This window comes from Coffea arabica, chromosome 1c, assembly GCF_036785885.1.
Source record: "Coffea arabica cultivar ET-39 chromosome 1c, Coffea Arabica ET-39 HiFi, whole genome shotgun sequence".
Lineage (NCBI taxonomy): Eukaryota > Viridiplantae > Streptophyta > Magnoliopsida > Gentianales > Rubiaceae > Coffea > Coffea arabica.
The window spans coordinates 22,656,559-22,728,647 of record NC_092310.1 but is presented as its reverse complement, the minus strand read 5'-3'; positions in this window follow the sequence as shown (position 1 = coordinate 22,728,647).

Sequence of the window (72,089 nt, the reverse complement as noted above, 5' to 3'; positions counted from 1 at the left end):
AAAACAGTCCACAAAGCTCACGAATTGCAAGTGGAAAATTCAGGAAATCAAGGATAGAACAAGGTACGGCAGCCGCTCTTTTCTCTTCTCTTTCTTTTTTTTTTTGACTCAAGAACCCTAGAAACCCCAAAGACTCACGGCTTCACCACAAGATGCGGCAGCCCAAGCACACGACTCAACCACCACACGAACACAACAACCCCAAACGGACAAGACACAATGCGGAATTAATGATGCAATAATGACCAACAACAGAATTTTTTTAACACAAGAACAAGAGGAAACAATTACGGACTGACTTGGACAGATTGCAGACGCTTTGGACAGAAACTTTTGACTCGAAAAACACGACAAAACAGGTTTGGACTTACGTGGGTAGATTGAAGACAACACGGACAGAAATTGACATAATGCAAGAGAAAACAAACGACACCAAAAGAAGGAGAAAACAACGACACAAGGACAAGAAATAAGGGATATACGTGATACCTTCAACTAGCTCTGATGCCAGCTGATACGAACAGCACCAACCTTGTGATGCAACTCATACAAAAAGGCTAGGATCTAGAAGGCGAAAACTCACGTTGACGATGAACGAACGCAGTGGAATCACCTAAACCCGTTGATCACGTGGTCAACGAACCTCGATATTGGTAGAAGACGCCACAATCTAGCGCGGTCCTAGATTGATAAGTCAATTGAATACCAAAGAAAATGATTCTAAGATATTCAAGGATGCTTTAATGAAGCTTTGAGAGAACTCTCAAGTATCTTTATTAATCATCAAAAACTGAGCATTACAACCCAAATTCTAAGTTAAATACTAACTGTAGACACCAAATTTTTTAATTTATTTCATTTTATTTTATTTTGTTTAGTTTTATTGATAATTGTCGTTTATTTTACCTTATTAATCTCATTTTTCATTTTTGGCATTCTAGATATTAATTTTTATTTGCTATTATTTGATCCTTTTTCTCGTTAGGCATTTTTAGCATTAACATCTAAAAAAAAAGAGAAAAGAAGAAAAATGGTTCACAAAATATGTTTTATCTTTTTAAATTCAATCTTTGGCATTTTATTTATCTTGTTTTATTATTGTCGCGCCCCACTTTTTGGTAAAAAATAAATACTTGTTTTTGTGATTTTATTGGTTTGGAAAAAGTGAATTTTTTTGATAAAAATAAAAATGGGTCTAAATGGGACTTTTGAAAATGCGACGATTTGACCCAAGAAAAATAGTTCAAAAAGGGTTTTTTATATGAAAAATGGAGTCGCCACTTGGTATAGAGTTAGGGTGTACCAAGTCACCCAAAAAGTGAATTTTTTAAGGAAAAAAGTAAGAAACCCTTTTGAACGACTCCTAGTCCACGCAAACAAAGAAAAAGGTTCGGGAGTCACATTTGACGAAGGGGAAGGCAAGGATGAAAATCCAAGGCACCCCTTCGACCTAGCCAAGGCTAGTTGCGTGATTTAACCCTTATTTTCCTAATTTTTCCTACCCAAAGTATGTATTTACAATTTGGACAAAGACTAATAAATGAGAAATGCAATCCTAAATTCTATGATGTCTCTCGTGAGGTTTTTGGTCCCAAACCACATGAATTGTGGCGGCCAATAAAGGGAAACCTCATAGAGGTCGATTGATGCAAATGGTGACTCAAGTGCAAGTGTGCAAGTGTATGAAAAGATTCATGTAAAAACAAAGTGTTTGTGTGCGAATGTGTAAAGAAAGTGCATGTGTGAATTTGTATGAAAAATCAAAGTGTTTGTGTGTGCAAATGAATGAAGATAGAATAGTACATATATAAGTGAAACTTGAATTTCATTTGTGAAGTAAAGTAAATAAATGATAAAGATGTAGTGAAAAATATGGATTGCGAAATGTAAGAAAAATGTGATTAAAAGAGTATGGAAGTGATAAAAATGAAAGTATGACCCTAGGGGAATGCAACAGGTCGGGTACGGGGGTTGACTTCTAACTTTTCGACTTCGATTTTCCCTTTTGATTAGAAGGCGGAACTAGCGTGCTAAGGCTATCGAGTAGCCACACTCACTCGTTTCCCTTATCAGAAGGGGACTCTTCAGGCAAATGTACCCTAACTAGCATGAGATGCAAGTCCTAAAGTGAGGGGAAAGGGAATCGGGGGCATGCAAAAAATGACAAAAACTAAAAAGAATGCATGACATGTAATGAACATACAAACATGTACTAACGAGGGGAAATCCCTAAGGGTCTAGCGTTGGACTAGCCCATTCTATGAATTCCGACTAGCGTTGGACTAGTGGAAACGTACATTCATCCATTCCATTCATCTACACTACAGAAAGCTAGTAGACATGCCAAACGCCCATAAACACGTAGCACGTAACACTTAACATGCTCGACTAGATGCAAAACCTAATAAAGCAAGTAACACGTAACACATAGGCATGCAACCAAACTAATGAACTTATTACATTCACTAATTAAAACAAAAGGGGAAGGGGAAAATGGACCAAATTGCTCGCCAAAGTTCTATCTATTACAAGCCAAGAGGTGTACACATACCCCATTAAAGAATAACTTCATGAAAATGAAAGTAAATGACATAAGTAAAAGGAATTGAGGAAAAACTAGGAAAGCAAAGTAGGCATGCAATTCACTTAACACGTTGGGTCACATAGGAGAGAAACAAAAGGGATAAAAGAAATTATACCGCCCCTTTGAATGGTGTCCAAATGAAAGAAAAATGGCTTCAAAACAATAAAAAGGTCAAGGTACCTCAAATAGTAAAGTATAACAAAGTCACCAAATCTCTCCTAATTGCAATTTAAATGAAATCAAATAATGCATAAGTTTCAGAAAAAGGACCCACCAAGGACCCAATTACCAATTAAAGACCCAATTGCAAACCTTAGTCAACCATTCGAATTCAATCGAAACATTTAAGCACTCCAAAGGTTTTTGTTTCTAGATTAGCCGGACCAAAACACTTCATGCAAGGCTTAATCATTTAGTTTTAATTAGTCAAACACCAACCAAGTGGAAATCAAACACGTTCCAGCAAATTTCATGCTAAAATACCCAAGCAATTTCCAAAATAACTTCAACGGCTAATCTGGAAAATTAGTTCAGCAGTCCAGAAATTTTCTAATAAGTTCTCCAGCCATGCAACCGAAATTCCGAGCCTTAAAGTTCACATGCATCACTAAGTAAGGAGGTTATCTATCAGGTTGATCCAAGATTAAGCTCAAATCATCACACCCAGCAAATTAAAACCAAAATTTCCAGCTCAAGCTCTCGGCAGAAACATAATTAGCGCACAGAAATTTTCTTCTTTTCTTAATTACAAATCTGGCCGCCTAAACTCACATGCAAAGCTATAACTAGCTTAATCCACTCAGTTTTTGTTAGCTAATCACCGATTCATGCTCAGATGATGTCAGGGAAACAAGAATTAAAACTGCAACTCCTAATCTACTCTCGGCAGAACCAGATGCTACCAAGACAGATTTCAACATCCGAACATACAAATCCCACATGCAAGTACTTAAACACCATCATCAACCTCTAGAAAGCTAATCTAAAACTAGAATCTACCTCAGTTGGAAGCTCAGCTCACGCACAAAAACTCGGAAAATTTTTCTTCCTCTCGGCTCTCACGCACGGCTGAAATTCTGATTTGCGTGGGCTGTGGCAGATGATGGAACTGGTGGTTGTTGCGGCTGGAAACTTGATTGCAGCTGGTAGAAACGGAAGTGCAGAAGGGTGAAGCTCGCTCACGGTTTCTCTCTGTCTTACTTCAACTCACGGACGGAACCAGAAAAATTTTTACCGCTCGCGGATCCTTTTCTTCCCTCTCGGACGCACGGTTGCCGCTCTCTCTCTCGCACTCTCTGTCGATGGTCACAAGGCAGAGGCTGGAGAGGAAGTGTTTGGTTGCGGACTGGGTGAGTTGGTGCAGAGAGAAAATGGCAATGGTATGCGGCTGAAATGGGTTTGAGTGTAGGAATGGTGAAAGTTCCTATTTGTCGAATGGTGCGGTGATGGAAATTTGTCAGAGGGATTGTTTGGTTGCATGGAAATGTTAAGGTTGCAAGGGTATTTTAGTCTTTTCACTTTGCTCCCCAATCTCAACTTAATTCTAAAAATTTATCCCCCAAGTGTGATTTTAAACGCCTAATTATATATTATCCTTGCAAAAATTAATCCTAGAAATTTTTCACATCCTAAGAATACTTAGTACTTGTAACGTTTCCTCAAAAATATATCGGCTCAAGTACCATTAATTTAGCATAAAGGAATTAAGTATTCTAACATTTTATATTAAGGCGAAAAAAATTAAATCTAACTCAAGAAATATTAATTTAATATAGCAAAACCGAATAATTCAATATTGGGCACAATCATATTATTTGTTACATAAAAATTATCTTTACACTTTATTTCAAAACAATTAATTACAATACTAGAATTCAAAGAAATTAATTGTTAAATCAATGAAATAATTTACCATCGAAATATAAGTTTAATGTAACAAAACTAAGAAGTTTAATAGTTTCGCACAATTCTTTTATTTTGCGCATAACGTTTATTTATACGTACTTATTTAAAAACAATTAGATTTAGTGCTAAAATTTATTAAAGAATTAAAATGCAAATGAAATATGCACTGATATTTATATGTATATTTTCAGGGTTCTCACAATTTGAAGCTAAAACATAGTTCTACAATTCATATGAAGGAATCGAAATCCAGTTCATTCAGCTTCCTAGTCTGTGACGCCCCCACTTCTCCCTAAGGCGAACTAAAGAGTATCCGCGGGACGCCTGCCCAACTCTCGTCAGGACTCAGTACAATCCACAATTCAAGACTAGGAATACTTCAAATAACTTCAATACATAACTAAAGTACTCCAAAATATCTCACACTTGCAATTATGTAGCTTTCAACCTTAAGTACAACCCAACGGAAAAAGGTACAATAGCCATCCGTTATAATATAACTTAAAGTCTTCAAAAGAAAACAATCTAGTACTATTCACGAGCACCCTTGATCTCGAACCCTGTAAAAGAAAATCACAATGTGGGATGAGCTACACAGCCCAGTGAGGTTCCAAGACACTCTAACAGTTCAAATAAATCAAGTAAGTTGGGCATATCATATGCATGGTTCAAGGTTACACGATGGCATGTTATCATGAGGTGATAATCATTATATGGTTAATTTGAGACATTCATCATGAGACAGTTATTGTGAGAACCTTGAATTTTGCAGAAATACCAATGCATATTTCAATTTCACTTTTATTTAGCATTCGTATTCTTTAAATCTTTTCTAGTATTACTATCACTCGCTTTTATATACTAGTGCATATTTCATTCGAAGTTCTTATTCTAATCTACTACGCTATCTCATTTGTTTTAAACAAGTAAATAAAAATAATTTTCGTGTGCAAAATAATATATCGGTGCTAACTATTAAAGCACTTAGCTTTGCTACATTAAGTTAATAATTCTTGATTTATATTAAGTTTACTCCTTGAAAATAATTCCTTAATTTTTGTTATATAGCTAATTCTAATTTCGAATAAGGTTAAGTGTAGCTAGATATCTCAATATTTTTATGCAACCGATAAATTCTAGATAAAAACAATACAAGTACTCTAACCATATTTAGGACATAAAATTTCGATAACCAAAGCCTTGCAAGATTAGAGAATCATTAGGCGTTCAACTCACACTTGGGAATAATTTTTGGAGCTAAGTTAGAACTAAGGACTTAAGTGAATAATAGGAGGAGAAGTGAAAGGACTAGAATACTCCTCACAATTTCACAACATCACCCACGGCCATAACCATTTTCCGCAACGCCAAACACTTCCCTGGAACACAATGATCATGCACCTCTTCATCCGGCCAATGCCCTTCTTCACCATCTGCGCACTCAACCCTCACCAACACTCTACCTTCACTCTATAGCTTCTGCAGCCTTTCACCTCAGGCCACACTCCACCATTACATTGTTATCATCGACCGAGAGTGAGGGAGAGGTCGAGCTGCTCCATAAAGCCAAGAGTGAGGAAGGAAGCTGAGAGTTGCGATTCCATTTCTGGTTCTGACCGCAAGCATCGAAGAGGGAGGAGAGGAGGAGGAGCCGTGAGCAGACTTTCCTCTGCATTCCCCAAGCTCAGCCGGTAGTTATCCAGCTTCCACCATCACCAGCTGCACCCACTACAACCCAACCAGAACCAACTTACCCGTGCTTGAGGAGAAGAGCCGAGAGAAAGGGATAGACTTCAGCGTTCTGTCGAGTGAGTGAGCACCTAGTGAGGTAAATTTCTGGACTATAAAATAGATAACCAGTGGTAATATAAGGAAACTCTGGACTTGCATGAGAGGACTTTAAGTTCGGATGATGTAATTAGCTAGATGATGAATTGATGTTAAGCTACCAGAATCTGGTTTGGAAGAGTAAATGGTTCTGCCGTGCGCTAAGCATGTAAATTGTGGGATGATCAGAGGTTGAATTTGTGTTTAATCACCTGAAAACAAAATGATAAAGTCATGCATGTATTGTGGTACAATCGGATGATGAATTCAAGTTATTAGAAAATTTCTGTTTTGGTTAAATGTCCCTGCCGAGTAGCTGAGTTGGAATTTCAGCTCTAATGTGTTTTCCGGAAATGATTTGAGCATGCATTGGGGATTAACTAATCGAATCTCGGATGGTTATTATGATTAGGGTCATGCATGAATTTAATTAGCCTGGATTACTTTGGAAATAAAAAAAATTGAAATAGAACTTTTCACATGCAAACTCATCCGAGTGTAGTCTCACCAAGTTCTGGAATTATGAATGTGTTTTGCTGCTGCCGAGATGATTTTCTGGTCTGGATGTTAGCTAATTAATTCAGCAATTGTGCATGTGAGAATTAAGGGCAAAATAAAAGGCTTTAACTGAAGAAAATATCGGATGATGAACTAAGGAGCTTAGAAAATTCTGTTTTGTTGAGAATGATTCTGCCGAGAGAATGGTTTGGAAATGCAACTGAAATTCTGTTTTCTTGTGATAACCTGAGCACTCAAGTGTAATTAGCCGAGTAGAACTTAATGTTTATGATGTCTAGGACCCTGCATGTTAATTCGATGAAGTTGATTGATGAATTAAGGAACCTAAGAAATTCTGGTTTGATGAAAACCTTCTGCCGAGACTAATTAAGAAATGATTTGCTTAATTTGCTTAATTATGACAAGCTGTGGTTACAACCCTAACTATCCAAGTGAAGACAAAATGCTTAAGGGCCTGCATGTTGAGTTACACGATTGGGCAATGAAACTAGGAACTTGGAAAATAAAGTGAAAGCCGAAAAATTGGTTCATGAATGATCATTCGAGAATAGTTGGTAAAATTTCTGGATTTGTGTTAGATGAGTATAATTGTAGCTTGAACCTGGATTTGATTTGAAAACCTTTACCAGCTAGCTACGTGTTTACCTGTTCTCATAGAGTACAAAAAAAAAATTCTGTTTTAACCAAAGAAAATCCTGTTTTAGAACCATTGTTATTGCTAGAAATTTTGAGAAAGAGTCGTGAGATTTAAACCCGGAAATTTTTGGAGTTTGTAATCATGGTTTAATTTCAACTCCTGATCTGGAGATGCGCATTGTTTTGCTAAGAGATTGCATGAGGAAGTTGAGAGTTTTAAAGCATGTTTTAGCCAGAAAAATAAAATGATTACAGAACATTCCTTCATGCATGTTCATCCGTGGCTAATGAACAAAATTTCTGGATTTTTCTGGATGATTTTAGTTGCCGAATGAATCTAGTTTTGAAGTGGACTGTTTTGCATGAATGACTTGTTTCATTGTGAAACTAAACTTGAATTCGGATTGAGCTTTTATCTTACTAGTGGTTCAAATTCTTGACTGAATTATGATTGGAAGTAATTGATGAAGCCCTTGGCCATTTGAATGATTTTATAAGTACTACAGGGTGATGGAAGTTAAATTGCTTGAATGTCTTGAAGGCTTTACTTTTATTTTTATTTGCTTATGATGGGCTGGCTAAAACCAAGTGCTAATGATTGATGAAGCCTTAGTTGATCATTTTATTTTATTCAGAAATGCACTTGTTGAAATCTAGGGCTAATGATTGACGAAGCCCTAGTAATTTGATATGTGATTTTTGCCATATTTTGATCCATATTATGATTTCGAACCGGAATCGGAGCTACGGAAATTGTATCGACCTTGCGAACTCGAGGAGCTGTGATCAAAGCAATCAAAAATATTTCCCAGCTAGTATTAAATTATAAAACTCAAAATCTAGTGTTTCGGCCTAAAACTTTCCAACTTGATAATTTCCTTTAGTTCAAACTAGCCTCGATAACTATAGTAAATAAACTCTATAGCTTTTGAAAACCTAAGCTTTATATTAAATCCTTTTCTTTCCTTAAGTATTGCTTCTGGATAGTTAACTATAGGAAAAGTTCCAAACTACGAGTTTTACTAAATTTAGTGAAAAGCTTGGGAAACTTGCGCGGCAAGAAATCCTATTTTAGTAAAATAGTAATATATTAGGTATACCTCGATATTTACAAGCTCAGAGGCTGTATAGTAACTTATAGTTTCAAAACCTGATTTTTTTAGGATATTGCGAGGACGTGGAATTCGATTCCTCATTCGATATCTGAATTTCACTCTTGGTGAGTGTCTCTGCTTGTTTTATGCTACGTGGTTAAGTGCTTTATCAACTCGCTATGTGATAATTGTCAAAATGCAATAAATGGTTTCTGATCCATCGAAGTGAGCAGTGTATACTTTATTGCACTAGCCGTTCGAGTGGTGACTTGTGTGAAACATTTTCTAATGAATCCGTGAATCTAAATGTAGTTGCGTCGTTGGGTGAATCCCTCGACATGTGAATCCAACTACCATAACATCTGAATCCGTGAATCTAAATGTAGTTGCGTCGTTGGGTGAATCCCTCGACATGTGAATCCAACTACCATAACATCTGAATCCGTGAATCTAAATGTAGTTGCGTCGTTGGGTGAATCCCTCGACTTCTGAATCCAACTACCAAAACGTCGTTGGGTGAATCCCTCGACTAATTTATTACGGGTATATCTCGAGTATACTGCGTCGGTAGACGAAGTTCGGGCCCGAAGCAGAGGTATGAATGATGACGGGTTAGGATTAAAATAAGTGGATCTACATGGACTATAAGTAGTGCAAGTTGACGGAGGGTCAACTACTATGGTATCTGGTCAAGCGTGGAAACTGGCTCCTGAGAGCCCCTGTATCCTACCTTGCGCTGTTACATGCTTTCTTAACTGTTCAATTTGATTAAATTATTACTCGCTGTTTGATTTATGTGATTGCATGTTTTGGGGCACCACTGAGCTTTAGCTCACCCCACGTTTATTGTTTTCCTTAACAGGTTCTGGAAACTGAAAGCTGGATGCTTACTTATGTTTCCCTTTTGGATTGTATTGGAATACTATAACCTATTCTATGGGCTGTAATGTGTTTTGGAATAATGTATTTCCTTTTCTTTGGATTGCCACTTGAAGCTGGAAAATGTGTAAACCCTATTTCGGTTACTTGGCTTGTATGTTTGTAATAGAGATTTATGTAGTTATCTATCCGGATTGGTACGACCTTATACTTTAGTACGTAGTACGTGGGAAGTTTAAGAGCCATGACTGGCAATTTTATCTTTGCTATCTCTGAAGTTAATGTGGTTTTAAGGATGGCCCTAGTTGTGAAAAAAAAAATTTGTTTTATCATAGATTAAGTTATCCTTCGAATGGATTTGGGTTAAAATGCTTGCGTGAGTCCTGGCGAGAGCTGGGCAGACGGCCTGCCAACCCTTTGGTTCGCCTTAGGGGGAAGTGGGGTCGCCACAGGTGGTATCAGAGCCTAGGTTAGAAAAGTTATTCAAGAGACTTAATAGATGTGTTAGAAACCCTAATCCTCTCTAGAAATAAGAATGGAGACCTTAGTCATACATTAATTGATATCCGATCCAATTAGCTATTTAAGTTCTAATCTTTAAGTTTTGATCATTTTGCAGGTATGGAAAATGGGAACGGACATGCTAACGAGGGTAGTGCGGCTAATGGACATGCGGAGCCGCTTAGATCCATCTCCTATAGGCCACGAGGCGGAGGAGCTCATATACGTTACTCACCTGCTGACAGGCACCCTAGGTGCCAGTGCCGAGCCATGTACGCGTATCCCAATGAGCTAGTGTTATCCTTAGACAACGAGCGCCGCCAGTTGAGGGACGCTAACTTCACCCTGACCCAGGACGTAGAGGAGCTGAGTATAATGGTGGATACTCAGTTTGATCGCATAGCTGATCTGGAGGTTAGGCTCACTGCTGAGCATCATCTACTGGAGGCTGCTCGCTTGGAGATAGAGCGGCAAAAGTCTAGGGCGACTCGATTAGCAGAGAGGATGCGTGATAGGAGCGCAGGCATCAGGGCTGATGCTGCCATGATGATGGATGAGGTCACCAGTTTTATTCAGGGTGGTGAGCAGGCAGGGGTAGAGGAGGATCTGGAGGAGGATCCGGAGGAGGATCCAGAGGAGGACGTTGCTCCGGATAGCCCTGCTCAGGGTTAGGTTAGGATTGACCTGGTTACACTAGACATAGAAGGCTAGGCAAGGGACTTTAGTTAAGTCATCAAGTTTTGTCTAGGTGGATGACTTACCTCCGAGGCACTATATCCCTAATTTTTGTATAAGGGATTAGCTGTACATATGTGAGGCCCCAGTCCGTTCGTAAGTCAATATTAGAGTTTTATGGCTAGGAAGGAAACCTTAATTCGATTAAGTTTGAAAAAATCCTAGGTTACGTGTTATTATTATAAGGCTCAAGCTATAATTTATATTCGGTATTTTCGTGTGTGCCTTGACATAAGTAAATATAGGATTTGTTTTTATTACAAAGGTTTAGTAAGTTTAAATGATTAGCAAACCTTTAGTGTTCCAATGTATTAGAAAGCTTAAGTGGGGATAAAAATCCTAATTTTGCCTAAGTTATAAAAGTTATTGTTTGATTGTTTTAATTATGGAGAAAGTATGTTTAAGTATAGGTGATTAAAATAAGAAAGTGATTAGTGAAGTAATTAAGCATGATTGCATGTTTTAAATGAGATTAAGGTATGACCTATGGAGTTAATTGAAAGGTTATCATATGTTTGAGGGAAAATGTATAAGAAAGAGAAAGTTAAAGTGCAAGGGTTTAAACAACAAATAAAGCATTTTTGTGATTGGTTAGCTATAAGAAATATCTCCCAAAGCTTTGACTATATGTTGTCTTACAACTTATAAGAAACAAGACAAAACAAAACAAAAACAAAACAAAAATTGAAGAGAAATTTGAGAGAGAGGGCCGGCCACCTTGAAGAGAGAAAGTGAGAAAATTTCTTCAAAAATCTTCAAGTTTTAGCTTCCATCTTGGGTTTGGATCTTGGAGCAACAACTTGGGTGCTTGATTAGTGAAGGTTAATCATCTACAAAGCTTAATTGAAGGTATGCCTCTTACTTGAAAGTTAAACTTTTGGGGTTTTAGTTTCTAAGCCATGGAAATGATGTATTATGTTATGATTATGGATTTATTTGATGGATTTGATGTGTATAGTGTAGTTTCATGGTTAATTTTAGTGTTATTTGGTTGCTGAAAATTCAGCCAAGAAGAGGAAAAATTTTGGGTTTCTTGCTAATGCTTTCCTTACTTGTTTTAGTTGAGAAATGGACTTGTAGTGGTTATGTTTGATGAATTGCCTCACTTGATTTGGTTGGTTACTTGCAAAAATCTGATTTGGGTTAACAAACCCTAAACTCCATTAGGCTAATTTAGCTTAGCTTGTGGTTAGTGAGATAGAGTTTAGTTAGTGAGAGGTTGGATTAAGTTCATTGGTGCAAATGAAATTTGGTTAGGGATTGTGGTTGATGTTTGTTAAATTTGGACTGATTTGGGAAGAGAATTTCGGACCAATTAAGAACTAAGATATATAAGGATTATTTGGTATCAAAATGGATAAAAATCTGGTATAAGAATCGTAGGAACGGACCGTGCGACTTCGGCGCGCGATAACGGCAAAACTGGGAAACAGGACAGTTTAACAACTGAACTTCGGCTTCATTTTTCTTAATGCTATATACGGATTTAGGAATTCCTCAAAACATGAAAATCGTAGCCCCTTGAGTCTTGTTTATGCTTGTAAAATTTCAGGTCCATCGGATTAGCGTAGCCTGAGTTATCGACGAAATGCTCAAGCCTGTTTTGACCCTTTGATTCTGCGCGTTTTTCTAGTTTAGCTTCTGCCGTGATTTTTCGGTTTTGATCCCATTCGATCTGGGTGTCGACTCCTTCATAAGAAATTTAGATCTTGGTCTCAGCTTCGAAATGGTATAAAGTACGTCGAAAACCGAGTTTCGTAGCTCCGGTTATGATCGAAACGATATCGATCGTCAGAACTGCCCGGTTTTTGGACAGTTCTGACGGGTACTTTGGCACTCGAATTTTGTTCTGTTCTTAATAAATTCAGGTCTTGGCCAAAACATGAAAGTTTTAGCCTTATGTTTCAGCTTTCTAATGCCTTTGGAATTTCTGAATTTCGATTTCTGTGCCGTGAGTTACGGTCTTGCAAACAGGGCCTGTTTGGTAACCCGCAATGAAACAGCTGGCACTATTTCGTGCATTTTGACCTATACCTAGTGAGATCTGGGTTGAAATGTCTTCACGAAAATTGTAGCCCTTTCTCTTAGCTTCGAAACGGTGTCTCATCCACTTTGATCCGACACTCCTAGCCTAATTTTTGACCAAAACGGTTTGAGATGGCCGATTTGGCCATTTCCGTTTGCCGTTCCGCGCAGACGTGTGCGGCCGTTTTGCCGTTTCCGCACTTGCGCGTGCCAATTTTGCCGTTTGGCTTATTTCAAGTACGTTAGTTGCCGTTTGTGATATATTGTGACATAATCTTCGATTTCAGACAGTGGTGAGCTAGGCGGTGCCGGTGGGGCCCACTATTAGCCAACACACAAAGTGAATTCCGCCTTTATACTACTGTTGGTATTTTGAGTAAGTATTCAGGCCGCTCTTATGTGTTAGTTGTTTATGTGTTTTTTTATGCGTAAAAAGGGTACCTAGGCGAGAGTGTACTTTATCGCGCTCGACCTAAACCCTAATTTGCGCGCTTATTTGTACATGACATATGTATATAAGAAATTTTGGAACTAAAACCCTTGAGCTTGTGGCTCGGGGTGACTTTTGTATAATTTTGTGAGTTTGAGGTTGAACTCAATACCTAGATGGACTATTCGAGCCGGTTAGGGCTTGGTCGAAGTCAGTCCAACCTGGATTGAGGTCACCAAGTTTGTGACCCGAGCTTGCGACTCAAGCTCAAGTTTGTGATTTCGTTCGCCTGGGCAAGTTTGTGAGGTGACTGGCCATTGAGGGTGATAAGGTGTCGGTGGGTGTACAAGTGAAGTTCTACGGACCTTATTTATGGTCGACGGAGGGTCGACAGGAGATCACGCATGGCAAATGACTTGGCTTTGGAGCCACCCGTATCCTTATTATGTGACGTTACTTTTCTGCTTTTGCTTTACTCTTACTGTGTAATTGATGCTACATGAAATTTATGCTTTTGCCCCTGTTTACTTACTAAGCTTTTAGCTTACCCCATTCCTTTTGTTTTCCTTAGTAGGGGCCGACGCGGGTACGTTTGGGCACACCCACTAGTATAGTAGAGGCTCGTAATAGTTGAACCATTAGGATGTTTGTTTTATTTTTGGTGGTTTGTATTAGGATCCTTCTTAGGGTCTACATTTTGATTTTGGTTGTAATTATACGGATGTAATAGTAAAAGTAGGTACTTTTGGAGAATGTAATTATAACTCTTTTGGGATTGTAAATAGTACTCTTTTGGATTTTCTGGCTTTTATTATTTTAAGTTTCGAGTCCTGGCGCGAGCTAGGCAGGCGGCCCGCCGATACCCTAGGGTTCGCCCTTGGGAGAAGTGGGGTCGTCACAACATATTTATGTTAGCCTAGGTGCCTTACTTCTGGAAATGTCCCAACTTGTTATTTGTATGACTTTTATGTGGAATTATATGTTAAGTGTTTTATTTATCTTTTCTCTATTTCCATATTGATTTCATTTACCAAAAAGAATGGTAATAATCATAAATAAATAATACTTTTGCCTAATTGACCTATCCTTCTGTAATAGGCATATTTAGAATATGGATCGCCAAGTGATAGGAAGGAGTCGGGGGAGACCCACTAGACAACACCCGGAAGCGGGTGGTGATAGGGAACCTGAGGTCAATCAAGACCAAGGGCAAGAAGGTGTGGCCGGAGACCGGGTGGCCACCGCAATTGACCGCATCACTGAAGTCCTCGTGCGTTTGACTGAACGCCAAACCGTTGGACCAGTGCATCAACCAGGAGGCCCAGCTGACTCCGATGATCGGGCACTGGAAAGGTTTCTGAAATTTGGACCTCCCAAACTTTATGGAGGACCCGAGCCGGAAGTGGCCGAAGGCTGGTAGGAGAGAATCACTGAGATTTTCGCCGCCTTGAACTATACAGAGGAGCGAAAAGTGACCTTTGCTACCTTCCAGTTTGAGGGAGCTGCCCGCTCCTGGTGGAACCTGGTGAGGGTTACGTGGGAGATTAACCATACGCCAAGGACTTGGGCGAACTTCACAAGGGAGTTCAATGCCAAATTCCTTCCACCTCTCATTCAGGAGAAGAGAGAGGATGATTTCATTAGATGCAAACAAGGGGCGATGAGTGTCGCCGAATATGAAGTCCAGTTCACAAAGCTGTCGCGCTTTGCACCTGAGCTGATAGCCACCGAGCAAAGGCGTGTTCGGAGGTTTGTGCAGGGTTTGAATGTGGAACTACAGGAAAGTTTAGCCGCTGTAAGGATAGATACCTTCGCTGAGGCTGTTGAAAGAGCGCAGCGAGTTGAAGTAGCCAGAGCTCAAGTGAAGTCTTTTCAGGCCAAGAAAAGATTTGCTCCTAGCAGTAGTCGGGAGCCGACTTTTGGAAATGCTCCACCGGCCAAAGTGGGCCGAGGAACTAGTGGGGTGAATAGTTCTGGAGCACCACGAGACGCCCAAGCAAGAGGAAATGGGGCCAAGAATGCAGGGGGACGAAATAATGGAGCTAGTGGGGGACCAATTGGAAGAGGACAACCTAGGAATCGGCCGCAAGGGGGTCGAGCAATAGTTCCTCAAGTGACATGTGCTTATTGCAAGAAACCTGGTCATTCTATGGATAGTTGCTGGAAGAAGCAAGGAAGGTGCTTGAGATGCGGAAATAGTGAGCACCAAATCTCTGGATGTCCAAAGGTGCAGGAAGGGAATCCTCAGAACGCTAGACCAAACACTTCTGGAGGGAGCCGGCCAACAGTTCCTGCCAGAGTGTATGCTATAGATGATCAACCCGTACCTGATTCCTCGGAAGTTGTGAAAGGTACACTTCCAATTTTTCATAGATTAGCTAAAGTGTTAATTGACCCTGGTGCAACGCATTCATTCGTAAATCCATCTTTTATGTCTGGACTAGATGTGCAACCCGTTAGATTACCCTATGATCTTGAAATTAGGACACCTATGGGTAATAAGAAGGTAATCACTAGCTTGACCTATAGGAATTGCGAATTCTGGGTTGGAAAGCGAAAAATGTTAGTGGATCTGATCAGTTTGGACATAAAAGGTTATGACGTTATCATAGGAATGGATTTCCTAGGTCACCATCATGCTAAGCTTGATTGCCGAGCGAAAGTGGTGGAGTTTTGTATACCTGGAGAAGCAACTCTGAGATTAGATGTTAAAAGTAGGTTAGCATCTTTTGCTATGGTCTCGGGAATACGGGCAAGGAAAATGTTATCTAAAGGAGTTCAAGGTTTCATAGCCTTCTTGATCAATACTCCCAGCGATCAAGCAAAGTTAGAGGATGTACCAGTGGTACGGGAATTTTCGGATGTCTTTCCCGAAGAATTAAAGACTTTACCACCAGAAAGAGATGTGGAGTTCAAAATCGACTTGGTGCCTGGAACGGCTCCAATTTCTAAGACTCCGTATCGAATGGCTCCTGCCGAGTTAAAAGAATTGAAAATTCAATTACAAGACCTCTTGGAGAAAGGTTTTGTGAAGGAGAGTGACTCACCATGGGGAGCACCCGTTCTATTTGTTAAGAAAAAGGACGGAAGTTTGAGGCTATGTATCGATTACCGAGGGTTAAATGAGGTTACCATTAAAAATAAATACCCTCTACCATTGATTGATAGCTTGTTCGACCAACTGCAAGGATCAGTGGTCTTCTCTAAGTTGGATTTAAGGCAAGGGTATTACCAGCTGAAGATTAAGAAGGAAGACATACCCAAGACTGCTTTTAGTACAAGATATGGACATTTTGAGTTCGCAGTCATGCCTTTTGGTTTAACTAATGCACCAGCTGCATTTATGGATTTAATGCAGAGAATTTTTAAGAAATACCTGGACCAATTTGTAGTAGTTTTTATAGATGATATTTTGATATACTCCAAGACTCAGGAGGAACACGTTACGCATTTGGAGATAGTATTGCAGATATTAAGAGAGCACAAGTTATACGCAAAATTCAGCAAGTGTGAGTTTTGGTTGGGGGAGATTTCCTTTTTAGGGCACAAGGTTTCCAAAGATGGGATTGCCGTGGATCCGGCAAAAGTTGAAGCCGTTATGAATTGGAAGCGGCCAGAAACTCCAACTGAAATCAGAAGTTTCTTGGGTTTAGCAGGTTATTATAGGCGATTTATCCAGGATTTTTCGAAGATTGCAGGACCCATGACCGAGCTAACCAAGAAAGGAAATAAGTTTATCTGGACTCCAAAATGCGAGTTAAGTTTCCAGGAGTTAAAGAGGCGTTTAACATCCGCTCCTGTTTTGGTGTTACCTGACGGATGCGAAGGCTACGCCGTGTACTCCGATGCCTCTGGAGAAGGTCTCGGATGTGTTTTAATGCAAAAGGGTAAAGTGATTGCTTATGCTTCCAGGAGATTGAAGCCTCATGAACAGAACTACCCAACTCATGACCTAGAGTTAGCAGCAGTGATTTTCGCCTTAAAGAAATGGAGACACTACTTGTATGGCGTGACTTTTGAGGTTTTTACAGATCATAAGAGCCTGAAGTATTTGTTCTCCCAAAAGGAACTGAATCTGAGACAAAGGCGATGGGTAGAATTTTTGGAAGATTATGACTGTTCGATCAACTACCACCCAGAAAAAGCCAACGTGGTAGCTGACGCTCTAAGTAGAAAGGCCCAAATAGCAGGGTGTTAATGATTAAGGAGTGGGACATGCTGGAAGAAGTTATTAGTTGGAACCCTCGCTTGGAGAAATTGAGGATATTATTTGGGAATTTATCATTGAAGTCATCATTGCTAGAGCGTATTAAGGAGGCCCAGAAAACGGACCCTACAATTCAAAAGAATTTGGAGAAAGTGCAAAAAGGGGAAACCCCAGATTTCAAGTTAGGGCCTGAAGGAGTATTAAGATTTCGAAATCGAATCGTGATTCCGGCAGACGAAGAGATAAGGAAGGAGATTTTAGACGAATCACATCGATCGAAGTATACCATACATCCAGGAGTGGCCAAGATGTATCATGATGTGAAAAGTTTATATTGGTGGAAAGGTTTGAAAAAGGATGTGGCAGAGTATGTACAGAAATGTTTAACTTGCCAACAAGTAAAAGCAGAGCATCAGAAGCCCTCTGGTTTGTTGCAACCATTAGAAATCCCTGAATGGAAATGGGAACACATCACCATGGATTTTGTAACGGGACTGCCTAAAAGTCAAAAAGGATTTGATGCAATTTGGGTAATAGTCGATCGACTCACCAAGTCTGCACATTTCCTACCTGTGAGCATGAGTTTTTCATTGGAGAAATTGGTCAAGTTGTACACAGAAGAGATCCTAAGGCTACATGGTATTCCAGTGAGTATCGTGTCCGACCGAGATCCAAGGTTCGTCTCGCGTTTTTGGCAGAAATTTCAAGAGTCTTTGGGGACCAAGTTGAAATTTAGTACTGCGTACCATCCCCAAACCGACGGGCAATCGGAAAGGACAATCCAAACTTTGGAGGACCTGCTGAGATCGTGTATATTGGATTTTGGAAGTAAATGGAATAAGTATATGACCTTGGTAGAATTTGCATATAATAATAGCTATCAGGCTTCGATTCAAATGGCACCTTATGAAGCTTTGTACGGGAGAAGGTGTCGATCTCCGATTCATTGGGATGAAGTTGGAGAAAAGAAAATTCTAGATCCTACAGCCATACCTTGGATAGAAGAAGCCCAGGAAAAAGTGAAACTGATTAGAGAAAGGCTTCAGGCTGCCCAAAGTAGACAAAAGAGCTACGCCGACACAAGGAGAAAAGATTTGGAGTTTGAAGTAGGAGACAAGGTTTGCCTAAGAATTAAACCCTTGAAGAGCGGAGTAGTATCTAAGAAAGGTAAGAAGCTAAAGCCAAGGTATATCGGACCTTTTGAAATTTTGAAGCGAGTCAGGAATGTCGCTTATCAATTAAGGTTGCCCGCAAGCATGGCCAAGGTTCACGATGTATTTCACGTCTCCATGCTTAGGAAATATTATCCTGACCCAAGCCATGTGCTACAACTAGAAGGAATTGAAGTGGATGAGACACTAACCTATGAAGAAGGACCAGTCAGGATTTTGGAAAGGGAAATGAAGGAGCTGAGAAATAAGAAAATTCCTCTGGTGAAGATTTTGTGGAAAAATCATGGACTCGAGGAAGCAACTTGGGAGTTAGAAGAAGAAATGCAGAAAAAGTATCCCGGTTTATTTATCCAGAATATGTGAATTTTGAGGACAAAATTCATTGTAAGGAGGGGAGGATGTGAGAACCTTGAATTTTGCAGAAATACCAATGCATATTTCAATTTCACTTTTATTTAGCATTCGTATTCTTTATGTGAGAACCCGTAAAACCCTAATTATTTTTCCTAGGGTTTTAGTTCCCTTAATTGCATAAATTTTGCATTTTCTGGTTTAGAAATATTTTTTTTCTGGTAGATTTTATGCGTAATTATAGTTTTTAGATGATTTTTCTAGCATTGGTGAGTTTTAGAAAATTAAGAATGTATATTGGACGTGGGACCCACTAGTGCGAAAGTTCGGAAAAATTCGGCCAATTAGGTTAAATTCCGGATACTGTGAAAAATTTATCGGGTGTTAATAGATAAGTAGAGTGTGTGAAATGATTGATGTGAGAGAAGAAAGAAAGGATAGGAATGCATTTAATGAGGTGACAAGTGTCACATTCTCATTGGTTGGACTTTAAGAATTACTATTCACTTTCTTGACTTTTTTGACCAAAGGATTAAATATCTCAAAATTGCCCAAAAATCACCATTTTCTCCTCCATGTTGGCCGGCCCTCCTAGCTCAAGAAGGAAGGAAATTTCTTCAACTTTCAAGCTTCCATTTCACTCAGTCTTCCAAGAACAAAAGCCTACACTAGGTTCCACTCCATAAAATCTTTCCTTCTAGTGCTAGTAAGTGTCTTAGTGAAGTTTGTTTGAAGGTCTAAGGTGGCCAACATCCCTCTCTCTCTTGATTTCTTGGTAAGTGATGCTTGAACACCCTACTACCTCTAATGATGCTTATTTTGTGCTTAATGGTGACATGAGTGATGGAATATGTGATTTATTTCTTTATTTGGAGTGATTTGGTGAAGTTTTTCATTTTATGATGAATTTTCTGGTTTAATATGAATGGGATGTTGTGGCCTTGTATGATGAATGGTAATGGTTTAAAATGACTCTAGTAGGTGTGAATTGTTGATAAATGCAATCAATTTTGGATTTGGATGGAAAAATGGAAAGTTAGGGTTCATAAATCCCTAATTCTGACCGGTTTTGGATCATAGGGTTAGAGGCCGAATTGGACTTTCCTCAAAACATGAATGTTGTAGGTATTGGCGAGTTTGAGGTGCCTGTACAATTTCAGGTCATTTGGCTTAGTGTAGAGTGAGTTATGTCGGAATTACTGTAGCTGTTCTGCTTTGGACAGAATGCCAAAACTGCGTTGGTATTTGGCTATTTTGGTTGGAATTGGTTTGGATTTTGAAGTTGGTGTCTTCTGATGAAATGTATCTGGATGTCTTAGCTACCATATGCCTTTGGAATTTCGGCATTTGGACCTATATAGACTGAGTTATAGTAATTACAGTTTTGTGTGATTTGTAAACCTGTTTTGGTCATTCTGGTTTAGTATTTGGTATTTTTGACCTAGTTAAGCTAGGAACTGGATTGAGTGACCTTCTACATTGTTGTAGCCCTGTTTCATAGCTTCGAAACGGTGGGTCTTATACCCCCATCCGATAATCGTAGTGAAATTGACGCCATTACCGCAAAGTAAGGATAAAACAGTTTTATTTTCAAGGCCAAGGCTAAAGCCATTGTTTGAATTTCTGGTTTGCTATAATGCTTGTATATGCTTATGAAACCCTATTGGGGTTGTGATTGGCATTGCTTTATGACTCGTTATTGAGTCTCATTGTACTTGCTTATGTGTTCTAGGGCGTGACGGTGGTTCACGACATTCCCCTGACGGAAGTGCATGACATAGCACTTAATTGCTTAGTGAGTATACTACTCACTTACTTGTTATAATGTGGCTTTGTTCCATGTGTATTTGATGCCTTGAAGGCTTAATTGGTTATTGGAAGTGATTGAGGTGAGAGTGTACTTGACCGCCCTCACCCCTTGTAATTTCCTTCATGGCTATTTACTGTTTTACTGAAATACTGCAATTGTTATATGAGATACTGAATTCCATGCATGAAAACTGATTTGGTGTCGTTTGGACGAGTAACCAACGGCTTTACTGTATTACTGAGCTCAACCCCGTTTGGTAGTCAATTGGATCGAGCCGGCGAGGGTTTGGTCGTGAAAATTGTCATGCCACGGGGACTGTACTGGGGAACCTTGTAGTAATGAGACTCTTGGTTCCGGTATACTCGAGTATTACCAAAAGCTACTGAATTGGAGTGCGGGCCCGGTTGGGGTATGTTGGGTGGAAGGAATGGAAGTGAAGTGAGGTCTACGGTCGTGTATTCTTAAACATTGACGGAGGGTCAATGAGGTTGGATCAAGATTGCAAGCGTGGAAATGGGCTCTTGAGAGCCGTCCATATCCTTTCACTGATTTGATTTACTGCTTATATACATACTCGAATTGAACGGTTATTCTTATGTGATTTTGGATGCTTTGGTGGTTGTATTCTCACTGGGCACTTAGCTCACTCCGTTCATTTGTTTTCCTTACAGGAAAATGAACACTTTTGGAAAAGGTTGTAATAGTTGAATGACAAGTTGAGCTCATGTACATGTATTTTGAATAGCTCCTTGAGGGTGTAACCCTAAGTGTTTTGTTTCCACCACTGTTTGGTTTGTTAATGGTTATGGCTCATGTATGGACTAGTTGGATAGTTTGGTATGCCGATTTGGCTTGTAAATGTTGGATTTCAATGTGTATATGTTAAATTGATGTTTGGTTGAACTTTGAATCGATTCGGCTATCAAACGGCAAAAGGAAAAATTTTGCACGAAAAGGCACTGGACTGAATCCGGCCAGAAACTGGCCGGATTGCATGGCGTTTTTGAAAAAAAATTTGATTGCTCTCTGGCCAGTATCCGGCCAGATTCCGGCCGGATTCTGACGTGTCATGCACTATTCATCTTCGGCGAAAATTTTCGTTTTTTTTATTTTGTGATTTTGACTTGTTTGCGCGCAATGGTATGTTCCGGAACGTAATAGATCGACGTAAACTGAACCGTTAGTCCTGGCGAGAGCTGGGCAGGCAGTCCGCTAACCCCTATGGTTCGCCTTAGGGGAAAGTGGGGCTGTCACACTTTAAATCTTTTCTAGTATTACTATCACTCGCTTTTATATACTAGTGCATATTTCATTCGAAGTTCTTATTCTAATCTACTACGCTATCTCATTTGTTTTAAACAAGTAAATAAAAATAATTTTCGTGTGCAAAATAATATATCGGTGCTAACTATTAAAGCACTTAGCTTTGCTACACTAAGTTAATAATTCTTGATTTATATTAAGTTTACTCCTTGAAAATAATTCCTTAATTTTTGTTATATAGCTAATTCTAATTTCGAATAACGTTAAGTGTAGCTAGATATCTCAATATTTTTATGCAACCGATAAATTCTAGATAAAAACAATACAAGTACTCTAACCATATTTAGGACATAAAATTTCGATAACCAAAGCCTTGCAAGATTAGAGAATCATTAGGCGTTCAACTCACACTTGGGAATAATTTTTGGAGCTAAGTTAGAACTAAGGACTTAAGTGAATAATAGGAGGAGAAGTGAAAGGACTAGAATACTCCTCACAATTTCACAACATCACCCACGGCCATAACCATTTTCCGCAACGCCAAACACTTCCTTGGAACACAATGATCATGCACCTCTTCATCCGGCCAATGCCCTTCTTCACCATCTGCGCACTCAACCCTCACCAACACTCTACCTTCACTCTATAGCTTCTGCAGCCTTTCACCTCAGGCCACACTCCACCATTACATTGTTATCATCGACCGAGAGTGAGGGAGAGGTCGAGCTACTCCATAAAGCCGAGAGTGAGGAAGGAAGCTGAGAGTTGCGATTCCATTTCTGGTTCTGACCGCAAGCATCGAAGAGGGAGGAGAGGAGGAGGAGCCGTGAGCAGACTTTCCTCTGCATTCCCCAAGCTCAGCCGGTAGTTATCCAGCTTCCACCATCACCAGCTGCACCCACTACAACCCAACCAGAACCAACTTACCCGTGCTTGAGGAGAAGAGCCGAGAGAAAGGGATAGACTTCAGCGTTCTGTCGAGTGAGTGAGCACCTAGTGAGGTAAATTTCTGGACTATAAAATAGATAACCAGTGGTAATATAAGCAAACTCTGGACTTGCATGAGAGGACTTTAAGTTCGGATGATGTAATTAGCTAGATGATGAATTGATGTTATGTGAGAACCCGTAGAAACCCTAATCTTTTCCTAGGGTTTTAGTTTCCTTAATTGCATGTTTTCTGCATTTTCTGGCTTAGAAATATTTTCTTGGTGGATTTTATGAGCAATTATAGTTTTTAGATGATTTTTCTAGCATTAGTGAGTTCTTAAAAAAATTAAGAATATATATTGGACGTGGGACCCACTAGTGCAAAAAGTTCGGAAAAATTCGGCCAATTAGGTTAAATTCCGGATACTGTGTAAAATTTATCGGGTGTTAATAGACAAGTAGAGTGTGTGAAATGATTGATGTGAGAGAAGAAAGAAAGGATAGGAATGCATTTAATGAGGTGACAAGTGTCACATTCTCATTGGTTGGACTTTAAGAATTACTATTCACTTTCTTGACTTTTTTTGACCAAAGGATTAAATATCAAAAAAATGCACAAAAATCACCATTTTCTTCTCTTGGTGGCCGGATCTCCCTAGCTCAAGAAGGAAGTGCATTTCTTCAACTTTCAAGCTCCATTTGCTTCAATCTCCCACAAACAAAAGCCTAGAGTAGATTCTACTCCATAAAAACCTTTCTTCTAGTGCTAGTAAGTGTTGTAGTGAAGTTTGTTTGAACCTCTAAGGTGGCCAACCTCTCTACATCTCTTGTTCTTAGGTAAGTGATGTTTTACTACTTCCTTATATCTAATGATGCTTATTTTATGCCTAATGGTGGCTATTGTGCTAGAAATTGTGGATTATTTCTTGGTTTGAAGTGATTTGGTTGAGTTTTTTTATTTTTTGAGGAATTTTCTGGTTTCATATGATCTTGATGGTGTGGTTGTTTTTGATGGTTGGTAATAAGGGGCTTTGGCTCTAGTAGGTGCATATGATAGGAAAATGCAATCAATTTTGAATTTGGAAGAATTTCTGGAAAATTAGGGTTCTTGGTTGAACATTCTGTCCGAAATTTTAGGTCATAGATAGAGGCCGAATTGGACTTTGCTCAAAACATGAAAGTTGTAGGTATTGATGAGTTTGAAGTGCCTACAAAATTTCAGGGCATTTGGAGTAGTGTAGAGTGAGTTATGCCGTTTTTACTGTTGCTGTTTTGGGTGAACAGAATGTGCGAACTGCGATAGTAATTGTCTATTTTGACTGGAATTGGTTTGGATTTTGAAGTTGGTGTCTTCTGATGAAATGTAACTGGATGTCTTAGCTAACATATGCCTTTGGAATTTCGGCATTTGGACTTGTATGGACTGAGATATACCGATTACAGTTTTCTGTGTTTTGCAAACCTGTTTTGGGAATTCTGGGTTAGTATTTGGCATATTTGACCTAGTTGTGTTAGGAACTGGATTGAGTGGCCTTCTACATTATTGTAGCTCTGTTTCATAGCTTCGAAACGGTGCATCTTTCACCCCCATCCGATAACCGTAGAGAATTTTACACCATTACCGCATAATAAGGGCAAAACAGTTTTCTATTTGGGGCCAAGACTAAGGCCATTTTCTAATTTCTGGTTTGCTATTATGCTCATTTATGCATATGAAACCCTATTGGGGTTGTGTTTAGCATTGCTATAAGACTCGTTATCGAGTCTCTTTTAGGGCTTGCTTTCATTTCGGTTGTTTCCTAGCTAACTTTTGTACTTGTACTGCTTTGAGCCTAGTGAACGGCTTTTGGGAAATAAGGTGACTCTTGTGTGAAATGTTGGGACTGATTTGAGGATATAGTGAAGCCTTAATGGCTGAGAAAAGTAAGAAATTTAGGGGAAGTGCTGCCCGATTTTCTAGGCCGTTTGGTTCCTTTAAGTTGGATTTGCCTTTTGGTAGAATGAAAGGCTTTTGGGTTGTTTGCGCCTAGGTCTTCATGCTACCTTTTCGTTTCCAAGAAAATCATGTTTTGCACCCTTGCATTAGTAATTATTTGGCGAGGCATACGACTAGTAGTCGAGCCTCACATGTGCATTCTGTTTACTCGATTCTGGAAGTAAAACCTTCAATTGGTTTATTTTGATTATTTTAGGGTTTCTTGGCGATTAAGGCCAATCTGAAGTGAAAACTTTTGAAGTTGAGCCGGTGAGTGTACCACTCCCCTCCATTGCTGTTTAACTTGATTTCTGCTCTGCAATCTGTTTATTTGTTCGAGACGGGGGTGTACTTTATAACACTCGTTCTCTAGTCTGTTCATATGCCAATTTATTATGCAAAATTTGAATCTGTTATCTGTGTCTGCATCTGTTCGGATTTCTATGACCTATGGCCTCAATCCTGTGGCTAAGTTATTCGAGTCGGGCCGGCAAGGGCCTGGACGATTAGATAACGAACCACGGTAGTCTGTTCGGGGATTTTTGGGTATTGAGACCCTTGATTCCGGTATACTCGAGTATTACCATTTCTGTTCGGTTACGGTGAGCGGGCCCGGTAAAGGGGTGTTTGGTGGACGGAATTCGGTGTAAAGAGGGGTCTACGGACGTTTTGGTTCTATATACGTTGACGGAGAGTCAACCGGTTTGGATCAAGTACTGCGCTGGAAATTTGGCTCCTGAGAGCCACCCGTATCCTTCTGATTTGAATCATTAGTTCCTTTGCTTTACATCTGACATGTGTATCTGATTTGTTAAATGTGAAATGCCATGACTTTATTGCTCTCTGTTTGGTACCTCATTGAGCGCAAGCTCACCCCGTTCTGTTCCTTTTATTTTCCTTACAGGAAAATAAATACTTTTGGACTGGATTTGATAATCGGTTGCCGACTTGAGCTAGTTGGACATATCTTTTGTATAGCTCATGTATTAAAACCCTAAATGTACTTTTGGTCCGTTTCTCTTTTGGATTTGGCAAACCGTACATGTATTAACTTTTGAAAACTTTTGTATGTCCTTTTGGATTGTAATCGCCAAAGTTCAGATGTGAATGTTTGCGTGCTCTTTTGGTTGGGTTTTGACGGGTCGGTTCCTCTTCATGGCCGACTCCGACTTTGTTTTTTTCTTATTTTGTGGGTTCGACTGGTTTTCACGCGGTTGTATGACCCGAAAAGTATTAGATCGCGCTAATCTGATCCGTAGTCCTGGCGAGAGCTGGGAAGGCAGTCCGCCAACCCCTTTGGTTCGCCTTAGGGGAAAGTGGGGCTATCACAAGTGGTATCAGAGCCACTTCGCGTGGTCTCTGCGCGGAGTGAGACTGGGCCAAGTGGTGTTGTGGTCCTAATTTCATGAATATGTTTAAGTGCTCGTTTGAGCGTAAGTTATGAACCGGGCATGTGATAAGTGTACGAATCATTATCATGGGACTCGAGGAAGCTAGGTATGTATGTCGGGTAGGAATCTTTAATAAGGATGGTTTACTCTTGGGACCGGCCGGCTCGAGTTGTGAATTATCTTAGATGGGATTCTTGCGCCCGGATACGAAAGATGTGAGGGCCTAGGTTAGAAAGGATTTGGTGAAACTAGAAAGGCGATTTTATGGAACTTCGTGTGGTTTGTTTGGGTGTGGTTAAGCGTGATCGACCTTGATTAAGATATAAATATTTGGACGAAACCCTAGAAAGGGAAAAGCTTTTCGTGAGTTCTTTTGTACTTGTGACCGATCTGTCAGCTAAGTATAGTTCTCAATTTAATCCCGGAGTAATCAATGATAAGGAATTTCGAGGACGAAATTCTTTTAAGGGGGAGAGAGTGTGAGAACCCGTAGAAACCCTAATCTTTTCCTAGGGTTTTAGTTTCCTTAATTGCATGTTTTCTGCATTTTCTGGCTTAGAAATATTTTTTTGGTGGATTTTATGAGCAATTATAGTTTTTAGATGATTTTTCTAGCATTAGTGAGTTCTTAAAAAAATTAAGAATATATATTGGACGTGGGACCCACTAGTGCAAAAAGTTCGGAAAAATTCGGCCAATTAGGTTAAATTCCGGATACTGTGTAAAATTTATCGGGTGTTAATAGACAAGTAGAGTGTGTGAAATGATTGATGTGAGAGAAGAAAGAAAGGATAGGAATGCATTTAATGAGGTGACAAGTGTCACATTCTCATTGGTTGGACTTTAAGAATTACTATTCACTTTCTTGACTTTTTTTGACCAAAGGATTAAATATCAAAAAAATGCACAAAAATCACCATTTTCTTCTCTTGGTGGCCGGATCTCCCTAGCTCAAGAAGGAAGTGCATTTCTTCAACTTTCAAGCTCCATTTGCTTCAATCTCCCACAAACAAAAGCCTAGAGTAGATTCTACTCCATAAAAACCTTTCTTCTAGTGCTAGTAAGTGTTGTAGTGAAGTTTGTTTGAACCTCTAAGGTGGCCAACCTCTCTACATCTCTTGTTCTTAGGTAAGTGATGTTTTACTACTTCCTTATATCTAATGATGCTTATTTTATGCCTAATGGTGGCTATTGTGCTAGAAATTGTGGATTATTTCTTGGTTTGAAGTGATTTGGTTGAGTTTTTTTATTTTTTGAGGAATTTTCTGGTTTCATATGATCTTGATGGTGTGGTTGTTTTTGATGGTTGGTAATAAGGGGCTTTGGCTCTAGTAGGTGCATATGATAGGAAAATGCAATCAATTTTGAATTTGGAAGAATTTCTGGAAAATTAGGGTTCTTGGTTGAACATTCTGTCCGAAATTTTAGGTCATAGATAGAGGCCGAATTGGACTTTGCTCAAAACATGAAAGTTGTAGGTATTGATGAGTTTGAAGTGCCTGCAAAATTTCAGGGCATTTGGAGTCGTGTAGAGTGAGTTATGCCGTTTTTACTGTTGCTGTTTTGGGTGAACAGAATGTGCGAACTGCGATAGTAATTGTCTATTTTGACTGGAATTGGTTTGGATTTTGAAGTTGGTGTCTTCTGATGAAATGTAACTGGATGTCTTAGCTAACTTATGCCTTTGGAATTTCGGCATTTGGACTTGTATGGACTGAGATATACCGATTACAGTTTTCTGTGTTTTGCAAACCTGTTTTGGGAATTCTGGGTTAGTATTTGGCATATTTGACCTAGTTGTGTTAGGAACTGGATTGAGTGGCCTTCTACATTATTGTAGCTCTGTTTCATAGCTTCGAAACGGTGCATCTTTCACCCCCATCCGATAACCGTAGAGAATTTTACACCATTACCGCATAATAAGGGCAAAACAGTTTTCTATTTGGGGCCAAGACTAAGGCCATTTTCTAATTTCTGGTTTGCTATTATGCTCATTTATGCATATGAAACCCTATTGGGGTTGTGTTTAGCATTGCTATAAGACTCGTTATCGAGTCTCTTTTAGGGCTTGCTTTCATTTCGGTTGTTTCCTAGCTAACTTTTGTACTTGTACTGCTTTGAGCCTAGTGAACGGCTTTTGGGAAATAAGGTGACTCTTGTGTGAAATGTTGGGACTGATTTGAGGATATAGTGAAGCCTTAATGGCTGGGAAAAGTAAGAAATTTAGGGGAAGTGCTGCCCGATTTTCTAGGCCGTTTGGTTCCTTTAAGTTGGATTTGCCTTTTGGTAGAATGAAAGGCTTTTGGGTTGTTTGCGCCTAGGTCTTCATGCTACCTTTTCGTTTCCAAGAAAATCATGTTTTGCACCCTTGCATTAGTAATTATTTGGCGAGGCATACGACTAGTAGTCGAGCCTCACATGTGCATTCTGTTTACTCGATTCTGGAAGTAAAACCTTCAATTGGTTTATTTTGATTATTTTAGGGTTTCTTGGCGATTAAGGCCAATCTGAAGTGAAAACTTTTGAAGTTGAGCCGGTGAGTGTACCACTCCCCTCCATTGCTGTTTAACTTGATTTCTGCTCTGCAATCTGTTTATTTGTTCGAGACGGGGGTGTACTTTATAACACTCGTTCTCTAGTCTGTTCATATGCCAATTTATTATGCAAAATTTGAATCTGTTATCTGTGTCTGCATCTGTTCGGATTTCTATGACCTATGGCCTCAATCCTGTGGCTAAGTTATTCGAGTCGGGCCGGCAAGGGCCTGGACGATTAGATAACGAACCACGGTAGTCTGTTCGGGGATTTTTGGGTATTGAGACCCTTGATTCCGGTATACTCGAGTATTACCATTTCTGTTCGGTTACGGTGAGCGGGCCCGGTAAAGGGGTGTTTGGTGGACGGAATTCGGTGTAAAGAGGGGTCTACGGACGTTTTGGTTCTATATACGTTGACGGAGAGTCAACCGGTTTGGATCAAGTACTGCGCTGGAAATTTGGCTCCTGAGAGCCACCCGTATCCTTCTGATTTGAATCATTAGTTCCTTTGCTTTACATCTGACATGTGTATCTGATTTGTTAAATGTGAAATGCCATGACTTTATTGCTCTCTGTTTGGTACCTCATTGAGCGCAAGCTCACCCCGTTCTGTTCCTTTTATTTTCCTTACAGGAAAATAAATACTTTTGGACTGGATTTGATAATCGGTTGCCGACTTGAGCTAGTTGGACATATCTTTTGTATAGCTCATGTATTAAAACCCTAAATGTACTTTTGGTCCGTTTCTCTTTTGGATTTGGCAAACCGTACATGTATTAACTTTTGAAAACTTTTGTATGTCCTTTTGGATTGTAATCGCCAAAGTTCAGATGTGAATGTTTGCGTGCTCTTTTGGTTGGGTTTTGACGGGTCGGTTCCTCTTCATGGCCGACTCCGACTTTGTTTTTTTCTTATTTTGTGGGTTCGACTGGTTTTCACGCGGTTGTATGACCCGAAAAGTATTAGATCGCGCTAATCTGATCCGTAGTCCTGGCGAGAGCTGGGAAGGCAGTCCGCCAACCCCTTTGGTTCGCCTTAGGGGAAAGTGGGGCTATCACAAGTGGTATCAGAGCCACTTCGCGTGGTCTCTGCGCGGAGTGAGACTGGGCCAAGTGGTGTTGTGGTCCTAATTTCATGAATATGTTTAAGTGCTCGTTTGAGCGTAAGTTATGAACCGGGCATGTGATAAGTGTACGAATCATTATCATGGGACTCGAGGAAGCTAGGTATGTATGTCGGGTAGGAATCTTTAATAAGGATGGTTTACTCTTGGGACCGGCCGGCTCGAGTTGTGAATTATCTTAGATGGGATTCTTGCGCCCGGATACGAAAGATGTGAGGGCCTAGGTTAGAAAGGATTTGGTGAAACTAGAAAGGCGATTTTATGGAACTTCGTGTGGTTTGTTTGGGTGTGGTTAAGCGTGATCGACCTTGATTAAGATATAAATATTTGGACGAAACCCTAGAAAGGGAAAAGCTTTTCGTGAGTTCTTTTGTACTTGTGACCGATCTGTCAGCTAAGTATAGTTCTCAATTTAATCCCGGAGTAATCAATGATAAGGAATTTCGAGGACGAAATTCTTTTAAGGGGGAGAGAGTGTGAGAACCCGTAGAAACCCTAATCTTTTCCTAGGGTTTTAGTTTCCTTAATTGCATGTTTTCTGCATTTTCTGGCTTAGAAATATTTTTTTGGTGGATTTTATGAGCAATTATAGTTTTTAGATGATTTTTCTAGCATTAGTGAGTTCTTAAAAAAATTAAGAATATATATTGGACGTGGGACCCACTAGTGCAAAAAGTTCGGAAAAATTCGGCCAATTAGGTTAAATTCCGGATACTGTGTAAAATTTATCGGGTGTTAATAGACAAGTAGAGTGTGTGAAATGATTGATGTGAGAGAAGAAAGAAAGGATAGGAATGCATTTAATGAGGTGACAAGTGTCACATTCTCATTGGTTGGACTTTAAGAATTACTATTCACTTTCTTGACTTTTTTTGACCAAAGGATTAAATATCAAAAAAATGCACAAAAATCACCATTTTCTTCTCTTGGTGGCCGGATCTCCCTAGCTCAAGAAGGAAGTGCATTTCTTCAACTTTCAAGCTCCATTTGCTTCAATCTCCCACAAACAAAAGCCTAGAGTAGATTCTACTCCATAAAAACCTTTCTTCTAGTGCTAGTAAGTGTTGTAGTGAAGTTTGTTTGAACCTCTAAGGTGGCCAACCTCTCTACATCTCTTGTTCTTAGGTAAGTGATGTTTTACTACTTCCTTATATCTAATGATGCTTATTTTATGCCTAATGGTGGCTATTGTGCTAGAAATTGTGGATTATTTCTTGGTTTGAAGTGATTTGGTTGAGTTTTTTTATTTTTTGAGGAATTTTCTGGTTTCATATGATCTTGATGGTGTGGTTGTTTTTGATGGTTGGTAATAAGGGGCTTTGGCTCTAGTAGGTGCATATGATAGGAAAATGCAATCAATTTTGAATTTGGAAGAATTTCTGGAAAATTAGGGTTCTTGGTTGAACATTCTGTCCGAAATTTTAGGTCATAGATAGAGGCCGAATTGGACTTTGCTCAAAACATGAAAGTTGTAGGTATTGATGAGTTTGAAGTGCCTGCAAAATTTCAGGGCATTTGGAGTCGTGTAGAGTGAGTTATGCCGTTTTTACTGTTGCTGTTTTGGGTGAACAGAATGTGCGAACTGCGATAGTAATTGTCTATTTTGACTGGAATTGGTTTGGATTTTGAAGTTGGTGTCTTCTGATGAAATGTAACTGGATGTCTTAGCTAACTTATGCCTTTGGAATTTCGGCATTTGGACTTGTATGGACTGAGATATACCGATTACAGTTTTCTGTGTTTTGCAAACCTGTTTTGGGAATTCTGGGTTAGTATTTGGCATATTTGACCTAGTTGTGTTAGGAACTGGATTGAGTGGCCTTCTACATTATTGTAGCTCTGTTTCATAGCTTCGAAACGGTGCATCTTGCACCCCCATCCGATAACCGTAGAGAATTTTACACCATTACCGCATAATAAGGGCAAAACAGTTTTCTATTTGGGGCCAAGACTAAGGCCATTTTCTAATTTCTGGTTTGCTATTATGCTCATTTATGCATATGAAACCCTATTGGGGTTGTGTTTAGCATTGCTATAAGACTCGTTATCGAGTCTCTTTTAGGGCTTGCTTTCATTTCGGTTGTTTCCTAGCTAACTTTTGTACTTGTACTGCTTTGAGCCTAGTGAACGGCTTTTGGGAAATAAGGTGACTCTTGTGTGAAATGTTGGGACTGATTTGAGGATATAGTGAAGCCTTAATGGCTGGGAAAAGTAAGAAATTTAGGGGAAGTGCTGCCCGATTTTCTAGGCCGTTTGGTTCCTTTAAGTTGGATTTGCCTTTTGGTAGAATGAAAGGCTTTTGGGTTGTTTGCGCCTAGGTCTTCATGCTACCTTTTCGTTTCCAAGAAAATCATGTTTTGCACCCTTGCATTAGTAATTATTTGGCGAGGCATACGACTAGTAGTCGAGCCTCACATGTGCATTCTGTTTACTCGATTCTGGAAGTAAAACCTTCAATTGGTTTATTTTGATTATTTTAGGGTTTCTTGGCGATTAAGGCCAATCTGAAGTGAAAACTTTTGAAGTTGAGCCGGTGAGTGTACCACTCCCCTCCATTGCTGTTTAACTTGATTTCTGCTCTGCAATCTGTTTATTTGTTCGAGACGGGGGTGTACTTTATAACACTCGTTCTCTAGTCTGTTCATATGCCAATTTATTATGCAAAATTTGAATCTGTTATCTGTGTCTGCATCTGTTCGGATTTCTATGACCTATGACCTCAATCCTGTGGCTAAGTTATTCGAGTCGGGCCGGCAAGGGCCTGGACGATTAGATAACGAACCACGGTAGTCTGTTCGGGGATTTTTGGGTATTGAGACCCTTGATTCCGGTATACTCGAGTATTACCATTTCTGTTCGGTTACGGTGAGCGGGCCCGGTAAAGGGGTGTTTGTTGGACGGAATTCGGTGTAAAGAGGGGTCTACAGACGTTTTGGTTCTATATACGTTGACGGAGAGTCAACCGGTTTGGATCAAGTACTGCGCTGGAAATTTGGCTCCTGAGAGCCACCCGTATCCTTCTGATTTGAATCATTAGTTCCTTTGCTTTACATCTGACATGTGTATCTGATTTGTTAAATGTGAAATGCCACGACTTTATTGCTCTCTGTTTGGTACCTCATTGAGCGCAAGCTCACCCCGTTCTGTTCCTTTTATTTTCCTTACAGGAAAATAAATACTTTTGGACTGGATTTGATAATCGGTTGCCGACTTGAGCTAGTTGGACATATCTTTTGTATAGCTCATGTATTAAAACCCTAAATGTACTTTTGGTCCGTTTCTCTTTTGGATTTGGCAAACCGTACATGTATTAACTTTTGAAAACTTTTGTATGTCCTTTTGGATTGTAATCGCTAAAGTTCAGATGTGAATGTTTGCGTGCTCTTTCGGTTGGGTTTTGACGGGTCGGTTCCTCTTCATGGCCGACTCCGACTTTGTTTTTTTCTTATTTTGTGGGTTCGACTGGTTTTCACGCGGTTGTATGACCCGAAAAGTATTAGATCGCGCTAATCTGATCCGTAGTCCTGGCGAGAGCTGGGCAGGCAGTCCGCCAACCCCTTTGGTTCGCCTTAGGGGAAAGTGGGGCTATCACATGTTAAGCTACCAGAATTTGGTTTGGAAGAGTAAATGGTTCTGCCGTGTGCTAAGCATGTAAATTGTGGGATGATCAGAGGTTGAATTTGTGTTTAATCACCTGAAAACAAAATGATAAAGTCATGCATGTATCGGATGATGAATTCAAGTTATTAGAAAATTTCTGTTTTGGTTAAATGTCCCTGCCGAGTAGCTGAGTTGGAATTTCAGCTCTAATGTGTTTTCCGGAAATGATTTGAGCATGCATTGGGGATTAACTAATCGAATCTCAGATGGTTATTATGATTAGGGTCATGCATGAATTTGATTAGCCTGGATTACTTTGGAAATAAAAAAAAATGAAATAGAACTTTTCACATGCAAACTCATCCGAGTGTAGTCTCACCAAGTTCTGGAATTATGAATGTGTTTTGCTGCTGCCGAGCTGATTTTCTGGTCTGGATGTTAGCTAATTAATTCAGCAATTGTGCATGTGAGAATTAAGGGCAAAATAAAAGGCTTTAACTGAAGAAAATATCGGATGATGAACTAAGGAGCTTAGAAAATTCTGTTTTGTTGAGAATGATTCTGCCGAGAGAATGGTTTGGAAATGCAACTGAAATTCTGTTTTCTTGTGATAACCTGAGCACTCAAGTGTAATTAGCCGAGTAGAACTTAATGTTTATGATGTCTAGGACCCTGCATGTTAATTCGATGAAGTTGATTGATGAATTAAGGAACCTAAGAAATTCTGGTTTGATGAAAACCTTCTGCCGAGACTAATTAAGAAATGATTTGCTTAATTTGCTTAATTATGACAAGCTGTGGTTACAACCCTAACTATCCAAGTGAAGACAAAATGCTTAAGGGCCTGCATGTTGAGTTACACGATTGGGCAATGAAACTAGGAACTTGGAAAATAAAGTGAAAGCCGAAAAATTGGTTCATGAATGATCATTCGAGAATAGTTGGTAAAATTTCTGGATTTGTGTTAGATGAGTATAATTGTAGCTTGAACCTGGATTTGATTTGAAAACCTTTACCAGCTAGCTACGTGTTTACCTGTTCTCATAGAGTACAAAAAAAAAATTCTGTTTTAACCAAAGAAAATCCTGTTTTAGAACCATTGTTATTGCTAGAAATTTTGAGAAAGAGTCGTGAGATTTAAACCCGGAAATTTTTGGAGTTTGTAATCATGGTTTAATTTCAACTCCTGATCTGGAGATGCGCATTGTTTTGCTAAGAGATTGCATGAGAAAGTTGAGAGTTTTAAAGCATGTTTTAGCCAGAAAAATAAAATGATTAGAGAACATTCCTTCATGCATGTTCATCCGTGGCTAATGGACAAAATTTCTGGATTTTTCTGGATGATTTTAGTTGCCGAATGAATCTAGTTTTGAAGTGGACTGTTTTGCATGAATGACTTGTTTCATTGTGAAACTAAACTTGAATTCGGATTGAGCTTTTATCTTACTAGTGGTTCAAATTCTTGACTGAATTATGAGTGGAAGTAATTGATGAAGCCCTTGGCCATTTGAATGATTTTATAAGTACTACAGGGTGATGGAAGTTAAATTGCTTGAATGTCTTGAAGGCTTTACTTTTATTTTTATTTGCTTATGATGGGCTGGCTAAAACCAAGTGCTAATGATTGATGAAGCCTTAGTTGATCATTTTATTTTATTCAGAAAATGCACTTGTTGAAATCTAGGGCTAATGATTGACGAAGCCCTAGTAATTTGATATGTGATTTTTGCCATATTTTGATCCATATTATGATTTCGAACCGGAATCGGAGCTACGGAAATTGTATCGACCTTGCGAACTCGAGGAGCTGTGATCAAAGCAATCAAAAATATTTCCCAGCTAGTATTAAATTATAAAACTCAAAATCTAGTGTTTCGGCCTAAAACTTTCCAACTTGATAATTTCCTTTAGTTCAAACTAGCCTCGATAACTATAGTAAATAAACTATATAGCTTTTGAAAACCTAAGCTTTATATTAAATCCTTTTCTTTCCTTAAGTATTGCTTCTGGATAGTTAACTATAGGAAAAGTTCCAAACTACGAGTTTTACTAAATTTAGTGAAAAGCTTGGGAAACTTGCGCGGCAAGAAATCCTATTTTAGTAAAATAGTAATATATTAGGTATACCTCGATATTTACAAGCTCAGAGGCTGTATAGTAACTTATAGTTTCAAAACCTGATTTTTTTAGGATATTACGAGGACGTGGAATTCGATTCCTCATTCGATATCTGAACTTCACTCTTGGTGAGTGTCTCTGCTTGTTTTATGCTACGTGGTTAAGTGCTTTATCAACTCGCTATGTGATAATTGTCAAAATGCAATAAATGGTTTCTGATCCATCGAAATGAGCAGTGTATACTTTATTGCACTAGCCGTTCGAGTGGTGACTTGTGTGAAACATTTTCTAATGAATCCGTGAATCTAAATGTAGTTGCGTCGTTGGGTGAATCCCTCGACATGTGAATCCAACTACCATAACATCTGAATCCGTGAATCTAAATGTAGTTGCGTCGTTGGGGGATTCTCCCTCGACATGTGAATCCAACTACCATAACATCTGAATCCGTGAATCTAAATGTAGTTGCGTCGTTGGGTGAATCCCTCGACTTCTGAATCCAACTACCAAAACGTCGTTGGGTGAATCCCTCGACTAATTTATTACGGGTATATCTCGAGTATACTGCGTCGGTAGACGAAGTTCGGGCCCGAAGCAGAGGTATGAATGATGACGGGTTAGGATAAAAATAAGTGGATCTACATGGACTATAAGTAGTGAAAGTTGACGGAGGGTCAACTACTATGGTATCTGGTCAAGCGTGGAAACTGGCTCCTGAGAGCCCCTGTATCCTACCTTGCGCTGTTACATGCTTTCTTAACTGTTCAATTTGATTAAATTATTACTCGCTGTTTGATTTATGTGATTGCATGTTTTGGGGCACCACTGAGCTTTAGCTCACTCCACGTTTATTGTTTTCCTTAACAGGTTCTGGAAACTGAAAGCTGGATGCTTACTTATGTTTCCCTTTTGGATTGTATTGGAATACTATAACCTATTCTATGGGCTGTAATGTGTTTTGGAATAATGTATTTCCTTTTCTTTGGATTGCCACTTGAAGCTGGAAAATGTGTAAACCCTAATTCGGTTACTTGGCTTGTATGTTTGTAATAGAGATTTATGTAGTTATCTATCCGAATTGGTACGACCTTATACTTTAGTACGTAGTACGTGGGAAGTTTAAGAACCATGACTGGCAAATTTATCTTTGCTATCTCTGAAGTTAATGTGGTTTTAAGGATGGCCCTAGTTGTGAAAAAAAAATTTGTTTTATCATAGATTAAGTTATCCTTCGAATGGATTTGGGTTAAAATGCTTGCATGAGTCCTGGCGAGAGCTGGGCAGACGGCCCGCCAACCCTTTGGTTCGCCTTAGGGGGAAATGGGGTCGCCACAGTTATCATGGTTCAAGACATTGGCATGTATAGTTCACGAGTGATTGGAGCTTATTACAAGTGCGAGTAATTAAGCATGTTACAGGTATGGAGCATTAACATAAAACAGGTATCATGATATGAGTACATTGGATAGGTAACAGGTATGGAGCATATCACAGGCATGGCTCAGGATTTCATGTTGGCATTTTAGCAAGAAACAATTATCATGATACAAGGTAAACATATACTGTAGGATACGGTGTTCCAGTGAAACTCTGTCGGTCATCTGCACCTTATGACTTCCGGATCCCCTCGGTTTGACTGGCCATCACCTTATCCCTCCAGTGGTAATGGTAATACTCGAGTATACCGAAACGGTGTCCCAAGGTTCTAACCTACCCGACCAAACCCAGTCCTGGCTCGAGTAGGTTAGTAACCATGAGCAGGGCCCAGTTCAGCTTAGAGCTTACAACATGCACAAGTAATCAAGTAACTTGACGAACGGTAAAAATTTATCATATTAGTAGGTCGAGTGAGATAAAGTACACACTCGCCTTAAAATGATGGACAATTTCATATAACATGTGATTCATGATCATCAAGTAATCAAGTAGATACTTAGAACGTAGCACGTAAGCAATACAAGTTGATTTCATGGGAGCATGTAATTCACGGATATCACATAATCATGTAAATTGGAAATCGAGTAAACAGATAATCAAGTAATCAGGTAGTCATGTGATTTGATAAACGGTTCACGGTTAACGGTTGAGTAGTCTCGGTTAATTGACAATTATTTGTTATATTAATAGGCCACTATTGGTCATTAACCCATTTTACCATGTGCAAGTCGAGGAGATTCACTCCAACCGATGTATGCAGCCATAGCATACCAATTCATGTTATTCAAGCATTTCCAGGCATGAGTTACTCATCTCAAAAGAGAACAAGTGCGATGAAGTACACACTCGACTCTATTTTTCAAAACCAAGTAGGCTAGCAAGCAATCTAGCAAGTTAAGCAGGTACCGAGTTCTTAGGGTCATTTGATATGGTTAATCATTTAACCAATTTATGTAAATATGCAATTCAAGTATACATTTCTTAAATAGGCATGAGTGTGGTAAATACTTAACACATAGTACTTAACACTTAATAATCATGAATGAGCATGTCCTAGACTTATTCAATTACGTATTCCTATATGGAACACTCACCTAGTCAAAACAAGCGAGTAATTCTCAAACAAGCATTTTAGGTGTCCGCTCTGAGATCCTCTTGAAGGTCCCCTCGAGTGCCTGAGCAAACAATAATCAACTACCACTCAAAATCACTACAAATCTCTAATTATCGAGGAAGATTGTACGCTAGAGCAATCTAAAGAAATCTTATAAAAATGAACCTCAATTACTCGTAAATCGAGGTTCAAGAGGAGTTTCTTAAAGTACATGAGCAATCGAGTTTTCATTTTGGAAATCAAGTATAAAATGTTCGAGTAATATCGAAGGAATAAGAAGTATTTGAAAATTCCCTTCCCTTGGAAATTCCGAAAATTTTCAGGTTTGATATGATACTTTGAAAAATCGTATCTCACATTCTACATGTCAAAAATTGGAAAACTTGGTACCATTGGAAACCTCTTTGAAAGTAATAAAAGTTCTTAGAAGACACTTTTCCACTAATGTAAGTGAAAGGCACTCAAATTTTGGCTCAAAGTTGGTAACTTGAATTACCAAGACAGATTTAAGTTGGTTTTTGGCCAACTTTGGAAATTCGGTAAAATTCACTTGTTTTGAACTAACCTTTGAAATTTGGAAATCAATTAGTGTTGTAATCCAAGAGTATAACAAATCAAGCAGAACGAGAAACGGAGTTTCGAGCACCAAGATATGGTGACCCAAAGTTACCAAAATTTCCTTGTTAAACAAGGGTTTTCAAACTTAAATCATGAACTTTGGAAGTTTGATTGAACAGCAAAACGACTTCGGAATAGCACCAAATTTGGTATGTACATATGACCATATAAGGGTTATTCCTATACCAAATTTCATAGAAAAATATGTACGGGAAGTCGGTTAATGAAACCACAAGAAATTCTAAGGCTAAGTTGCCTTTGAACTTCCGTTTTGCCGTTTTTCAAACGTTTGGCCAGGGCACATTTCAAAAATGGTCCATTCCAGTAAAAAATGTCTAAAATATGTGCAAGGTGCATTTGATAGGTGATTTATACCAAGAAGCTTCGGAAAACAAGTCCCAAATCATTGTTAGTTACAAATCTGTCCAAGTGGAAAATTCTATCACTGTAGCAGTTTCAAACTTTGGCCACAACTCACTCAATTCAACTTGGAATTGGATGTAGTTGATGGCGTTAGAAATCTCTCTCATAAAGCTGAATTTTATCAGAAGAAACCATTTTCAATTCTATCCATAAACAGCTCGTTTTTGAGCATCAAGAAGTAATTTCTGTCCTGTCTCCTGGAGAGCAACGAAATAGGGTAGTGATTTTCAAACGAATGGTGTGGCTCACTCAAGTGGAACTAGAACGTACATTTAGTACCAATGGAAAGCTGGGAATGTCTAGTTTCAAATGCCACCAACGGAACTCAATTTCGACATCGGAGTACAGAGTTATGAATGAAACAAGCAAGCTGTCTGAGCATTACGGGAACAGTTCCCAGGTTCACTAGCTTCACGAAAATAATTCATTTGACCAACCAAACCTCAATATTTTTCAATGAAATTTTATACACCATCTATACAACATATAAACATCATATATAAGCCATTAAACCCTCAAAATTCTGCAGAAAAGGGTACGATCAAAGTAGGGGCAAAATCGGAACTTTTTACTCCATGCACTCCTTGAAGTTTCTACTAGTTATACACCATTAATCTACCATTTTGAGCACTAAACCAACATTAAATCCATCATCAAGCATGAGATCAGTCCCCAAGACGAAGGTGGGAGTTCATAGAGCCCACCCATTTCATTTTACACCATAAACAAGACTACCCACATGCATGCAAGAGTTTATACGCGCAATTGAACCTCCATAAAACAAGATTTCGGTAGTTGATCGTTACCTACTTGTGTGGTGAACAAAGTCAGAATTTTTGGCCTTCCTTAGCACAAGAAAAACCGTGAATAGCAGCTCCTTTTCTTAGCTCAATGGGATCTCTAAATGTTTAGTTAAGTGTAGTTCGAATTTGGAGTGAATTGGAAGAGGTTTGATGAAGGATTTTGATGAAGTAAACTTGGTCCTTTTCTATCTTGATGGCCGGCTGTTTGGAACTCAAGAGAGAGAGAGTCTTGATCAAAATTGAAGCTTCCAAGAGAAGCTAAAATGTGTGGCTCACAATGGCCCAAAAGCCAACCTTCTTCCCCCACGCGCACACGCGTGTTTCGTGCTCGATTCTACTCGAGTTTGTTTCACTAGTGCACTAAACCTCTAATGCACTTATATTTATATAAATATTATTCACTCTCCATTGTCCCAAAATAAGGGTCTAAAGTTCCTAAATTTAAATCGCGCGTGTGAAAACGCGTATCTCCAATTTAAGCGCAATAACGCGAAACTTCCGAGAAATTCTTATAACGACAATACTAATAACTATCATGTGACAGCCCCACTTTCCCCTAAGGCGAACCAAAGAGGTTAGCGGACTGCCTGCCCAGCTCTCGCCAGGACTAACGGTGCAGTACAGAGCGATCTTTCATGTTCCGGAACTTATAACGCGCGCAAATAAGGCAAAAGGGTAAAATAACCCAAAATAAAAGAAAATGAAATCTGGAGTCGGCCATGAATAGTAACCGACTCGTCCGAACCCAACCAAACATCGAATTACATATACCACATAACATTTAGCCTTTACAAACCAAAATGACGTTTAAAAGTGATACAAAAGTCACTACATATATGGTTTGCCAAAACAAAAGTGAAAACGGCCCTAATGATACATTTAGGGTCCCATTTTATATACAATACAAAAGAGTCATTCATCTAGTTCATTCGGCAACCATTTATCAAAATTCATTCCAAAAGAGTCATATTCCTGTAAGGAAAACAAAAGGAACGGGGTGAGCTAATTGCCCAGTGAGAATACAACTCAAGCAACCAAGTTCATGGATACATCAAGCTTAATAGTCCAATTTACCAAAATAAATAAAGCCACACATTAATAATGAGGATAAAAGGATACGGGTGGCTCTCAAGAGCCCTTTTCCTCGTTTGAATTCTTGATCAGGTCTCATTGACTCTCCGTCAATGTCTGAAAGGTAACCAACCGTAGACTCCTCTTAACTTCCATTCCCTTCCTCCTAACATTCCTCAACCGGGCCCGAAATCCAAACACTTACATTGTGGTATTACTCGAGTAAACCGGAATCAAGAGTCTCTCATACTACAAGATTCCCTATGATGTTGCCCCAAGGCACATTAATTGGCACGACCAAGCCCTCGCCGGCTCGATTCAATCAATAACCAATGGGGTTGAGCTCATGGATAATATTTGAAGTCATGTATTTCATTTCATATAACATTTCATATAACTTTCCAATAACATGCGAAACAATAAGTGAAAGTGATAAAGTACACTCTCACTTGGATCAATCAACATTCAACATCTCAAGTACAAAGATCAAAGCCATGTAATAGCACATAAGTGAGTAGTACACTCACCAAGCTAGCACAATGTGGTTTCAAACACTTTAGTCAAAAGAACGTTGTGCACCACCGTCACGCCCTAAAAACATGCAAACAAATACAATGAGACTCGATAACGAGTCATAAACCAAGGCCAAACATGACCCCAATAAGGTTCCATAAACATTTACAAACAATAGAGGAAACCAGAAATTTCGGAAATGTAACTAGCATTGGCCCGGAAAAATACAGTTTTGACGTCATTTTGCGGTAATGGCACAACTCTCACTACAATTATCGGATGGGGGTGTAAGACCCACCATTTCGAAGCCAAGAAACAGAGCTACAACAATGTAGAAGGTCACTCAATCCAGTTCCTAACACAACTAGGTCAAATATGCAAAATACTATACCAGAATTCCCAAAACAGGTTTGCAAATCACGCAAAACTGTAATTACTATAACTCAGTCTATACAAGTCCAAATGCCGAAATTCCAAAGGCATAAGTTAACTAAGACATCCAGATACATTTCATCAGAAGACACCAACTCCAAAATCCAAACCAATTCCAGTCAAAATGGCCAATTACTATCGCAGTTTTCGCATTCTGATCAAAGCAGAACAGCTACAGTAATTTCATCATATCTCACTCTACACTAATCCAAATGACCTGAAATTTTGTAGGCACCTTTAAAATGTCATTCCCTACAACTTTCATGTTTTGAGCTAAGGCTAATTCGGCCTCTATCTAGTACCTAAAAATTCGGACAGAATGTACCCTTAAGAACCCTAGATTTTCCAATTTTCTTCCAAAACAGAAATTGGTTGCAATTAATCACTTTTCCCACCTCCTTAAGTCATTATAGATCATTTCCATACATCATAGAGAGCCACACCATCATGCTTGAATTAAAACAGAAAATTCCCCAAAAATAATAAAAAGTCATCAATTCAACCACAAATCAAGAATTAATCCATAAACTTGCATCTTCTACTTCCACTAAGCATGATTTGAGCATCAATTAAAGAAGGAGGGTGGTTCTTCACAACTTACCTTTAAAACAAGAGAGAAAGAGCTATGGGTCACCTTAACCTTCCAAATAACTTCACACAACAACTCACCACCACTACTTGAAGGTGTTTTATGGAGAAAAATCAAGGTTGGATGGTTGGTTTTGATGATTGAAGCAAGATTGAAGCCAAAACTTGAAGAGGTTTTCTTTCTTCCTTTGAGAGAGAGGGCCGGCACTTGAGAGGAGAAAATGGTGCAATTTTTGGTTAATTTTGTGATTTATTTGGTCAATGGTAAGACATGGAATAGTAGTCTTAAAGGTAACCCAATCAAATGGTGACACTTGTCACCCAATTTAATGCAAGTCTATCACTTTGTTCCCTCTCACATCAATCCAAATAGCTTCCTCTAATTATCTCTTAACACCCGATAAAATAATTCCAGAATCCAAAACTTAATCTAGTTGGCCGAATTTTTCCGGACTTTTCGCACTAGTGGGTCCCACGTCCGGTATCTGCTCTTAATTTCTCAAAATCTATTCGATACTAGAAAAATCATCTAAAAATTATATCTGCTCCTTAAATTTATCTAGAAAAATTTTCGAATCACGAAAATGCAGAAAACAAGTCATGAAAAATAATAAAACTTAGAAAATGAAAATTACGGGTTCTCACACTCTCTCCCCCTTAAAAGAATTTCGTTCTCGAAATTTCTCACCATGGTTCACAAATAGCTCAGGGTATTGTTTTTTCCACCTCCCAGGTAGCCTTTTCTATCCCATGATTTTTTCTTCGCGAACACTATTCTCTCTCCTACCCAAACCCTGCGATCCTTACAAACCATACCAAGACTCGAACGATGATTTTCCCCAAAGGATTACTACTTTCAGGTAGGCGTGATATCTATTTCGTCCATCAGAATTGGGACTGACAAATGGATGAGTAACACCGGGATCTACTAATGTTTCCGCAGAAATACCGTAATCGTACCTTCCTCAATCTCAGGAGAATCGGGGACCTGTTGTGGCTCCAGTGAATACACGCGAGCTGCTACCTTAGGTTTCGTCCCATTCCCCTTATCCGGTCCCGTGTTGGTCTTTGACATAGTTTGAGCTCCCCTTCCTTCTTGCGTCATAAGTAGGCAGGTAGCAAGCTTGTGGTCTGCGCTTCCACAACGCAGACATTTGCCTCCTTTCTTCCAGCAATTGTCTTCAGAATGATTCAACTTTCCGCAATACCCGCAAGGTCCGCGTGCTGCAGAAGCCGAGCCTCCTCTCTGGCCTCTCCCCAACTGGCTGCCTCGTGACGGGCTCTCTCGTGACACTCCCGGTACCCTTTCTTCCCCAATTCCTCGCCCAAACTTGGAAGGGGTACTCTCATTCCCCTGCCCCGAATTATTTCCAGGAAATCCTCGCTTTTTCGCCTTGAAATTTCTTACTTGCAATCTGGCACTCTCTACCCGTTGGGCCTTCTCAACGGCCTCGCTAAAAGCATTGATTTGAGCCACTGCGAGGTCCTTCTGAATCTCCACGTTTAGGCCCTGGATAAAACGCCTAATTCGCCGTTGCTCCGTCACAATCAACTCAGGCGCAAATTTGGACAGGCGGGTGAACTGGCTCTCGTATTCCGCCACCGATTGAGCTTCTTGGCGGAGTCGGATGAACTCATCTTCCTTCCTTTCCTGAACTAGAGGAGGGAAGAATTTCGCGTTAAACTCCCTCATAAAATTTACCCAAGTCCTGGGCGTTTGTTCCCTCTCCCATTTTTGCCGAATGACATTCCACCAGGAGCGGGCCGCCTCTTCTAGCTGGAAAACGGCAAAAGTCACCTGCCGTTCTTCGGTATAGTGCAGGGCGGCAAAAATATCGACCATCTTTTCGAGCCACCTTTCGGCAACATCCGGATCAGGTCCCCCGATGAACTTGGGTGGGGCAAACTTTTGAAATCGTTCCAGAGCTCTGTCTTCGCTCTCAACATGATTGCCAGGGTTTCCAGGGTTTCCAGGATTAGGGTTTGGATTCTGGCCTTGTTGCTGCACCACTTGTGCCAACAGGTTTGTCATTTGCTGCATAGCGGCAGCTATCTGTACATTAGGGTCAACTCTCGGTTCAGGATGGGGTCCAGAGGAGGTTTCTCCAGTACCCCGGTCTGGCGTAGGTTGCCTATTCCCGCGCCCACGGCCCCGTCCACTACGTGTGCCGTCCATACAATCTAAGTCGATCTAGGTCACAAAATAAATATACTGTTAATGGGCAATGGGCACCTAACCCCTCCTTTTCGCAGCCCGAAACAGGAACAAGTAAACAAGAACAAATAACTACTCCACTCCCTCGTCGAGCATTTAAACACATAACACATATACAAAGAACACATAACAGTATCAACATGTATACAGAACAGTCAGTCAAGTACATATAAAGTCATCCATAGAATCACAATTTCTAGTTCGCCCCATTCTTTCTAACCTAGACTCTCGTCTCTTTCGTATCCGGGCGCAAGAATCCCATTTAAGATAATTCACAACTCGAGCCGGCCGGTCCCAAGCGTAAATCATCCATATTATAGATTCCTACCCGACATACATATCTATCTTCCTCGAGTTGCATAATAAAGATTTTTACACTTATAACATGCCCCATTCATAACTTACGCTCAAACGAGCACTTAGACATCTCCATGAAATCAGGACCATACACCACTTGGCCCTAGGCTCACTCCGCGCAGAGACCACGCGAAGTGGCTCTGATACCACCTGTGGCAGTTCTCAGGGTCACATCACGGGGTACCTATCAGCTTGCCACCCGCACGCGGGCATCCCCTACGGAGAGTTTCGCTTCGTGACTCTTCACGAACGAGAGGCTCGGGGCTTTTCCAGACGAAGGACGTAAAGTCCCAACTGTCGGCATATGGCTCTGATACCACCTGTGACAGTCCCACTTTCCCCTAAGGCGAACCAAAGAGGTTAGCGGACTGCCTGCCCAGCTCTCGCCAGGACTAACGGTGCAGTATAGAGCGATCTTTCATGTTCCGGAACTTATAACGCGCGCAAATAAGGCAAAAGGGCAAAATAACCCAAAATAAAAGAAAATGAAATCTGGAGTCGGCCATGAATAGTAACCGACTCGTCCGAACCCAACCAAACATCGAATTACATATACCACATAACATTTAGCCTTTACAAACCAAAATGACGTTTAAAAGTGATACAAAAGTCACTACATATATGGTTTGCCAAAACAAAAGTGAAAACGGCCCTAATGATACATTTAGGGTCCCATTTTATATACAATACAAAAGAGTCATTCATCTAGTTCATTCGGCAACCATTTATCAAAATTCATTCCAAAAGAGTCATATTCCTGTAAGGAAAACAAAAGGAACGGGATGAGCTAATTGCCCAGTGAGAATACAACTCAAGCAACCAAGTTCATGGATACATCAAGCTTAATAGTCCAATTTACCAAAATAAATAAAGCCACACATTAATAATGAGGATAAAAGGATACGGGTGGCTCTCAAGAGCCCTTTTCCTCGTTTGAATTCTTGATCAGGTCTCATTGACTCTCCGTCAATGTCTGAAAGGTAACCAACCGTAGACTCCTCTGAAAGGTAACCAACCGTAGACTCCTCATTTAATGCAAGTCTATCACTTTGTTCCCTCTCACATCAATCCAAATAGCTTCCTCTAATTATCTCTTAACACCCGATAAAATAATTCCAGAATCCAAAACTTAATCTAGTTGGCCGAATTTTTCCGGACTTTTCGCACTAGTGGGTCCCACGTCCGGTATCTGCTCTTAATTTCTCAAAATCTATTCGATACTAGAAAAATCATCTAAAAATTATATCTGCTCCTTAAATTTATCTAGAAAAATTTTCGAATCACGAAAATGCAGAAAACAAGTCATGAAAAATAATAAAACTTAGAAAATGAAAATTACGGGTTCTCACATATCACTTGAGTATTTAAACATTAAAATACCTAATTTAGATCCATTGTATATGTCTCCAATATTCCAAACTTATTGTACTCTCAATCGGTCAAGATTTCCAAAGATGTGTTCACTATTTTCACTAAACGAGCTTCCGGAAATTAATTTTTGAAACAAGTCACTTTAAAAATATAATGAAACTATATTTCCATGTAATTAGTCTCAAGAGTTTAGAAAATAATATTCGGAGTAAAAGGCCAAATAAATAATTAAATAAGCTAGAAATAGGAGATTAAATAAGTAAATTTTGCGAGTCCTCACATAGTCAAAAAGTCAAAATACAATCGAAAAAATTTTCTGTCAAAAGCTGAAACAGAGCATTTATCAGTCAGGGGTATTTTGGCTTTTTAATCAGCCTACACAAATTGAAATTAGATGATTCTTAACAAATTTGAAAGCTAACACAAAGATCTACAACTTTTATGTTTTGTTGAAGAGCTAATTCAACCAAAAAAGATTGCAGTTGAATTTGGACAAAAAATAGAGCAAAGTTGAGTTTTAAGTTGAAAGTGCAAAGCTGGAAGACGAAGATGAACCACGAGGCTAACCATGAAGTTATCCATGAGGCACTACCTCAAGGATCTCTGAATCACAGCTGCAAGTTACTCTACAACTTGCATTTTGTTCACACCAACCTTTTGACCAATTCCTCTGCAAGAAAAACGGCTAGAACCAGCTAAAATTGAGTTGGAGAAGTAGAAAACAACTTTGTGTCTACATTATGAGAACATCTTCTCATCCAAAACATCTATAAATACCCCTTGAATCTCATTCATTTGAACATCATGTTAACAAGAGATAGCACCTTGTAGTGTGAAATAAAGTAGAGTAGAAATAGAGATAGGAGTAGTCTTAACTCTACTTTCATTTTGTAAGTTTCTTTCTTAGTTTAACAGCTTTGAGAGGGAGGTGAAACACTCTTGTATCAAGCTTATTTGAGAGATCAACTTATGAAGGAATTCAAAAATTCAAGGTCCAAGACATGGAATAAGAATTCTTCTTCGTATACTTTGTTTCTTGTTCTTATTTGCTATGCTCTGTTACAAGTTTGTTTCATACTTAAATATTCTTAATATGATGTCTAACTATGCTTTTCATATCTTAGGGTGAAGATAAACTTTTTATAGTTTTGATTTGAAGTAGTTAGAGGATGATTATGCTTTTTAATGATTTGTTAGTTTGAGAACTTGTGCTTATGATTTATAGTTGTTTGGCTATCAACTATGAATGATTTGATACTCGTTGAGTAATGAAAGTTGCCTTCAATAGATGTAAGTTCTTAACATTATTCTTATTCTCATGAAAGTAGTGAATAATGGTTGGTTTGATTCATATAATAACTTCATTGAGCTTATATAACTTGTTTCTTACCTTTCTCTATGAAAATAGGTGAAGGGTGATTCAAGAAGTTAAAGAAATTGGCAAAAGCAATTTCTAGAGGAGTTGGCCAAGGCAGTTTCTCTTAATTATCCATTGGCAAAAGTAAGGACATACAATTGGAAGTTATTCCTTAACAATTCATGGAAACATAACCATAATCACCTTAACTAACTTCTAAACTTGACATAACAAAGGATTTTAATCCCTAGGATCTTCTCACTTCATTTTTAAGCAATTCTAATCTAACTTGTCATTACTTTTATTTACTTTCTTACAACTTATTGCCTGTGTGGTTGGTCTCACCACCTAATGGCCGGTTTTACATTATTTGCTTATAACTTCTATGGCCGGTTCTACCACCTAACCTAAATTCTAACTCTTATGGCCAGTGATACCGCCTAAGCTAACTTTTATGGCCAGTTTTATTGCCTAGTTAACTTTCTTTGTTTTTACTTCCTTAACTTTGATTATCTAGATAATAAAGCAAGTGATTAAACTCAAGTGATTGCCAAACTCTAAGTCCCCATGGGATCGACACCTATATTCTCTATATACTCAATCAATGAACCGTGCACTTGTGGAAATAGGATAATAAAGTTTTAAAATTTTAGTATAGTAAAAAAAACCCTATCATTCATAATAGTATATGCAAGATAGAAATTTGCAAAAAAATTACATAATTATTTTCTAGATCTTAAATCAGGTTTACTAATTCTATCATGAAACCAAAATTTCACAAATTACATATTTCGTCGAATCTTTGAAAATTCAAACTAACATAGTTTACATTCAACTTCAAATAATGAAGAATATATAAAAGTCCATGAGTTATGTAAAAGCAATAGTCCAAAGTTACAAAATCTGAAATTTCATCAAATAATTTTCCATTTTTCAAATATAATTAGCAAATATAATAACAAAATTCAGTTACAAAGCACATGAATTTTAGATATATTTTATTGAAAGGAGTACTCACGATCAAATTCTAAATTCAATTCTCCAACGCAAGCTGTTGAGCACAAATTCTAACTTTTCTTCACTAGATCCTCAAATTCTTTGATCTTCTTAGGACTTTTGTATCTTTTATAGTAGTCTCAACTTTTTCCATCATTAGCTGAAACTGTTGAGAACTGTGAGGACCCGAAAATTTCCTTATTTTATTTTATTTTACTGGCCTAATTAATTAATTAATTCGACTATTAAAAATTCATTTATATGGAAAAACGCCTCTCTTATGTTTGTAAATCGTTTTGTTAGAAAATTACTTTTCGAAAACTCATTTAGTTCGGAACAATAAGTACACGTTTTTCGAGACTATATTTGAATTGAGAGTGTATTAATTTTGGAAAAGTAAGAATGATCAATAGTAAATTAAGAAAAAGTCACGAGGACTCGCAAAAATTTATTTATTTTTAAACTCTTGTTACGAGTTTATTAAAATATTTAATTGCCTGTTTGCCCCCGAATATTATTTTCTAGTCTTTTGAGACCTAATTACATTGATCTATGAGTTACTTATATTTTTAGAGTGGCTCGTTTCAAAAATTAATTTCTCGAAACCCGTAAAGTGAAAATAGTAAATACGCAATTGGAGTAAGTAATTGATTCGAGAATACAATAAGTTTAAAAAATTGGAGACTTGTACATTAGTCTCAAATTAGGTATTTTTATGTTTAAGTGCTCAAGTATTAGTTAGTAATACAATCGTTATAAGAATTTCTTGAAAGTTAAGCGTTATCGCGCAAAATTGGAAGTACCCGTTTTTACGCGCGCAATCAATTAAGGGACTTAAGACCTTTATTTTTTGACCATTAAGAGTGAATAATAATAGTATGAATATAAGTGCATTAGAGGTTTAGTGCACAAGTGAAACAAACCCGAGAGAAAACGAGCACGAAACGCGCGTGTACGCGCACTCTTCTTAGTTGACTTTTGGAGTATTTTGGGCCACACATTCTTAGGCTTCTCAAGGGAGCATCACACCAGATCAAAATCCTTCTCTTCTCACCTCAAGTGCCACCCAAACACTCTCATTTTCGCTCCCAAAACAGCCGACCAAACAGCAAAGGAAAGAAAGGAAGAAAAGCTTCTTCATTCTTGCACCAATCTTCCTCCATTTCATCTCAAAATTTGCATCCAACTCACAAACCACTTGGAGATTCACTTAGGCAAGGAGAAGAGCTTTATTTCCACGGTTTCTTGGAGCTTTCTTGTGGCCAAAAACCTGACCTTTAGCATCTAAGAAGGTATATGACGATAAAACCCTTAAATCTTGTCTTATGGAAGTAGTAAAGCATATATAAGCTCTTGCATGCAAGTGGGTAGTCTTGTTTATGATGGATTTTTGTTTGGTGGGCTCTATGAACTCCCACCTTGGATATATGGACTGATTTAGTGATTGATGATGAAATAACTTTGGTTTAGTGCTTATATTGGTGGATTAATGTTGGGTTATTGATGGAAACTCAAATGAGGTGCAATGGGAAAAAGTGACCATTTTGCCCCTGGGTTGTTCAACCACTTTTGTGCAAGATTTTGAGGTTCTAATGGCTTGTTTATATTGTTTACATGTTATACTGATTGTGTAAAAAGTTTCATGGAAAAATAATATGATTTGGTTGGTTAAATGAAGTGATTTCCAAAGTTTAGAAAACTGGAAAATGATTCCCGTCACTACCAGACAGTCATCTTGTTTCAGCTATAATTCATCGCTCCGATGTCGGAATCGAGTGCCGTTTGTGGCACTGGAAACTAGACATTCCCAGCTTTAATTTGGTATAAAATGTACATTCTGGTTCCTCTCGAGTGAGCCAAAACATTCGTTTAAAAATTGCTGTCCTGTTTCGTTTGTCACTAGGAGGCAGATTATGAACTGCGATTTGATGCTCACGTATGAGCTGGTTATGGACAGATTTTGAAAATGGTTTCTTCTGAGAAACTATAGCCTTATGAGTCTTTTTTCTAACGCCACAAACGACGATCAATTCTGAGTTGCATTGAGTGATTTATGATGGAAATTCAAAACTGACTTTGTGAATAGAAACAGTGTTTTGGACAGATTTGAAACTAACTATGGTTTGGGACTTGTTATCCGAAGTTTCTTAGTGTAAATCATCTATTGAATGTACCTTGAACATATTTTGGACATTTCCTACTGGAATGAACCATGTTTGAGATGTTCATTGACCAAATGTTTGGAAATGGCAAAATGGAAGTTCAAAGGCAGCTTAGCCTTAGAATTTCTTGTGATTTCAACGGTTTTGTTAACCCACTTTCTACACTTATTTCTCCATGAAATTTGGTAGAGAAACAACCCTTATATGGTAGTATTATACTGCTAATTTTGGTATTATTCCGAGGCCGTTTCATGGTTCAACTAAATTTTCAAAGTTCATGACTTGATGTTGGAAAACCCTTGTTTAGCAAGGAAATTTGGGTAACTTTGAGCTACTGTATCTTGGTGCTCAAAACTCCGAATCTTGTTCCATTTATTTTTTTTTAAAATTGGATTGAAACTCTAATAGATTTCCAAATTTCAGAGGTTAGTTCGGATTAAGTGAATTTTACCAAATTTTCAAAATTGGCAAAAAACCAATCTAAACCTGTCTTCAATGCCCCAGAACAGAAACTTTGAGCTAATTTTTTGATACCTTCCGTTCAGAAACATGTAAAATTGTCTTCTAAGAACTTTTAGTACTTTCTAAGAGGTTTCCAACGGTACCAAGTTTTCCAATTTTAGACTTGTAAAGAGTGAGATACAATTTTTCAAAGATTTCGTATCAAAACTGAAATTTCCGAATCTTAAGGAAATGGAGTTTTTCGAATCCTCCTTATTCCTTCGATATTACTTGAACGTTTTACACTTGATTTCAAAGATAAAAACTCGATTTCTCTTGTACTTTAAAACCGCACTTTTGAACCTGAGTTCGCGAGTAATTTAGGCTCATTTTAGGAAAATTTTCTAGGATTGTACAAGCGTACAATCTTTCTTGATAATTGGGGTTTATAAATGATTATTCACTATTAATTACTCAGGCTCGCACGAGGACCTTCAAGAGGATCCTACGGTGGACGCTTGAACTTCAAGTAACATTTCTCCTTGGTTGACTTGGTGAGTGTCAAGTGCATAAATTTGTTACTAAGTGGCTAACTGTTTCTTATCCGTTATGTGAATTTGAAATTTCGAAACAAATGTGTACTTTACCGCACTCGTTCTCTTTCGAACGAAATTATATTCGTATTTTGCTATGTCAATTCATATCCGACTTGTACTTAGTAATGTGGATGTGATTTGTATTTGTGCTTCATATATCTGATTCGTATTTGGAATCGTCGATTCGAGCGTTGCTCATCGACTTATATTTGTATTCGAATTCATATTCGTATTCGTAGTCGGGGGACACCCAAACTCGTTGAATGGAATGATTAATTATGCTATAACTGCATAAGTCGATTGGAGTGATGTCTCATCGACCTCTGAACGATAGTAAGTACATCACCAATTGGGTGGGAGGTATCTCTCGAATCGTCTCAGATCTATAAACTGAACGATAGTAAGGACCACACCGGTTCAGGTGGCAGGTACCTCTCGAATCATCTCAGAACCCTAAAGCATTCGAAGTCGATTAGAGCAGTGTCTCATCGACCACTGAACAATAGTAAGTACCACAGCAATTGGGTGAGAGGTACCTCTCGAATCGTCTCAGATCTATAAATTGAACGATAGTAAGTACCACACCGATTCGGGTGGGAGGTACCTCTTGAATCGTGTCAGTACCTATACCACTGAACGATAGTAAGTACCACACCGATTTGGGTGGGAGGTACCTCTCGAGTCGTTTCAGAAACATAAATGGAATAAGTGAAGTGCTACGAATTTGATTACCTACCCGGGTGACGGGGTGTCGTTACGAGAAGGTATTAAATTAACCTTGGGCAAAGCAATTGAAAATTAGCTCCCGAGAGCTCTTTCATCCTACTCAAGTGTGTTTATTATAAATTATGAATTATTTGAATGTATAGCTTTCATTATTGTGTAAGTATTATTGCTATTGAACTACGTATTTTTCATGTTTTCTTGGCCTCACGAGCATCCGCTCACCCCGTTAGATTTGTTTCCTTTAACAGGAGCCGAAATGGGAGGAATTATGAAGAAGATTACTTGATGGCTCATTTGATTAGAATTTTGAATGTATTTGTTTAGACAACTTTTGGAAGTTGTATATTTTGGGAAAAGTAATTGTAAGTTTGAAATTGTACGTATGGAAATGACTTCGTACTTTTATTCCGATTTTTATTGTTGGTATTAGACTTTAAGTTTGAATTGAATTTATACCGAGTCCTGGCGAGAGTTGGGCAGGCGTTCTGCGGATACCCTTGGGTTTGCCCTTGGGAGAAGTGGGGGCGTCACAAGAAGCTTTTGTAACTTCTCTTTGATTACCTCTCCAAACTTAATCACTAGCCATTCCTACATCGTTTACAAAAGGAACTTTAGTGTCGTGCCCTCCAAAATCTTCAAATAGGGGTGGTCGTGATTTAGATTTGAGTCAAAATCAAACCAGAACTTGAATCAGACCGATAGTCTGTTAAACTGGAATCAAAACCAAATTTTGAAAATGGAACTCAAACCATAACTGTGACTAAAGGTTGAGATTTAGCTTGACCAAAAATTTGAACTAGAATCGGAACCAGTGGTTCAAACTATCTAAAAAAACACCTGTTACTAAACCTATTTGACCAATTTACGTGAAATATCAATTGTCAGCACCCAACATCAGCAACTCCAATCCGAACCCAGTAACCTACTATCCCATCGCATTAGTAAGACTCAACCCATACCTAATTTAAGTTCAAGACCAATCCAATCAATAAACAATGAGGTATTTTTTCATAAAAATTTACACAATTTTTCTTATTCATTGCACATGATAATATAATAATGTTCTTATTTTTTTCTACATTCATTGTCATATTTTTTAAATTAATTTTAGAACAACAAATGTTTAAACATGACTAAAAGAATCAGAAACATAAATGGAAGAAAGTGTGTGATACCCTGAAAAAAAAAAGAAAAAATTGGCCGGAAGTTTTTTTCAGAGAATCCGGCTGTATATCCGGCCAGTTCTTGGCTGGATACTTGGCCGGATTGGTAGGGGATTTGAAAAAATCTTGATTTCGCCACTGCTATGAATCCGGCCAGCAATCCGGCCAGATCTTGGAGGGATTGTGACGTGGCACTTTGGCAGCCAAGTTTGACCGGCTGATATTCCTACGTTCTTATCTTGCTTCTTGGCTGAAATATCTTCATTTCTTCTCCTTGCTTGGCCGAGCTTCATGACGGAGAAAAGAGAGAAAGAGAGCTTCATCTTGCACCATCCTTTCTTGTCCAAATCTTGAGTTTCAACCGTTAGTTTTGGAAACTACTCTATACAAGTGCTCACCAAGGAAGTTGGAAGGAGTTGGTGAAGTGATTTTGGAAGGGCAAGCTCTAAGCTATCATTTTCTTGAGGTTTCAAGGTAATCTTTACTAGAAATCCTTTTCTACTAGTAATATGCTAGATATTTGTGATTTCGAGGTGCAAAATATGTGGTTTATGAGGAATATTGTGGGTTGAAGTAGTGATTGAGGAATTTTCTATTTTATAGTGAATTTTTTGCCCTTATGTGATGATTGAGGCTTGGCCATGTTGTGAGGGGTTGCTATATGAAAGGTATTATGTGCTAGATGGCCTTGTCTAAAAGAATTTCCAACTTTTGTGCATCAATTCTAGTTTTAGGGTTTCGAATTGGGACTTAATTGTGATTGGTTTTGGAGCTATCAATTGGCTCAAATTGAAGGAGTATTGTGGCCTAATTAGGTGTGTTGTATGACCTATGATTTGTATGTGTAATTGTGATTGAATTGAGATGTGATTGGTGATGTAATGTAGGATGGAAAATGAAGAAATTAAGGGGAAGTGCTGTCCAATCTTTGAGAGCATTTTATTGCTTTGAGTTTGAGTTAACTCTTGGTAGAAATGAAGGGCTTGTGTCGCGCCCCATTTTTTGATAAATAAATAAATGGTTTAAAAATGTATTTTTTGATTCAATTTGTGATTGGAAAATGAATTGTGATTTAAAAGAAAAATGGGTCTAAATGGGGGTTTGAGAATGCGACGATTTGACCCAAAATTATAGCTTAAAAAGGGTTTTTGAAATAAAAAATCGGAGTCGCCACTTGGTAATGAGTTAAGGTGTACCAAATCACCTAAAAATGAATTTTTAAAGAAAAGAAAAAAAAATAGGAAAAAAGTAGTAAGAAATCCCTTTTAAACGACTCCTAGTCCACGTAAACCAACGAAAAAGGTTCGGGAGCCACATTTGACGAAGGGGAAGGCAAGGATAAAAATCCAAGGCACCCCTCCGACCTAGCCAAGGCTAGTTGCGTGATTTAATCAAAGATTTTCTTGTTTTAACCAAAGAATTTATTACATTTGGATGTGCTACATGAATGCCAACCCTAGACCTAGGGGGACATGGGGGGTAAAATTTCTCTCCAAAGCTTGAGTGATGCCAATCATATTAATTGTGAAGCCCAATAATGATCCTTTTTGGAGAGGTCACATATAATCCTAAATGACGTAAAAAATGAGTGAAATGAATGCATGCCATGTGAAAATGTGAGTTCGTGTGAAGTGAAAAAGTGATAAAAACAATGGTGTGTAAGTGAAAGTGTGCAAATGGATGTACAAGATAAGGTGAGTAAAGTAATAATGTGAAAATGTATGTGTGATAACATAAAGTGCATGTGTGCGAGTGATATTATAAAGTGTAAGTAGTTGAGTGAAAACGTGCAAAATTAAAGTAGTGTGAAGTGAGAATGTGGAAAAAGGGTTAGAATATAAAGTAGAAGTGTATGTGATAGCGAATGAGTAAAATGCATGAATCTTATAGGAATGCATCAAGACGGGAACGAGGAGTCCTAACTTTGTGACTTTAATTTTCCCTTTGATTAGAAGGGAGAACTAGCGTGCTAAGGCTATTTTTGTAGCCACACTCACTCGTTTCCCTTATCGAAAGGGGACCCTTCAAGCAAATGTACCCTATAACTAGCATGAAGTGCAAAAATCCTAAAATGAGGAGAAAAGGGGTTCGAGGAGCATGCCAAATGATAAAACTAAGAAAAATGCATGAAATGAAGTGAAACACGCAAATATGCACCTACGAAAGGGGAATGGCCTATTGGGTCTAGCATTGGACTACCCCTTTCTATAAATGAGCCACAACTAGCATTGGACTAGTGTGGGGACGTACATTCATCCATCACATTCATCCATGGCTATAGAAAGCAAGTAGACATGCCAAACACTCATAAACACTTAGCATGCTCGACTAGATGCAAGAGCCTAATAAAGCAAATTAACACATAGCAACAAAAGCAAGCAATCAAGCTAATAAACCTATTACATTTGCTAGCTAGGCACATGTCTTCAATAGGTCTTCATCAAGTGCTCTCCAAGCCCTATCTATTACAAGCCAAGAGGTGTACACATACCCCATAAAGAATAACTTAAATAAAAAGCAAAAGTAAATGAAGTAAATGAAAGGAATTAAGGAAAAGCAAGGAAAGGAAAGTAGACATGCAATTCTCACTTAGCACGTTGGATCACATAGGAGAGACAAAAAAAGGATAAAAGAAATTATACCTCCCTTGAGTTGATGTCCAAATGAAAGAAAAATGGCTTATTTATCCTCCAAAATAAAAGAAATGGTCAAGGTACCAATTTATTTGTAAAAATTAAAGAAAACATGCAAACACGGGCTCACATGGTCATAAAGCTCTTAAATTCACGAATTAAGCGCAATTAAACAAAGCATGATAGTTAATTGAAACAAACAAACAATGAAGTTGCTAGCATTAAAATTACCAAGGACCAAATTGATGGAATTATTCAATTGATTGGGTCCTAGTGGAATGAAGGGAGACTTAGGGGGCCAAAGTGCAATTTTTAGAAAAACATTTCATGCATGCAACGGCACTTTCTTTGTTTCTGCTAATTTCTTCTTTCTGCAATTTTCCAGCTCATTGACAATCAAAGAAACTCAACCAAGGCTTCAACATCTCAGCTTTAAAGTCAGCAATACAATCCATAACTTCGACATCCCAACTGACAGGAAAACTTAGAGAGAGATCATGCAAATTCATGCAAGAGTGGCGTGAGAAACATTCTACAACAAACATTTCTGCTGATGGCTTTCTACAACAAAATACAGCCGCTGTTTTCATTTTCTTTGCATGCGGACCTCAACCTTAAACACCATTTTCATCAAAAAAAACTTCTAAACAAAACATTAAACCTGAATTTAACACCAGGCCAGCAGCAACGTTTAGCATTCAATAGACAAACAATTGAATTGAGATCATACAAAATGCAGATTCTCTTCAAAAAGCTGTTTTCTTTCCAATTCATCATCTTAAGCAATCCACATTTCAACATCTCAAACAACTAATACACAATCACTGGACATTCGATAAGTAACAAACTGCAGTCACAGGGAAGAAATAGCAAGAAGTGCAAGACGCTGCATTTTTCTGCTGCAATTTCGCAACTTCAACTCATTCGGCCGAGACAAACATTCATGCCAAAGACCCAACACATCTTCACATATTCAAGCACACAATGCAAAGGCTTACAAACGAAGGCAGGAGGAAAATAAAACAGGCCCTTGAACTAAAGTATGCAACAAACATGATCTGTAAACATGCTCGTTTTGAAAAACAAAAACTTCTGTAGCTTTCTTATGCAAACCAAATATGATTATACGCAGTGCTGGGAATGAAACTTATGGGTTTATCCCCCTAGCCCCAATATTATAGCTTCCTACTCTTGTGGTTAGTGTCAAAACAACCATTTATTCCCAAAAGACCTACTCCCAGAAACTGAACATAAAAGAAAACAGCAAAACCGTGAAGAAAGCATTCTGCAACTGAAACCATTTAGCAGCCCAGATTCATTCATTGTTTCAAATTTCTGGGTTTTCATCAATTAAATAACGCTGCCAACACACACCCAAGATAAAAACCAATTATGCAACCTGAAATCTAACCAAGACCCGCCATTTAAACATCATCTTAATCACATACAACAGGACGGGCATCTCAAATCACATACTGACAAACAAGACAGTGAATGACACAAAACCTTCGTTTACTAAGCTTGAATCTTCATGCGAGTGGTATAAAATCAACAGGAAAAAGGCTAAGGTCACCTGATGAGTCTGGCGCAGTCCAATGGAGGAGAAGTGTTTTGAGGGAGTCGTATGGATTTGCTGAAACGAAAGCCCAGAAAGCTTCGTTGCTGCAAGGTTCTTCCAGTGATGTTTGTCGCATGAGGGTTCTCCGTGTGGGTGATTGGCCGTCGTAAGACTCTCCTTCGTTCTCACGACCTCTTTTCCTAGCCGCAACCCTCTTAATTCCAGATCCTCTCTCGGCCAGCCCCCTAGCTCTCCTCTTGCTTCTTAGCCACCCTAAAACCTAGTTTCTCTCCTTTCTCTTCCGTTCACTCCATTTCCCTAACCCAAAGCCTGTAACTTTCCTTGCTTTTACCCAGCCGAAACCATTTCTTGCCCTTTTTCAGCTCTCTCGCCTTTCCTCTCGATCTCTTTTCACACTTTTCCTCCACCCTCAGCCGTAGCTCTCTCGGTTTTGTTTTCGTTTTCCTTTGCTAGCCGCCGCCAGTCCCTCGGTCTCTCCTTTCTCTCTTAGCAGCCCCTGCCTTTCACAGCCGACCTCCCTTTCTTTTCTTTTTCCCCGTTGTTTTTCTGTTCTCGGCGTCGCTTTCTATCTCCCCTTCACTTCCTTTTTTTTTTCGTTGCGGCTGCTATCCTATTCTATTTATATGGGAGCTCTACCCTAAACCTCAGCAATCTCTGCTATATTTGTAGCCAAGGGCTGCCTGAAGCCCTCTCTTGCAAGTTGCGAAAATATGCAGCTTGCATGCTACGGAATTTTTTTTTTTTTTTTATGAAAGTAATTTAACAAAAATGATAATAAAAACTAAGTAATAAAAAACAACAATTTTACATCAAAATAAACAAACTAAAACAACAAAATTGCCATTTTCAATCTTTTTCTTTCATTTTTCATTTTTCATCATTTTTCACTTTTTTTCATTTTTTCACTTTCAAGAAAGCATTGAATTTAAATTACAAACGACTAAATCATATTTTTTTGAATGCTTTTTCTTTTTCTTTTTTTTTCCTTTTTTCAAGAAATTCTATGATAAAAACTTAAAAATAAAACTAGAAACTAAAACTAAAAAATGAATAAAACTAACACTACAACTAAAAATAAAAAGTACATGAAATTACACCAAAAATTTGGTGTCTACAGCTTGGACTTGATCGAGGAAACTGTCTATAATGGATGGATCATGAGCTGTGGTTGGTGACTGATTCCAAATGTGATGGCCCCACTTCTCCCTAGGGCGTACCCCAGTGTTCGGCGGGCCGCCTGCCCAGCTCTCGCCAGGACTCAGTCGCTCACTACAGTCATCAAATAAATTGCAAGATATAAATCTCAAATATACAACCAATTCTCCAACAATTACATGTCACGAGCGAAGCAAAAACGATTCCCAACTATACATCAAATGATTCCAAATCCAAACTATACAAGATATCAGCCATCCAGTCACGTGAATAAGTACTACAAGTCCTTCCTTCGCCTTGAGCCCTGTGGAGGGGAAAAAAATAGTTTTGGGGTGAGCTAAAAGCTCAGCGAGTAACCAGTAAAATCAATAATCAAATCGGTTTCACAATAGTTCATTTCAATGATGTCATAAATCAAACGATAAGTCAAGAAACAATTACAACATTTACAAGAAACCATACACGAAAAGGATACGTTCGTTCGTTCTTTCGTTCCTTCGTTCGTTCTCCTGTCATTCCCTTTTCTTTCATTCATTTGAAAATGCATTTTTCATTTATCAATAAAACCCTCGTTCATTCGTTCGTTCATTCAACCTTTCCTGGACATTGACCAGGCTCCACCAACCTCCACCAACCTACAAGGTAATACTCGAGTATACCAAACGTTCACCCAGGTCAACATATCGCCCGACCGAGTCCGCTTCTGGCTCGAGTCGATCAGTAACAAGGGGTAGTAGCCAGTTCAGCCAAAAGGCTTACATTCATGCACAAGTAACATTTCAATCGTTCCATCTTTGAAAATTTCACATTTATCGAGGTCGAGTGCGATAAAGTACACACTCGCCTAGAAAACTCGTTTTGGAAATCATTGAAAGCACTTAACACGTTATCAAACAATAATACAAGTCATGAAGTCAAGAAAATATAGCAAACAAGGAACACTCACATGCAAGCACGCATGATATGCAATCGAGTAAATAATGCAAGAAAACAGTTCAAAAGTAACTTTGGAAACAGTTTAGGGTCACTCACCTCCACGGCTCAGGAACCAACCATCATATATCATTGTCTTGCTCAAATCCAAGTCTTAGATCACAAACTCAATGCAATCAAGTCCTTTCAAAGTTCGGATAGCACTTCCACTAAATTTGCTTACTTTTCCAGCCGTCAAGGCTTCATTATTTCCTCAGCCAGTCCCAAAGTCCCACAAATAAGTTCATTCAATAACTGTTCAATAAGCTCCAAGTAGTACGAGTACAATTCAAGCTAGGGAAGAGTCCAGAAATGAAAGTTAAGCTCTAAACCATAAAAACAGTTTTTGACATCCGTTTGCGGTTTCAGCACCATTGGCACTACAATTATCAGATGGAGGTACAAGATGCACCGTTCGAAGCTAAGAGATAGGACTACAATGTTGAAGAAGACTACTCAGTCCAGTTTCGAGTGTAACAAGGTCAAAAATGCAATCTACTACACCAGAACCGCAAAAACGGGTTCACAAACCGCATTCTGGTTCAAACATCATAAGTCATGCTGCCTAAGTCCAAATCATGTGATTCCAAAGCCATCCGAAAGCTAAGATACAAGGCCACATTTCATCAGAAGACCTCAACAACAAATTCCGTAGCATTCCCAACCAAAATAACCAATTACAGACGCAATTATCAAATTCGAGTAGAAACAGGGCAGCAGGGGTAATTCAGTCTTTTCACAAGCTACGTTGCTCCGATTGACCTGAACTTTTGTAGGCATATCTAAAATATCATTCCATACAACTTTCATATTTTAACCCAAGGCCAAATCATGTATTTTCAGGATCCAAAATGGAAAAACTACGCGAAAACAGAATTCTGGGCGCGAAACAGGTTTCATGGATAGTCAATGGTTTTTCGGTTATTTCACATGCTACAGTGGTCATATCAACCTGAAATTTTGTAGGCAACTATTTTATACCCTTGGCTACAACTTTCATGTTTTGGCCAAAATCTAATTCGATAAGGATCATGGTGAAAAGTCACGATCAGATTGGGTGAAAAGACAACCCTGTTCACTGAACTCCTACCTAGACCAGTCTGGGTATTTCAATCTTATCTCAGGCTACCCAGCTCGGATTGGGCTGAAAATTTACAAGTAACTAGAAAACATCATTATCTACAACTTTCATGTTTTGTGCTAAGGCCAATTCAGCCTCTAACTAGGTGCTACAGTACCAAGCAAAATTGGGGAAATGAAACCCTAACTGGAAATTTTTGCATTCAAGCCAGAAATTTTCTTCTAAAACATCTCTTTAGCCATCACAAGTCATTAATTTAACATAATCAAGAACAAAGGAAGGATGACTAGACATGATACCTTCAAATATCAAGAAAGGTGATGACGTAGGAATTTTTCTTCCAAAACAACTCCACCAATAGCTTCAATCTTCCTTAGCTAGCAAGTTTTATGGAGTGATTTGCAATTTAATCAGTTGGAACTCAAGATTTGGACAAGAAATTGAAGTGCAAGATGATGGATTTTCTCTCTCTTTTCTCTCAAAATTTCGTCCAAGACAAGCTAAAATGGAGAGAAATTGGGTCCAAATTGGTTTTAGTAAAGTTAGAAAAGTCTTGGTCAAATTCAACATCCAATGGGTTTGTGACACTTGGCACCTCTAAGCTTTAATCTTATCTTCTTGTCTCTCCAATAATAATCCATCTAAGTAACATCTAATTATCTCTTAGCACTTTGTAAAATAATCACAGTATCCCAAACTTAACCTAATTGGCCGAATTTTTTCGAACTTTCCGCACTAGCGGGTCCCACGTCCGGTATATGCTCTTAATTTCTCAAAAACTAACCGATACAAGAAAAATCATCTAAAAACTATATTTACTCAATAAAATTATCTGGGAAAATTTTCTAATAAAGAAATTGTCAAAAAGGCGGGCGATCAATAAAATAAACCCTAGAAACTTAGAAAATTTTCGTGTTCTCGCACTCATTCTTTCGGGACGTCACAATCTCCCCTCCTTAAAAGAATGTCATCCTCGACATTCCACTTGTACTAATCAGATCAAATATCCCTCAAGAGTCACTCGAGCATTTCCACTCAAGCATTAGGAGTTACTCTAATCCCACTTGTCGGATTTTCATTCCTACAAGGGATCACTTACATTTCAAACCAGACCCACAGTCCGGCATCCTAAACTTCAAGCCTAGGATACACTACAGAGATCTGAAGCCTAAGCTCTGATACCAATTGTGACGGCCCCACTTCTCCCTAGGGCGTACCCCAGGGTTCGGCGGGCCGCCTGCCCAACTCTCGCCAGGACTCAGTCACTCACTACAGTCCTCAAATAAATTGCAAGATATAAATCTCAAATATACATCCAATTCTCCAACAATTACATGTCACGAGCGAAGCGAAAATGATTCCCAACTATACATCAAATGATTCCAAATCCAAACTATACAAGATATCAGCCATCCAGTCACGTGAATAAGTACTACAAGTCCTTCCTTCACCTTGAGCCCTGTGGAGGGGAAAAAATAGTTTTGGGGTGAGCTAAAAGCTCAGCGAGTAACCAGTAAAATCAATAATCAAATCGGTTTCACAATAGTTCATTTCAATGATGTCATAAATCAAACGATAAGTCAAGAAACAATTACAACATTTACAAGAAACCATACATGAAAAGGATACGTTCGTTCGTTCATTCGTTCCTTCGTTCGTTCTCCTGTCATTCCCCTTTCCTTCATTCATTTGAAAATGCATTTTTCATTTATCAATAAAACCCTCATTCATTCGTTCGTTCATTCAACCTTTTCTGGACATTGACCAGGCTCCACCAATCTCCACCAACCTACAAGGTAATACTCGAGTATACCAAACGTTCACCCAGTTCACCATATCGCCCGACCAAGTCCGCTTCTGGCTCGAGTCGATCAGTAACAAGGGGCAGTGGCCAGTTCAGCCAAAAGGCTTACATTCATGCACAAGTAACATTTCAATCGTTCCATCTTTGAAAATTTCACATTTATCGAGGTCGAGTGCGATAAAGTACACACTCGCCTAGAAAACTCGTTTTGGAAATCATTGAAAGCACTTAACACGTTATCAAACAATAATACAAGTCATGAAGTCAAGAAAATATAGCAAACAAGGAACACTCACATGCAAGCACGCATGATATGCAATCGAGTAAATAATGCAAGAAAACAGTTCAAAAGTGACTTTGGAAACAGTTTAGGGTCACTCACCTCCACGGCTCAGGAACCAACCATCATATATCATTGTCTTGCTCAAATCCAAGTCTTAGATCACAAACTCAATGCAATCAAGTCCTTTCAAAGTTCGGACAGCACTTCCACTAAATTTGCTTACTTTTCCAGCCGTCAAGGCTTCATTATTTCCTCAGCCAGTCCCAAAGTCCCACAAATAAGTTCATTCAATAACTGTTCAATAAGCTCCAAGTAGTACGAGTACAATTCAAGCTAGGGAAGAGTCCAGAAATGAAAGTTAAGCTCAAAACCATAAAAATAGTTTTTGACATCCGTTTGCGGTTTCAGCACCATTGGCACTACAATTATCGGATGGAGGTACAAGATGTACAGTTTCGAAGCTAAGAGATAGGGCTACAATGTTGAAGAAGGCTACTCAGTCCAGTTTCGAGTGTAACCAGGTCAAAAATGCAATCTACTACACCAGAACCGCAAAAACGGGTTCACAAACCGCATTCTGGTTCAAACATCATAAGTCGGGTTGCCTAAGTCCAAATCAAGGGATTCCAAAGCCATCCGAAAGCTAAGATACAAGGCCACATTTCATCATAAGATCTCAACAACCAATTCCGAAGCATTCCCAACCAAAATAACCAATTACAGACGCAATTATCAAATTCGAGTAGAAACAGGGCAGCAGGGGTAATTCAGTCTTTTCACAAGCTACGTTGCTCCGATTGATCTGAACTTTTGTAGGCATATCTAAAATATCATTCCCTACAACTTTCATATTTTAACCCAAGGCCAAATCATGTATTTTCAGGATCCAAAATGGAAAAACTACGCGAAAACAGAATTCTGGGCGCGAAACAGGTTTCATGGACAGTCAATGGTATTTCGGTCATTTCACATGTTACAGTGGTCAGATCAACCTGAAATTTTGTAGGCAACTAGTTTATACCCTTGTATACAACTTTCATGTTTTGGCCAAAATCTAATTCTGTAAGGATCATGGTGAAAAGCCACGATCAGATTGGATGAAAAGACAACCCTGTTCACTGAACTCCTACCTAGACCAGTCTGGGTATTTCCATCTTATCTCAGGCTACCCAGCTCGGATTGGGCTAAAAATTTATAGGCAACTAGAAAACATCATTCTCTACAACTTTCATGTTTTGGGATAAGGCCAATTCGGCCTCTAACTAGGTGCTACAGTACCGAGCAGTATTGGGGAAATGAAACCCTAACTGGAAATTTTTGCATTCAAGCCAGAAATTTTCTACTAAAACATCTCTTTAGCCATCACAAGTCATTAATTTAACATAATCAAGAACAAAGGAAGGATGACTAGACATGATACCTTCAAATATCAAGAAAGGTGATGACTTAGGGATTTTTCTTCCAAAACAACTCCACCAATAGCTTCAATCTTCCTTAGCTAGCAAGTTTTATGGAGTGATTTGCAATTTAATCGGTTGGAACTCAAGATTTGGACAAGAAATTGAAGTGCAAGATGATGGATTTTCTCTCTCTTTCTCTCAAAATTTCGTCCAAGACAAGCTAAAATGGAGAGAAATTGGGTCCAAATTGGTTTTAGTAAAGTTAGAAAAGTCTTGGTCAAATTCAACATCCAATGGGTTTGTGACACTTGGCACCTCTAAGCTTTAATCTTATCTTCTTGTCTCTCCAATAATAATCCATCTAAGTAACATCTAATTATCTCTTAGCACTTTGTAAAATAATCACAGTATCCCAAACTTAACCTAATTGGCCGAATTTTTTCGAACTTTCCGCACTAGCGGGTCCCACGTCCGGTATATGCTCTTAATTTCTCAAAAACTAACCGATACAAGAAAAATCATCTAGAAACTATATTTACTCAATAAAATTATCTAGGAAAATTTTCTAATAAAGAAATTGTCAAAAAGGCGGGCGATCAATAAAATAAACCCTAGAAACTTAGAAAATTTTCGTGTTCTCGCACTCATTCTTTCGGGACGTCACACCAAAACTGTTTCCAAAGTTATTTTTGATTGATTTCTTGCATTGTTTACTCGATTGCATATCCTCTGTGCTTGCATGTGAGTTCATGACATGATTTGGCTCCAATGAGTTCTTGGGAAGTCTTGTGCTTAGAACCAACGTCTCCACCACTGTTTATTTGGAGCACAAATGGCTCTCTATTACTGTTTGACTGTTAATTGATCTATTTGGGCATTGGATGTTTAAGTACAATGATTTCACTGGTTCACAAGAGCAATAAACGTACATTTGATTACTGATTCATGACATCATTGAAATGAACTATTGTGAAACTTATTTGACTACTGATTTTTACTGAACACTCACTGAACTTCTAGCTCACCCCAAAATATTTTTCCCTCCATAGGGCTCGAGGCAAAGGAAGCACGTGTAATAAGTTATTAGTGTATCCGGAAGATTATCTCATGTGCATTTTGCTTTTCGATTAACTTGTGGTGTGTAATTCGTGGAACTTTGGAAGATGTAATATTGAGACTGATATCGTAATTGTAATTATTTGGGAACTGAGAACTTTTGTCTTATTCGGGGAATTGTACCACTATTTGAGATTTTAATGTATGTACGTATACGTTCTAAGCTTGGGAAATGTTATTTTGTTTATTATTGAGATTGTACCCTATGTTATTGGATGTGACTGATGAAATTTATTTGAGAACTGTAGTGAGTCCCGGCGAGAGCTGGGTAGGTGGTCCGCCGAACCCTTTGGTTCGCTTTAGGGGGAGGTGGTGCCGAACTCTTTGGTTCGCCTTAGGGGGAGGTGGTGTGACAGCCCCACCTCCCCTTAAGGAGAACGAAAGGGTTCGGCGGACCGCCTACCCAACTCTCGTTGGGACTCACTACAGTCCTCAAATAAATATGAAAAAACATAAGACCACAAGAATAAGTGGGCTAATTACTTAGATTATGGTCAAGAAAAAAAAAATTCGGACATGTACCGATCTGACAAGCTTGTGGCACAAATCTATGGGTATCGGGCCGTGTCAGCCCGGCACCCAAACTTCATCAAATTTTTTTTTTGACTTTTGACACCACAGCCCAGTAGCGAGAAATTTTTTTTTTTTTTAAAAGTTGTCGGCTACCGGGCTGACAATGCCCGATAGCTGACAAGGTCTGAAAAATAGCTGTTTAAAAAAAATGCAAAGCAGTCGGCAGGCTTGTGGACCAAAAAAAAAATTGGCTGGCAGCTCCCGTGAAGCAAAATATTAGTAAGTGAAGCACGGTACACGCTTAGTTGAATTAGTTTAGTGATTGAATTAGTTTAAGTAGATTAATTAGGTGTTTAAATTTGTTTAATAAATGTATTTAAAGTGATTGATTAAATGAATGTAAATGTAACTTAGCCTAGGTTTATTGACTTATGATTATGAAAACTTGTTAATTAGTTTGGCTAATCGACTTAATTGAAATAATTGACATCTATAATAAATGCAGTACATAAAATTGATGTCATTAGCATAGCTTAATATTGAAATTAGTATTATTGGTTTAATGCAATTCACTTTATTATGCAAGTTAGTTGATAATTAGTCCATGTTATTTAGTATATGATTAATTTAATTAGTTTTGTGATTTAATTAGTTTATTTAGTTGCTTTTTAAATAGTTGAATGAATTAAATTTAATAGGTTCGATTAAATGAATTTAGATGTATTTGGTGAGGCATGTATTGAGTTTTAATTATGATAGACATTTAGTCGTGATAATTTAAGTATTTGAAATAATTACTACATTTAATACATTAAATGCATAAACATTTTCAATTTTTTTGCCTATTTTGTTTTTATATTGCACAACAAATTTATATTTATAAAATTATATAACAATTTTAACAAATAATTTCTAAACAATTTTATACCTGCATCTTATTGTAAAATGAATGAGATTTTTTTTGTTTAAAACAGCCTTTGTTTAGTTTAACATCTGATAGAAGTAATTATTGATTTAACAAATCTATTTTCATCTAGTTCTATTGTTCGAATTTTGAAATATAATTTAATTAACTCCTAAAATAGTCGGATTTAGTACGTTAGGCAGCATAAATTTTGGATAAAAAATAAGGGCGAAATTGTTGTATTGGAAAATGGATGAAATTTCCAACATTATTTAGTGAATTTTGTATAAGTCAAAACAAATATTATGGTACATTTTATTTTTTAATTGAATTTCATATTTGAAATAATTGAGGCGTAAATATAAAAGAAAATTTAGTGCAAAAAAGAAAATTTTAATTTGAGTATATAGTAACTTTAGTTGTAAATAGTATTAGGATATGAGTTTCAATCGGTTATGATCAGGTATTATAATTATAATAACAAATAAAGGTGATTACTAATATAAAGTACTTATATGAATTTTTAAAAAATTTCTTGCCATTTCATCTTGTCTTTCCTTCATATTAAATTAAATATTTCAATAATACAATTTAATGTATTTATATTTATGTTTATCTTAAATTGATAATTTTATTGAATAATTTAAATATTTATAAAATCTTTATTTCAATTGAAACTTAATAGACAACTAGTTAAAATGCCAAAAAAAGAAAAAAAATATTATTCATTCGACTCAATGACATATAGTTACTTATATTATAGTAGAATATTTAATTAACTATTTTAATTTATCAAATATAAGTATTGGACATTAGATGATGAATAAATTTTTAAGAGAACTTTTATTGTGATTTTAAAATATATAATATTTTTGATCCATGCATAATTCGCTTTATCCGGTGCCCGAATATACTTCTTCGGCCGTCTCCACATGGTAGAGTTGGCCTTCTTGCATTGCTTCTGCTTCTTATGCGCAAAAAAGTGAACTTTCCACCGTAGACGTAACCTATTGTTCGATTCAGAAAGTGGAGTGTTAGCAAATTTTAATTTTTAAAAAAAAATTAGATTGGCTGCCATAGTAAACTTTCCACCGTAGACGTAACCTATTGTTCAATTCAGAAAGTGGAGAGTTCAGCATCAGTCACCAACCCCAAATGTCTGGCTGGCTGATTCACTAGCTTTCCAGGGTTTGCCTTGGCCAAAAACTGCGGAAGGGCGGGCATGATAAACTGATACATTTCTTTTTTCTTACTGCTTTTGTGTATATGATAAGACATCATTATTGTTATGATTATATTTAACAATCTTTTTATAAGAGTATGGTTAATGAACCTTGTTGTTTTCTTGATTTCTTTTTATTTAGCTACTTGCAAGACAGCTGGAGGGGCATGCAAACGTGACTGATGCTTCAGAACGAGTTAGGCAATTTTTTTTTAAAACAATTTGACTGGCTGTCGGGCTCTCTTTGCCCGGCAGCTAGCTTTTTCTTAGACCTTGTCGGCTATCGGGCATTGGCAGCCTGGTAGCCGACAGCCTTTTTTTTAAAAAAAAATTTTCCCACTGTAGCTGTGTTAGAAGTCAAAAAAAAAATGATGAAGTTTGGGTGCCGGGCTGACATGACCCGGTATCCATAGATTTGTACCAGAAGCTTGTTAGATCGGTACATGTCCGAATTTTTTTTCTCGACTATAATCTGAGTAATTCGCCGAATAAGTGTAACAATAATTCCAAACATAAAACATATACTTATATACATTTCCATCTCCAAAGTAGTACAAACCCAAATGTACAAAGGTTCTCAATTCTTCATACATCAAACCCTTGCCAAGCACTAGGGCGAGAACCATTACAAAACTTCGAAAGAACTAGACTAGACTAGTCTGTATAGATCTCTCGTCCTTGCTTGCATCCCCTGTTAAGGAAAACAAAACTAACGGAAAAGTTCAGTGAGGTTCCAGACACATAATCACTTAAACAAGGACATTAGTCATGTAGTAACAAGTAATCCATGAAACAATTACAATATAAAGCAATGATAACACATACATTAAAAGGATACATGCTCACATGGAGCCTTTCATTCTTTCTATGAGAACCCAAAAATTTTCACATTTTCTCATCATTATTTTATTTCTTTGATTATATTTTATACTTTCCTTGGAAATATTGAATTTTCTATGCATTTTTACAAGCAAGTACAGTTTTAAAATCATCTTCCTAGTATGAGTTAGTGTGCGTTGAGTTTGAAGTGTATTATGGACGTGGGACCCGCTAGTGCGGTAAATGCGATATATTTTGACAACTTGTTGGAGTTTGGTTAAATGATATTATTTTACAAGGTGCTAAGAGATAATTAGAAGTTACCTATATGGATTAGTATTAGAGAGACAAAGAAATAAGCTTATGCAAGCAAGGTGCCAAGTGTCACAAACCCATTAGATGTTGGATTTGACCAAGACCTTCTTAACTTTCCCAAAATCAATCACTACTCAATTTTCTCTCATTTTTTTGTGTCTTGGCCGAACCTCTTGAGGAGGAAAACAAGAGAGAGCTCTTCAATTTCTAGCTTCCAAATTTGCTCAAATCTTGAGTTTCAACCAACCAAATCACAAACCGCACCATACAAGTGATCATTAGGGAAAGTTAAAGGTGTTGGTGGAGTTGTTTTGGAGGAGGAAAGATTAAGCTCCTACTTTTCTTGTGGTTTTAAGGTATTTTGCCAAGAACATCCTCTTTACTTCAATTAATTGCTTATTAGTGGTTTTTAGTTGTTTTAGATGTTGTTTTGTGGAAGATTAGCACTTGAATGCATGAATTCCAGTTTAGGGTTTCATTTTTACCCTGTTCTGCCTGGACCTGTTAGGCCATAATGAAGGCCAAATCAGCTCTTGCCCGAAACATAAAAGTTGTAGGAAATGATGTTTTATAGTTTTCTACAAAATTTCAGCTCAATCGGAGCAATGTACCATGTAAAAAGACCAAAATACCCCTGCTACCCTGTTTCTGTCCGAAATTGATAATCAGCTTACGTAAGTGGTTACTTTGGCCAGGAGTATTATTGAATTGGTTGTTGATGTCTTCTTAAGAATTATAACCTTATATCTTGGCTTTCAAATGGCTTTGGAATTACCTGAATTGGAGTTGTGTGTGCTGAGATATGAGTGAATGAATCAGGACTGCTAGTTGAATTTCACAGTGAGTTTCGAACTGAAAATTCTGGAGTTGTTTTGGTAAATTTGACTAGTTAGGGTGAGAACTGGACTAAGTAGTCTTCATCAAAGTTATAGCTCTTTTTCTTAGCTTCAAAATGGTATAAATTGTACCTCAATCTGACAAGCGTAGCCTCAGTTGTGTCCATTACGCAAAACCACGTCAAATCTATCCTTTTGCTAAACTTCATTTCCGCACATGTCGTTAGCTTGATTTTGTACTTATATGATTTTGAGCCTATGGAATGGCTATTGAAATGAGATGATATTGTGTGTGACTCTGGGATTGATTGAGGAAAAAAATGAAGCCATAAATGGCTGGAAAAATAGGTAAATACAAAGGGCGTGCTACCCAAATTTTCGCTCGAGGGCTAAGTTTCTACTTGAACTTGTATATTTTCATTTGGCAAATACTATGACCGTTTTTCCATCTTAAAACATGATCCTTCTTCAATTGGAAACTCCAAATGTTTACTTACTCTTAGCCAAATAAAAGGGAGTGGTTCAGGGTTCTTGGGTATTTTGTCCTCCGTTTTACATGAATTTCATTAAGACATTTAGTCTATAATATCTACTTGAATATGAGATGATTTTGAACCATATAAATGATCCCGAAAACAGTTTTTCTTAGCCTATCTAGCTGGATTCCGACTTGCCTTTGGTTCAGGTGTTTCTATTGGAAAATTTTATAACCCTTTTGAGTTGGGTTATACGTTTGCACTATGAAACCCTAGTTATTTTTGTCCACGGGTCCAAATGTCCTCGTTTCACTTTAAAGTCTTTTTATACGTTCCACTCATCATTTGTCGAGTTTCTTTGATTTCACCTAATTGTTTGCGCTAGATGAGCTGTAATATTCTTTTTCGTTTAATCTTAGGTTTTCTCGTTACTGAGGATAATATCCGGAAGGATATTTTGCACGTTGTTTTGCGTACATAGGTGAGTGTTCCTTGTTTGTTATATTCTCCTTGACTTCATGACTTGTTGTTGTTGTTTGATAATGTGTTAAGTGCTTTCAAGGATTTCCAAAACGAATTTTCTAGGCGAGCATGTACTTTATCACGCTCGACCTAAATGAAATGTGAAATTTTAAATGATTTAATGATTAATACATTAGTTGTGCATGATGTAAGTCTTTTGGCTGAACTGGGCTCTGCACTTCGTTACCGATCGACTCGAGCCAGAAACGGACTCGGTCGGGCGATATGGTGACCCTGGGTGTGAACGTTGGTATACTCGAGTATTACCTTGTAGGTTGGTGGAGCCTGGCCAACGTCCAGGAGGGGGTGAATGAAATGAACAAACGAACGAACGAGGGGTTTTACTTACAAATTTTCATTTTCAAATGATTGGAGGAATAAGGGGAACGACAGGAGAACGAACGAACGAATAAATGGCTCTCTGTGAGCCCGTATCCTTTTAATGAATGTTACTATTGCTTTATA